Source organism: Labrus bergylta, chromosome 1 (genome assembly GCF_963930695.1).
Source record: "Labrus bergylta chromosome 1, fLabBer1.1, whole genome shotgun sequence".
Classification (NCBI taxonomy): Eukaryota; Metazoa; Chordata; class Actinopteri; order Labriformes; family Labridae; genus Labrus; species Labrus bergylta.
Window position 1 is genome coordinate 33895201 of NC_089195.1, and position 70750 is coordinate 33965950.

At 40.5% G+C, this 70750-nt stretch overlaps 6 protein-coding genes and 1 long non-coding RNA gene across 8 annotated transcripts; 3 read left to right on the forward strand and 4 right to left on the reverse strand.

Moving 5' to 3' along the window:
* Window positions 1–5029: 5029 nt before the first annotated feature.
* Window positions 5030–6590, reverse strand: LOC136180382 (lysozyme g-like). The gene is made up of 5 exons (XM_065959703.1): window positions 6451–6590; window positions 6095–6166; window positions 5589–5791; window positions 5359–5509; window positions 5030–5273 (listed from the first exon to the last, which is right to left on the reverse strand). Exons 1-5 carry the CDS (start codon window positions 6452–6454, stop codon window positions 5137–5139), a joined length of 567 nt encoding a protein of 188 aa, XP_065815775.1. The 5' UTR covers window positions 6455–6590; the 3' UTR covers window positions 5030–5136.
* A 7875-nt stretch (window positions 6591–14465) lies between these two features.
* On the forward strand, window positions 14466–18635 carry LOC110005979 (lysozyme g-like). The gene is made up of 5 exons (XM_065959692.1): window positions 14466–14646; window positions 15988–16083; window positions 16169–16371; window positions 17834–17984; window positions 18074–18635. Exons 1-5 carry the CDS (start codon window positions 14637–14639, stop codon window positions 18244–18246), a joined length of 633 nt encoding a protein of 210 aa, XP_065815764.1. The 5' UTR covers window positions 14466–14636; the 3' UTR covers window positions 18247–18635.
* A 2324-nt stretch (window positions 18636–20959) lies between these two features.
* LOC110005981 (lysozyme g) lies at window positions 20960–23661 on the forward strand. Its single transcript, XM_020661238.3, has 5 exons — window positions 20960–21097; window positions 21403–21480; window positions 22888–23090; window positions 23182–23332; window positions 23418–23661. The coding sequence occupies exons 1-5, from the start codon at window positions 21094–21096 to the stop codon at window positions 23552–23554; spliced, it is 573 nt and encodes a 190-aa protein (XP_020516894.2). The 5' UTR covers window positions 20960–21093; the 3' UTR covers window positions 23555–23661.
* LOC110005980 (lysozyme g-like) lies at window positions 23389–29083 on the reverse strand. Of its 2 annotated transcripts, XM_065959684.1 has the most exons (7): window positions 28959–29083; window positions 28555–28622; window positions 27411–27521; window positions 27094–27314; window positions 26847–26997; window positions 26023–26134; window positions 23389–24011 (listed from the first exon to the last, which is right to left on the reverse strand). In XM_065959684.1, the coding sequence occupies exons 2-7, from the start codon at window positions 28565–28567 to the stop codon at window positions 23954–23956; spliced, it is 666 nt and encodes a 221-aa protein (XP_065815756.1). In that variant the 5' UTR covers window positions 28568–28622; window positions 28959–29083; the 3' UTR covers window positions 23389–23953. The 2 variants fall into 2 exon arrangements, with proteins under 2 accessions (XP_065815756.1, XP_065815759.1); XM_065959687.1 differs by lacking the exon at window positions 23389–24011 and having other exon boundaries at window positions 25886–26134.
* A 5027-nt stretch (window positions 29084–34110) lies between these two features.
* LOC136180383 (uncharacterized) lies at window positions 34111–36401 on the reverse strand. Its single transcript, XR_010667064.1, has 2 exons — window positions 34759–36401; window positions 34111–34154 (listed from the first exon to the last, which is right to left on the reverse strand). It is a non-coding gene; the product is annotated as an uncharacterized lncRNA (long non-coding RNA).
* Window positions 36402–48195: 11794 nt separating this feature from the next.
* LOC136180380 (lysozyme g-like) lies at window positions 48196–49677 on the reverse strand. The gene is made up of 5 exons (XM_065959697.1): window positions 49524–49677; window positions 49128–49220; window positions 48745–48965; window positions 48518–48668; window positions 48196–48432 (listed from the first exon to the last, which is right to left on the reverse strand). The coding sequence occupies exons 1-5, from the start codon at window positions 49525–49527 to the stop codon at window positions 48296–48298; spliced, it is 606 nt and encodes a 201-aa protein (XP_065815769.1). The 5' UTR covers window positions 49528–49677; the 3' UTR covers window positions 48196–48295.
* A 2865-nt stretch (window positions 49678–52542) lies between these two features.
* Window positions 52543–63246, forward strand: LOC114918259 (B-cell receptor CD22-like). The gene is made up of 10 exons (XM_065954386.1): window positions 52543–52552; window positions 55905–55961; window positions 58775–59128; window positions 59234–59443; window positions 59564–59827; window positions 60973–61230; window positions 62317–62577; window positions 62801–62888; window positions 63009–63066; window positions 63166–63246. The coding sequence occupies exons 1-10, from the start codon at window positions 52543–52545 to the stop codon at window positions 63244–63246; spliced, it is 1641 nt and encodes a 546-aa protein (XP_065810458.1).
* The last annotated feature ends 7504 nt before the right edge of the window (window positions 63247–70750 follow it).

The following is a 70750-nucleotide window of genomic DNA, read 5'->3' on the forward strand; positions in this document are numbered from 1 at the left end:
TAAATTTCCCCTCTGTTGATCAATAAAGTATTATTCCTTTAACTGAGGCAGAGAGAGCTTTCATCCTGTCGTTGAATCCTGAGCACATCCTGGCCTTTACAGCAGGAAGCTCTAGAGTACCTGCTATTGGATTTTCTCCCAGCCCAAAACTTACTTTCATCCATGATGAAAAAATTAACTTCCCTGTTGCACACACATGCTCTAATGAGCTTGAAATATTTGTCAATGCAAAGAATCTGGCAGATAATGATGATTTTCTCGTGGCTCTGATGAATGGAGCCATTTTTAGTGCATGCTAGTAGCTAGGCAAAGACAGACAAAAGTAAACAGTTCTGATTGTATTTGTTTGTTGTCTGTTACGACTTTTGATGTTGTGAATACTGTCTTTCAAAAAGTCAGTTTGTAGAAGTTGTCTCTGCAAAAAATGTTCGTTGACAAATCTGTCAGTTTTTTTAAGCTGAATGCCCATAAAATGGCAAGATGTTTTCAGAGTATAAATGATCTCATACATACTGTTATATGACAAACAGTGGCATTAAAGAAGGTGAAAACCCCCATTTGGCAATTGTCAATTTTATTTCATCATTATTTGTAGCCATGTTCATGATTATGGTAACGAGTTAGTTACACAATCTTGTTGAATACAAATTCCTGCACTCTGTTATATAATGTTTTTCCTTTGTTACCATCATGTTCAAGTGGGTTTACTGTACCAACAAGTTCCTGCATATCCTGCTGGTTAAGTGGGCAAAATAAGTGGTCTGTATGAGCTATTGTTGAGTCGACTGTTCTTTCCTCATTTTCAGCTTCTGGGTGGTTCAGTAACATAAGATGTCGGTCTAGTGTGAAAAGCTGAACGGGGGTCCGGTTTCGTTCAGAGGAAATTGAATGATTGTTAAATGCAGCTTTGAACTCATTCAATGTTTGGTTATCCTGGGGATGTACACATAATGAAGACAAGATAAATCTGATTCATTTTCTACATCCAAGGCCTTCAATGATTCTAACTCATAGAAAATAGGTGCAAACACATCACGGCAGTTTCTGTTCAAGTCCCGATTGAAGCGTTCAATTCGCTGGTTATGGACAGAGCTTCCAGTTAACACAGAGTTTTCACCTTTATGCTCTCTCATGTGTTCCCAAATCATGACATTCTCCCCACCTTTATCCGTCCGGATGTGATAAGGCCGGTCGTTTTCGCTGATAGCTGTACTGAAGAGGTCCATTGCAGTGTCAGCTCGATTGTTGCTAGAGCACTGCAGAAACATTAACTTTCTACTATAACCATCCATTGCACCATGTATGACTAATTTCCATCTTATGAGTTTGTGATTGCCATCTATGTGCCAAATATAGTTTGGAAAAGGCACAGTATATGCTCGTCTTTGTATTGTAGTCGTTCTCCTGGATTCAACACCAGCTCTATCAACACGTTTTATAGAGTCTCTGAGACGACGTCTCTGCACTGTAATGTTTCTTGCATGCAAATGTCCATTGAGCATAACTTCTCCAACATGAGGATGTTCTGCCTTGACCTCACTTATGGTTGCATCCAATTCCTCATCAGAAATGTTTGAAAAAAAATTTGCCTTATGTTGTATTCTCGCATTAGCTTGTACAATGTTGGTCTGGAGATCCGCAGGACTGAAGCAACTTCAGAAAGTGATGTTCCTAGCAGCAACAAACTCACTATGTCCTCTTTGGAAATGATGGTACTCCCCTCCTAAGAAAGAGAAGGAAAAGGCAGAGAGGTCTTCACTAATATAATGAATTCTCAGTTTGTCATGCACATAATGGAATTATATGGAAGACAATTGAAAAAAATACATTGTTATCACATACAGACCCCTATTTTGTGTGTGTGTGGCGGGAAGAGTATTGGGCTGTGCAATTGTTGAACAATATGAGACTAAAAGTTTAAAATATAAAACATGATATAAGCAGATGACCTCTACATCTAATTCAGTGACATTTTAGCACTTGCATTTTCATGTGCCCCTTGCTACTGGAAAATCTGCAGTGTCCCCAAAGTATAATGTCAACAAGAGATTTGACTGCAACCAAAACGGGTGAAGCTGGGAATGACAATGTATTTGACTGATTCGCAGAAATGATTTAATAACATAGTTAAACCTGTTGTGTATATGATGAAAGGAAATGTACAGAGACAAGCAACTGCCCAACAATAACATACTCTGAAACAGAAATGTTGACATTAACTAAGGAAGCTCAATGTATTGTATATGGTGCATTTTTTAAGTCACATTGTAAGAATAATTTAGGATGACAAAAAATCTTTTCTAGCTAATGTTTAATATCACTTACTGATCTCAGTGATGTGACGGTGGTGTTGATGTTTGACGTGCCAGTGGCTGCTGCTGGAGGAGCCTGTGGCCGTGGGTTACCCAGGGGTGCAGAGACCTGAAACAAGAGCCCAGACTTTAAATGTCAGCTAGGGTGGCAGCAGGGTTTGTTTGGCAAAATGAAACGTTAAACATCGCTTAATTTCTCACAACAGCGAAACAGACTGTTTAATGGATTTGCGCTTACAAAAATACAGAGGATAAAAATGAAACAGACTCTTAGAGAGTGTAAGCCTCCACAGTAATGAAGCACAGGCTATCTAACCATTGTGAAACATTACAAAAATATATTCCATTTTTGTTTCTGGCATTCAAACCCTCCAACAGCGCGGTTTCTCTGTCGCTAGCACACCGGCTTAAAGTTTGCTCCCGCCTCCCGAAATGTACACACAAAATCTACGACTGGCTACTACTACTAAAAAACTACGGGTATCTTGGGCTTGACAGATGTTAATTTTGGACACTGGTGAACAAACGAACAGCGCTAGAGGGTAAAGTAACTCCAAAGTTCAACCACAAGGTCTAACACCGAAACCATAACGATCACTAGCTCAAATGCAACAAGGTGAAATTTTAACCACCTGACTCTCAAAAGTGAGCTGACTGTTAGCTAGGTAACAGTCAGCTAGCCAAGTAACGTTAGTTTAACTATAAAGATGAATGAAGTACTATATTAAAAACACTTAACCTACCGTTGACGATGTGGATGGCAATGGTCGAGCTCCTTGGAGAGCAGCCCGCACACCGGCCAAAACCGCTCGCTGCTGCTGTGAGGGAAGCGGCCATGCTTGGGTCTTCCCTGGTTTCACCTACTGATCCGAGGTCAGGGGTGTGGGCGTGGCCGTGCGCTGGTCTGAGGTTAATTCAAGGGGTGTGAAATTACATGATTTGCATATTTTCTAAATATTTAGCTTTACACTTGGCGACACATTTAGATTTAGATTTATATTTAACATTTATATTTAACATTTATATTTAACATTTACCATTTAGATTTAGATTTAACATTTAACACACCTGAGGGATTTTTATGTTACTCAGTACGTTAAATGTGTGTTTTCATTAGAGGAAGTAACGTGACTTCAATACCGTGGCTCTTCCCGTGGATCCCTACTACGCAGACTCTGGTTGCAAATATGCAATATGTAAGCGCCCATCATTTAACAGTTAACATTTAACATTTAGATTTAACATTTAACATTTAGATTTAACATTTAGATTTAGATTTAACATTTAGATTTAGATATAACATTTAGATATAACATTTAGATTTAACATTTAGATTTAGATTTAACATTTAGATTTAGATATAACATTTAGATTTAACATTTAGATTTAACATTTAGATTTAGATTTAACATTTAGATTTAGATATAACATTTAGATATAACATTTAGATTTAACATTTAGATTTAACATTTAGATTTAACATTTAGATTTAGATATAACATTTAGATATAACATTTAGATTTAACATTTAGATTTAACATTTAGATTTAGATATAACATTTAGATTTAACATTTAGATTTAACATTTAACATTTAGATTTAACATTTAGATTTAGATTTAACATTTAGATTTAACATTTAGATTTAGATATAACATTTAGATTTAACATTTAGATTTAACATTTAGATTTAGATTTAACATTTAGATTTAGATATAACACTTAGATATAATATTTAGATTTAACATTTAGATTTAGATATAACATTTAGATTCAACATTTAACATTTAGATTTAACATTTAGATTTAGATTTAGATTTAACATTTAGATTTAACATTTAGATTTAGATTTAACATTTAGATTTAGATATAACATTTAAATATAACATTTAGATTTAACATTTAGATTTAGATATAACATTTAGATTCAACATTTAACATTTAGATATAATATTTACATTTATATTTTACATTTAGATATATTATTAAATATTTCTTCAACACTTAAACTTTGCAATCAAGCTAAATGTGAAGAATATTAACTAAATATTGAAAATATATATATCACAATGTTTTAACAATCGGCACCCCATAGTAACGCACTGAGCTGTGTCACACTGTTTGTTCTTGTTGCAGGATGGGTTCAGTGACAGTTTTTTAGAGGTCCACTATCTCGGCTTCATCTTGCCAAAAGAATTCTGTTTTTCCCTCCCCTCCCTTCTTCTGCTCTTGATAGCTGGCCTGCACAGAAAGGATTAGATAATGACACCCTGATTCACAGGAAATAGCCCGGAGGTTAGTGTTTCCATCATGTTGCAGTTTTAGAAATACCAGACGCGCACCGTATATGGCTCATCAGCAGCAGCCGCCATCTTGGAAATCCTGTGTCAGGCTAACTTTAATGAAAGGTTGAGAGCTGGAGCTGAGGCGGGTTTTAAACCTCCTGACAAACCGTTACATCACGCCCAGCTGTCAATCATGTCAGCAAGGCGCCTAACTATAGATTACACATATTGTTCATCAAATCAAAAAAGAGCCTTTAAAAAAAAATTCAGCCAGCGATGACAATAACTAATGACTTCCTGTGTTCCTGCAGCCAGCCTCTAGAGGACACTCGACGAACTGCAGGATTTTACACTTCAGCATTGGCTTCATTTTTCAACACCGAAAGTTGCCACTTGGTCAAAAGTCAAGCACAAAAAACAGAGATATTTGTGGTTTTGTTTTTTGTATCATGTTTATTTACCTCAGGATTTCATACAAACAACTTTTTAGACTTTTACTTAATGACTTGCAGGAAATGTTGTCAGAGTGGGCTTCAACAGTTAAAAGCCACCATGGTTCCTGTACCACTGGGCTCTGGCAACAACATCATTGGAGTAGTCTCTACCGGTTGTGTGGTCATCGACGTTTTCATAAGAATGGACGTTTCCATCGCCCATGTTGTAGGCTGCAATCCCACCTGGAGAATTAAACACACATAAGATCAAACCATTTGTGTGAAGGGGGTTGTGTTTGTGTCAACTTAGTGGGTGAGTGAAACAAACCTTTCAGCTTCTGCTCCGGGCTCCAATTAGGAAATTTGGTACTGATCCGTCCGATGAAATGAACCAAGATGCCCGTGGCTTGTCTGAGGTGTTCCTCGCTGTCCCAAGCGCCCTGTGCAGTGTGCCCACCTCCGTTTGGATTCACATCCACCTACATATGTTTGAAGGAAAGCTGGTTAATCACTGTAAGCTAAAATCATGCGAGTAAAAAAAGTAGCATTTATGAGCACCTGCATCAGTCCCCACCCGTTGCCATGGTCCCCCCAGCCTCCAGTGTTCTTTATTGCGTTTCCAGCCCGAGACTCTCTGGAGATGATGGCAGCAATCAGAGCTGGAGGAATTCCCTTCTGAGCCCCCACTCTGTTGATTTTAGACCTGAACTCTTCCATTCTGCCTGCATCAGTCTGGGCCATGGTGTGTGATGCTCTCACACCTTTAGAGAAAAAAAAAATCACAGAAAAAAAACGCTAGTAGCCTCAGAGCGACCAAATCTGATATTGACCGTTTTCACAAACTGGATTTCTTTTGATTTCAGGCTCATGGTGGGAAGCTCAGTGGTCCAGGTTTGTTTAAAGTCTGACAAATGTCCCATCACTTGTTTTTGACCAGCACATGAAAAAAACATACTTAGAGTAAGTCTAGAGGATTTGTCCCCTGCCTTGCCTGTTGAGAAGCAGCACCTCTGTATTGAACTACTTCATATAAAATGAGCTCCTGTGTTTCGCAGCTTACTTACCTGAGTATCGCAGATTGTCCTGATTAGCCGTTTGCTGTGATGCACCGCTAGTTTGAACTCTCATGATGTCTCCTGCAAATGATATGTTTATTATAAGATCAGTTTTGAACAGAATCAGAATCAGAATCACTTAATTTAATCCCTGGGGGAAGAAGATGGGATGTTTCAGTCGCTCGAGTATATACAGGGAAAATAAATATAATTATGAATAAAATGAGAACAAGAAATAAAGACATTGGTTAAACAAAGCACAGAGAAATGAGGAAATTAAGTTCAACTAAAAGAAAAACAGACTGTTGAGGAAATTCGTAAAACTTGACTTCCCTCAAGAAAAATTCCATCAGACGAGCACTCACCCATCTTTGATGCTTCCTCTTCTGGTGGTCTCCTCACAGCTGAGATGTCAAACAACACAATGTCCCTCTGTGCACTCTCCGGTTGTATTTATAACTCAGTGCTGTCACTTTCACTTTCCTCATGACGTTACTCCCTTCCTCGTGCTGTCTGGTGTTTCTCTCTCTCGCCTGCAGGAGGTGCTGTGAGCTGATGTGTCAGAAGAGAAAGAGGAGAGAATCAGGTGAAGGCAGCTGGTTTACAAGAATCAGACTGAGCTACACACACAAAGGTTTAATTACAGTCTGAGTTAGATAAATCTGGTTGTATCCAGTTTTTTACTCACCTTTACCCATACATGGTGAGTGTTTGTTGTTGAGGTCATTCATCAGTCAACCCCCCCCTCCCGTACACACAGTAGCCTGTAAACTGAACTTTAACATGTTTGTGGGGCACTGGTGCTCGATGGTTAGTGTGTGCGCCCCATGTGTCGAGGCTGTGGTCCTTCGGGGCGGGTGGCCCGGGTTCAGGTCCAACCTGTGGCTCCTTTCTTGCGTCTCATTCCTCACTCTTTCTCACCCTGTTTTCCAACTATATCCACTGAACTCTCTGTCTGATAAAGGCAGAAAATTCAAAAAAAATAAATCTTTAGAAAAATAAAAATATACATATATTTATGTACCGTGTAATATAATTCTGGAAAAAAATCTTGTACAACTTAACGGATGTCTTGTTTCTATTTTTTATTTTTTATTTTTAGATTATGTGAAATGCTCAATAAAAAGAAATGTAAAAAAAAAAAAAAAAAAAAAGAGGTAGTCTTGACAACCGGAATGGGAGGAATATTACGAATTATCCAAGCGGCTACCTCCGGTCTTGAAAAATTAAAGCCAATGCAGAAGAGCAAAATCCTGCAGTTCATCGAGTGTCCACTAGAGGCTGGCTGCAGGAACCACGGAAGTCGCAAACTGGTTAAAAAAAAACAGTTTTTACAGCATAAATAAACATGTTTACAGCCTGGTACAAAAAAAATCAAATAGGTCTGATAGTTATTGTCATCACTGGTAAACACTGTACAGGGGGTGAATTTAAAAGAAATGTCTCTGTTTTGATTCGATGAATGATATGTGTTATCCGTAGTTAGATTTCCAGCATGGTGGCTGCTGCTGATGATCCTCCAGCGCCCCCTGCAGGAACAGTTGGGTGACGTCACTCAGGCTTCAAATATTCATATTTACAGTCTATATTATCCCAATCTCCCCCATCCCATTTTTCTTTTGTAACATAACAATGAGTAAGGTCTTTTACCCGTTCTTTTGTAAATCCTCTTGAGATAACACTTGTTAAGGATTGGCTCTATACAAATAAAGATTGACTGATAATGTGGAAAAAAAATCCTTTAAATCCATCAATGTAGGTGTCTGCTGCTCTTTCCAAATAAAAACACACACTTACATCATCTGTGTGTCTGTTCACCACAGTTTGTATGTTTGTTCTGCTTCTAGCCTTTCTTACACTGTACTGTTCTTTATATGTGTTGTACTTCACAAGTGTTAACATAAATGAACAGCCAGCCAAACTCCTTTTCAAGAGCCTGGAAGTGAGCGTGCTTGCTCCTTTAATTACTTCTTCAAAGTAGAAAGCAGCCTTTCTTACACAATAAATAAGTTAAATCATAATTTGTTTTTCGGACTGCTGTGCTCTTTTGTGTTGTTCTAATGTCAGTGTTTGGATAGGCTTATTAGTGCATGTGCCCGCTATAAGCTTCCAGGGACAGTGGGGGTCCCCAGTGTCTACTGCTTTACTTTGGTGGTCTCCAGCTGAAACATTTAGGAACCCCTGGTATAGCTGATATGTCAGTAGAAGGCAGCTGATTTACAAGAAACACACCTCAGTTGATCTGCCTTGTACATTTTTTTTCTGCAGAGTTTCCATCTTCCTGTAGCAGGAAGTAAACACAAGTCCCCGCCTTTATAGGGCATGTATACTGGTTGCTGTTGGTTTCTTTATTATTCCATACGTATATGAACTCCTTATCTTATCCCACCTTTATCTGCAACTGTAGATCATTATAGAGCCCTACCGGGTGCTAGTATCAGGTCGGGTGGTGCTGAAAGATATCTCAGGTAATAACTGACTAAACATGAGGAAGTCATAGTGAAACTGAAGGTGGAAAAGTCACCCATATGCTCATCACATCATATGATCTCTGTGAAAAACAATCAAAAAACATGTTAAAGTTCAGTTTACATGCTTTGTTAAATAATCTGTGATCAATGATAATACTTATACTGTGTGTGTGTTCAAGATTCTTAGTTAAGCTTTAAAGTAATTTAAACTTCAGCTGCAGTAAATCTCAAAAAAGTGAAACTTAGAAGACCTCATCGGGTTCCAGGCCAGCACGTGGCAAATCCTCTAGATACAGATAGAAGTATGATTTCTTCATGTGCTGGTCAAAAACAAGTGATGGGACATTTGTCAGACTTTAAACAAACCTGGACCACTGAGCTTCCCACCATGAGCCTGAAATCAAAAGAAATCCAGTTTGTGAAAACGGTCAATATCAGATTTGGTCGCTCCGAGTCTACTAGCACTTTTTTCTGTGATTTATTTTCTTTAAAGGTGAGAGAGCCTCACACACCATGGCCCAGACTGATGCAGGCAGAATTAAACACTACAAGTCTATAATCAACAGTGTGGGGGAAAAATATGATTGCTGCCATCATCTCCAGAGAGTCTCGGGCTGGAAATGCAATAAAGAAATCTGGAGGCTGGGGAGACTATGGCAACGGCTGGGGACTGATGCAGGTGCTCATAAATGTTATTTTACTCACATGATTTTAGCTTAGCGTGATTTTCTGATGATATAACCAGCTTTCCTTCAAACATATGTAGGTGGATGTGAATCCAAACGGAGGTGGGCACACTGCACAGGGCGCTTGGGACAGCGAGGAACACCTCAGACAAGCCACGGGCATCTAGGTTCATTTCATCGGATGGATCAGTACAAAAAATTCGTAATTGGAGCCCAAAGCAGAAGCTGAAAGGTTTGTTTCACTCACCCATTAAGTTGACACAAGCACAACCCCCTCCAGCAACCCCCCAGCATCTTGTTACATTATCGACCAGTTATTACATTTCAGGTTTTATTTCATTTTTTTATAACGTTTTGGGTCGTTGTTACATTTCGGGCTCTTAAAAGGCCTCATCCTCAGCTTTAAGTGGACCACCTGACCACAAAAAGAGAAGCGGTAAGAGCTTGTGCTGTTCCTGCTGGGTTTTATAAAGCTTCTTATACAATGGAAACACTGGTATGTACAGTCAGAGCTGTGCAAGCCAGCTATCAGGAGCAGAGGAAGGGAGGGGGAAAACAGAAGTCTTTTGGCAAGATGAAGCTGAGATAGACCGGAGACCACCAAAGTAAAGCGGTAGACACTGAGGACCCCCACTGTCCCTGGAAGCTTATAGCGGGCACATGCACTAATAAGCCTATCCAAACACTGACGTTAGAACAACACCAAAGAGCACAGCAGCCCGAAAAACAAATTATAATTTAACTTATTTATTGTGCAAGAAAGGCTCGAAGCAGAACAAACGTAATCTACTTAAATGAAAAATGGGATGGGGGAGATTGGGATAATATCATAGACTTTAAATATTAATGTTTGAAGCCTGAGTGATGTCACCTGTCTGTTCCTGCAGGGGGCGCTGGAGGATCATCTGCAGCAGCCGCCATGTTGGAAATCCTGTCTCAGCCTAACTTTCATTCAATCTAACGACAGCCTGAGAGCTGGAGCTGAGGCAGGTTTTAAGCCTCTTGACAAACCGTTACATGGCGCCCACCTGTCAATCATGTCAGCTACACGCCTAACAATGGATAACACATATTCATAGAATCAAAACAGAGACATGGTTTTTTTAATTCACCCCCCGTACAGTGTGTGCCAGTGATGACAATAACTAATCAGACCTATTGAACATGTTAATTTATGCCAGCCTCAAATGGAAACTTGGCACTTATGGTGTGCCAGGCCCTCTCCTTCTTATTCCTGTCTTCATAAAAAGACAAAGTTTTGTCGTATAGCTGCGGGTGTTCTAAGACCTCGACTATAAGTTTCTCCTCCTTTGCGCCCGGCATCCCTTCAGCGAATTTGTCACTGAAATTTAATATTTTGAACTCGTGCAAAGCCGCGACAGACGTCCATTTCATCCGCAACGCGACATGATTTCGCTTCATTCCATTAACTTTCTATGTACTTTTGTAGTGCGACAAATTAAATTTGTGTTTGGTGTGTACACAGCTTTAGACTCCTTTCGTCTTGTTCCCTCCAAAATAACTATTTGTCAGGCTTCTCCAAAGGTACACAGACCTGAGCTCTTTTGTCCAGCACACATGGCTGGGTCCCAACACCGCCTCAGCTCCAGCTCTCAGCCTGTCGTTAGGTTGACTGAAAGTTAGGCTGAGACAGGATTTCCAACATGTGTCACGGGTGTGGGAAAAAAAGGAGGTGGACCCAAGTGCAGAATAAACTAGTAAAACTATTTATTTAAACAAAAAGGCAAAAATGTTCTATCAAAATGCCCAAACTGAGAAAATCCAAAAACTGATAAGCACTGACACTCCAACACACAACAAACAACACTGGCAACTTACAACAATGATCTGACAACACGAGGGTGGGAACACAAAGACTAAATAGACACAGAGGTAATCAAACACAGGTACGACTTATAACACAGGTGAAGATAATGAGGGTAATCAACACGGAGGGAAACACACAGAGGCAGGAATACAATACAAGAAACACTGAGGACATCTACAAACTAAATCATGAAACACTAATGACACACAGAACTCAAGAATGTAACATTACCACTAGAACTTGCCCAGGGAATTCACGTACGCCATTGTTATAGCTGTTTACATCCCACCGTCAGCTGATCCCGAGTCTGCGAGTGATGCACTTCACTCTACTGTTTCACAGCTTCAAACTAAGCATCCAAATGCTTTTGTAGCCATTACTGGGGACTTTAATCATGTGAAAATGGACAAAACACTACCCACTTTTCATCAATATGTTAACTGTCCAACTAGAGAAACTAAAACACTGGACCTTCTGTATGCTAACGTTAAGGAAGCAGCGTGCTCACTCACATCTGGAGGGAAACGGCTGCACTGTGAGAATCACCTTTTTTGATTTCTCCAGTGCATTCAACACCATCCAGCCACAACTGCTGGAAGAGAAGCTGCAGTTGATGGGTGTGGACTCGTCCATCATCTCCTGGATTACTGACTACCTGACAGACAGACCACAGTTTGTCCGACTTGGCAGTGTTCAGTCTGGAATGGTGGAGAGTAGTACAGGAGCTCCACAGGGTACTGTGCTGTCTCCTTTTCTTTTCACCTTGTACACCTCTGACTTTCACTACAACTCAAGGTCATGCCACTTGCAGAAGTTTTCTGATGACTCTGCGGTGGTGGGGTGTATAAGTGATGGGCAAGAGGGGGAGTACAGAGAGCTGGTGGATAACTTTGTGGAGTGGACAGGAAGAAATCACCTGATTCTGAACGTGGATAAGACCAGGGAGATGGTGATCGACTTCAGAAGGAAGAGGACAGAGCCACCACCGCTGTGCATCCTGGGAGAGGATGTGTCTGTGGTGGAGGAGTACAAGTACCTGGGTGTCAACATAGACAACAAACTGAACTGGAAGGCCAACACTCAGGCTGTGTACAAGAAGGGGATGAGCCGACTCCACTTTCTGAGGAAGCTGAGATCCTTCAATGTGTGCAGCAAGATGTTGGAGATCTTCTATCAGTCTGTCGTGGCCAGTGCGCTGTTCTCTGCTGTGGTCTGCTGGGGGAGCAGCATTGGAGCTGGTGACACTAAGAGGCTGGACAAACTCATTAAGAAGGCCTGCTCTGTGATAGGCTGCAAGCTGCACTCTTTTGTAGTGGTGACAGAGAGGAGGACTCTTAACAAACTGTTATCCATTATGGATAATCCTGATCACCCTCTGTACACCCTACTGGACAAACAGCGGAGCAGCTTCTCCAACAGACTGATACAACTCCACTGTCACAAGGACAGACACAAGAAATCTTTCCTACCGAAGTACTCTGTACAACAGCTCATCTCATGCGAGCAGAGAACTGTCATCATGATAATATCTGTCTCTCCATACTGTAATCTGTTCTGCACATGTTCAATTTATAAATAATCCCTGCACTCATGTTCAATTTATTTGTCTGTCTCCTCGCCGTTATATAGTATAGTTTCTGCTTATTATATGTCTACACTCATGCACTTTAACTTATGTCAATACTGTCCATTTACAACTCTGTTTTTGCACATTTACATTTAATCTTCCATATTTAATCTTCCTAATCAGGACTAGTAATGCTAAATTAAATCCTGGTTGTATATATTCCCATTCTTAGTTTTGATATTTTTAGTGCTTATTTACTTTGTATTTAATATTATATTGTGTTTAGATTTGCTAATATTGTGTGTTGGATAACCTGCTGCTGTAACACCACAATTTCCCAGTTTGAGATCAATAAAGTAATTCTATTCTATTCTGACAAAGAAACACAAGGATAAGAAACTACAAAATAAAACAGGAAACACTAAAGACTAAGCTATGAAACATTAACACAAAAACACACAAAGGGAAACAAGCAACACTAGGATGGACAGGAGAAATTAAAACATGGAAAGCTAAACGCTGAAATACAAAACTAAATGAGACCAAATCATGACAACATGGCAGATGCTGCTGATGATCCTCCAGCGCCCCCTGCAGGAACAGTTGGGTGACGTCACTCAGGCTTCAAATATTCATATTTACAGTCTATATTATCCCAATCTCCCCCATCCCATTTTTCTTTTGTAACATAACAATGAGTAAGGTCTTTTACCCGTTCTTTTGTAAATCCTCTTGAGATAACACTTGTTAAGGATTGGCTCTATACAAATAAAGATTGACTGATAATGTGGAAAAAAAATCCTTTAAATCCATCAATGTAGGTGTCTGCTGCTCTTTCCAAATAAAAACACACACTTACATCATCTGTGTGTCTGTTCACCACAGTTTGTATGTTTGTTCTGCTTCTAGCCTTTCTTACACTGTACTGTTCTTTATATGTGTTGTACTTCACAAGTGTTAACATAAATGAACAGCCAGCCAAACTCCTTTTCAAGAGCCTGGAAGTGAGCATGCTTGCTCCTTTTATTTCTTCTTCAAAGTAGAAAGCAGCCTTTCTTACACAATAAATAAGTTAAATCATAATTTGTTTTTCTGGCTGCTGTGCTCTTTGGTGTTGTTCTAACGTCAGTGTTTGGATAGGCTTATTAGTGCATGTGCCCGCTATAAGCTTCCAGGGACAGTGGGGGTCCCCAGTGTCTACCGCTTTACTTTGGTGGTCTCCAGCTGAAACATTTAGGAACCCCTGGTATAGCTGATATGTCAGTAGAAGGCAGCTGATTTACAAGAAACACACCTCAGTTGATCTGCCTTGTACATTTTTTTTCTGCAGAGTTTCCATCTTCCTGTAGCAGGAAGTAAACACAAGTCCCCGCCTTTATAGGGCATGTATACTGGTTGCTGTTGGTTTCTTTATTATTCCATACGTATATGAACTCCTTATCTTATCCCACCTTTATCTGCAACTGTAGATCATTATAGAGCCCTACCGGGTGGTAGTATCAGGTCAGGTGGTGCTGAAAGATATCTCAGGTAATAACTGACTAAACATGAGGAAGTCATAGTGAAACTGAAGGTGGAAAAGTCTCCCATATGCTCATCACATCATATGATCTCTGTGAAAAACAATCAAAAAACATGTTAAAGTTCAGTTTACATGCTTTGTTAAATAATCTGTGATCAATGATAATACTTATACTGTGTGCTTCAAGTGGACCGCCTGACCACAAAAAGAGAAGCGGTAAGAGCTTGTGCTGTTCCTGCTGGGTTTCATAAAACTTCTTATACAATGGAAACACTGGTATGTACAGTCAGAGCTGTGCAAGCCAGCTATCAAGAGCAGAGGAAGGGAGGGGGAAGTCTTTTGGCAAGATGAAGCCGAGATAGTGGACCTATAATAACCGGTCACTAAACCCATCCTGCAAAAAGAACAAACAGTGTGACACAGCTCAGTGCGTTACAGGCTTCATCCTCGGCTTCAAGTGAACCGTCTGAACACAAAATGGGGAGCGGTAAGAGCTTGTGCTGTTCCTGCTGGGTTTTTAAAAAACTTCTTATGCAGTCAGAGCTGTGCAGTAATTTCTCATCTTCTTCTTGTTGATTATTTTCACTTTTCAAATGTTCTTCATTCATAACGTTCAGCTGGGCTTACAACTTGCTTTCATCAGTTGGACAGTAAAGTCTGTTTATCAAACCTTTTTTATATCTGTGTGGGTTCTCAGTCATGCAGGTCATGGTAAATATGAAGCTTGATCCAAAGGCAACAGGACTTGGTTAAATATCCAAGTATATCGTGAAGGATTTTAACTTGCTGATGATCTGCCAAAGCAGAGAGATCGTAGAACCGGGCTAATGTGTTTATTCTCTCATGCTGCAGTTTATGGTCCGACACAGACGCGTCTCCCTCCCCTTCTGTCCCCTTCTGTCCCCTTCTGCTCCTCAGTGGTGAAAACAAAACTTAAAAGTAAAGTCCGCAAAAACCACTTCATCCCGGTTATATGCAACTGTTGTGATATTTTTCCAAACCTGAAGCGGCGTGAGCAACAGTTAACTTATCTGCATAGTTTGGAAAGTTAAGTTTAAATCTCGGATAGCGACACAAGAAAGGAGCCGGAGAGACTTTAACAGTCTGCAGAGTCAGACAGAGAGGAGCTCAGACAGACAGTGAGGGGAGATATAACCCCGGTGTTTAAAACGTTGCTGTCGGTGTTTTCTGCTCTCTCAGTTTATAAAAGTTACTAACACGCCTCTCCACTCGAAGCTCACTTGTTGTGATAACGGAACCTAAAGGGATTAGGCTAAATGACGTTATGGAACGGAGGGAGGCGATCATATCAGCGAGGTCCGGACCTCGGATGTTAATTTTTTTAACAGTAGGCCAACAATCACTTATTTCTATACTTTGATTTCTATGCATGCTGATGAAGTGATGTCATTCAGCAGCTCTTTGTCCTCTCGTTCAGTGTGCAGCAGGCAGGTGAGAGTGAGTAACCATGGTGACTGTTTGTCTGTCAATCAACGATGTCCCGCCCCCTCTATGAATAAAACTCTTCTGTCAGTAAAATTTACTTTGACCATGTGTCACAGAATTAAAACATTCTGTATTATGTTTGATTATATATAAATAAAACTAAAGTTAGTCTAATAATGTCATAAAGACAACAAAGGCTGCAGAGCCTGTATGAAGCTCCAGCTGTAGGAACTCTGCAGGGCTACAATAGAACAGAAAGACAAGAACTTGAAGTCTACATGTTTTTAAATGAATGCATCACTGCGAAAGACATTTCTGATGTAAGTGCATATGTGAAAACGCCTAATGTTGATTGAAACTAATATGATAAACTGATCATTAGGGTATTCACATGGAGACTACGGAGACATCATGAAGTTTAAGTCTTCTGGAGCTTCAGATATAACAGCCCAGCAGGACGGGCCGACGCGGACTAAAGGTAAACACTGCAGTACAACACAAGAGGACTTCAACGTTACTATGTTGTGCTGAGTAATTATTCCCGTTGTTTGATCTCTTTCAAGGTGTGGACGCATCTCATGCACTGGCAAAGAAAGATTGGGAAAGAATGAATAAGTACAAGGATGACATCTTCTCTGTAGCAGCTCAACATAAAGTCGATCCGGCTGTTATTGCTGGCATCATCTCCAGAGAGTCCCGGGCCGGAAATACAATAAAGGACGATGGAGGCTGGGGAGACCATTTCAAAGCCTGGGGACTGATGCAGGTTTTTACAAATATCTATGTATTACTCACACTGGAGCCTTACATGTAGACGGTGGTGATTCCAGAGTCTGTTGGGGCCCTAGGCAAAAAATAATTGGGCGGCCCTCCTACCGGCGTTCATCACCATTACGTCTCCCAGTGTCTCGACGCTTACTCCTCTTTTTCTCTCCTATAGACTAATAATTCCTCTTCATTTTTCTTTATTGACTGTCATTGACAAACACTGGTTTTAACAGCAATAATTCATGCAACGCTAAGCAGGGCAACGAGAGTGAGTGCTGACTGATGGGGCCCCCTTAAGGCCCTGACACACCAAGGAGACCGTCTGCCGTTGATCCGTCGCTGAGCAGGCGTCGCCCTCGTTTTTGCTTCGTGTTCAGCTCCATCGATACCCATCGGCCCTAGTTGGCCTTTTTTTGGCCGATTCCACATCGATTGAATCGACGTGAGCCGGCGCGGTTGGGGGTAGGAATCTCTCTGATTGGCTGTTCAGCTAAACGAAACAAGAGAGCCAGAGCACGGGAAGAAATACGGAAGCGCCTCTTCTATTCTTGTTCCAATAATTAAAGGCTGAATATGAGATTTTTCACACTTCAATGTAATAGAAATCAAGTATATAAAAGTTGTTTAATTGAGGGACTAGAGAAAAGAAGAATAACATACTGTACTCACTGCTTAACTGTGTTTCTAGATCACGCTCATTTCAGGTAAATTTACATGCAGTGTGAAGATACCAGCATAATAAAGATCGCTAGCATTAGCATGCAGCGCGAGTTGTTTTGGTTTCATGCTGGTGCTCAAGGGCGACATCTGCTGGATCAAAAAATCGCATATTCTGCCTTTAAGGTCCAAGGGCTGACAACACCAGCGGCATTTTTTACTTTTTATCAGACATTAATCTCCATTAGAAGTACCTATATTATTGAGTGTTGAACGACAGCGGTGAGAAAATTGTCTTCTTGTATCACGGTTTAGTTTTCTGCGTTCTTCCTCATCCACTTCCGGTTTCCCCTTTTTGGAATGACGATTACAGACTAGCGCCGCCTGCTGGCATGGAGAGTTATTTCCTTCTTACGCATGCGCAGAACGTACGTGGAGGTTGGTCGGCAGCTGTAGTCTTTGCGGTGTGTTCTAGTGCAACTTTTTGGCCAAGACAAAAGGAGTCGTGCGCTGATGTTGTGCTCGGACACGATGCTTCCTCTCTGGCAGCGTCATGAAGAATCACAGCTGAGAGCTCCCCCTTCCGGCCTCGGCAGGCATTACTAATCAATCCAAAACATTATCTTTCAATAGACTCTACAGTTAGATCACAGATTAACAACTTCTGACAGACAGATATCTGCATATTTTAACCAGAAACTATCTCTTTACAGAGATACCTATCCTTTATTCATTTCCACTTGTCAAGGCCACAACTACTGATGTGAGAATTACTAACACCTGAGTTGTTGTTGCCTCTGTAGGTTGATGTCCATCCAGACGGAGGAAACCACAAAAAAAAAGGCGCATGGGACAGTAGGGCGCACCTGAGCCAAGCTACAGGGATCTTGGTTGATTTCATCAAAAAGATCCGTAAAAAATATCCAGACTGGAGCAAAGAGTATCAGCTGGAAGGTTTGTTTTACTGAACCATGCAGTGGACTTTCAAAAGCTCAACCCTCTTCACACAATCAATCTGATCTTACTTTTATTTGATTCCACAGGAGGGATTGCAGCCTACAACTGCGGGGATGGAAAAGTCGACCCTAAAGACGCGGATAAAAACACGACAGGTGGAGACTACGCCAATGATGTTTTGGCCAGAGCTCAGTGGTACCGAGAGAAATACAATCCTAAGACTTTTTGGGGGTCCGTTTGGGGGTTCTTTTCTGAATAGCAAACTACAAAACAGAAAAAAACACAGATGATGTTTCTACTAATCTGGCCCAAAGTGAGAAGATTCTGAAAGAAATGTATAAAATAATAATCTCTGTATCCTCCCGTACTACTTACTAAAACTGCTCTGCTGGTGAAGATTAGATACCGCCCACTTAGGCGCGTAGCTGACATGATTGACAGGTGGGCGTGATGTAACGGTTTGTTAGGAGGTTTAAAACCCACCTCAGCTCCAGCTCTCAGCCTGTCGTTAGGCTGACTGAAAGTTAGGCTGTGACAGGATTTCCAGCATGGCGGCTGCTGCCGATGATCCTTCGGAGCCCTCTGCAGGAACAGATGGGCGACGTCTGTTGTGGATTTTTCTGTTGGTAATAAAAGATCTCAAGTCAACGTCTTTTGTCTTTGAGTATTTTATTGCATAAAATAAGAGTTCTTTTGCAAAAGGGGTAATCAGATACAAAAGTAACGTCAGTCACAAGTGCATCAAAGATTCCTGGGGCAGTCCCGGTTGCAGAGCATATTTATACATTCACATGGTGTAGGTATATTGCATACCTGCCCAGTCTGCCCGGTGATTAATATCCTACACTTGGGCCAACTGAGCTTTGTTTCTTGACAACACTTTACCAGTTTCTGTTTCAAAGTATGGTTCTGTCACTGGACAGCGCCACTTGACTATGGATGGTAAGAACAGTGAGTTTTCAGTTCAAAACGCAACTGTGTGGAAAGCTGTTGTATGGCTTCGTTGACAAAATGTGAGCCATTGTCTGAGGACAGTTTTTCAGTGTGTAGATAAGAAGTGTGAGAAGTGGAGGCAGCTGCGGCTTTGGCAGCTGGATCTGCTCGAGCATTACCTAGAGACACCAGATCTCGGGCAGAAGTGTGTGCAGCACATTTGCAAACAGCAACACTAGCTGGTAGGAGGATGGCTTCTAACAAAACCGCAACTTTGTGATGGTGTAAAATGGGTTTACCGTCTGATTTGAGAGATTTGCAATGTTTCCAAAGGGCTCCAAAATCATGTACAACACCAAAGGCGTAGCGAGAGTCTGTGTAGATGGTAACAGTTTTGCCTTTTGCCCTTTTGCAGGCTTCAGTCAGGGCCGCCAGTTCTGCCGCTTGTGCTGAGTAATGAGAAGGCAGAGGAGAGGAAGAAACAACAGAAAATCCTGCATGGGCAGTTCCCCCATGCAGGATCTCTGAAAGCAGAACCATCAAAATAGAAAATGAGATCAGGGTTAGTGAGAGGTACATCTTTCAGGTCCGGTCTCGGAGTGCAGGTGTGTTGGAGCTGTTAGGTCTCTTTTGTGCGCGATGTCTCTCAGCGCTCTCTCCATCTCGGAGAAATTGGGAATAAAATGTTGACAGTAAGAACACATGCCCAGGAAAGAAGGAACTCGTTTTTTAGTCATGGGTTTAGGTGTCTCTGCCACGGCTTTAACCCGAGAGGGAGAGAGAGATTGTGGTGTGAGGATGTGGCCTAAAAAGGTCACCTCCTGTTTTACAAACTGTAGTTTAGACAGGGATGCTTTATGGTCATCAACGTACTGCAGCAAGACTGAACCTGGAGAGAGTGTGAGAGGGGAGAGACTGCGAGACAAAGCCTGACAAAAAAGGGTCGAGCTGCAGGTCAGTCCTTGGCACAGGCGTGTCCATGTGTAACGCTTTCCTCCGAACTGGAAAGCAAACCAAAACTGGGAGTGTTTCTGAACGGGGATAGAGAAGAAAGCATTAGACAGGTCCACAACGGAAAACCATTTCACAGAAGAGGGAATCTGGCTGAGAATGGTGTATGGATTGGGAACATTAGGAGTGGAGGGCGATGATGGCAGCGTTTACAGCTTGTAGGTCCTTCACAAAACGCCACTCCGTGGGCTGCCCGGCCGGGCGATTCTTTTTTACTGGGAAGATTAGAGTCTGTACTGGTGAATCTCCACATGGAACGATAATGCCAGCCTCGAGGAGAGAGTTAAAAAACTGGTGTTATGCTCTCTATAGCTTCTTTTCTGAGTGGGTATTGGTGTTGTTGGGGTCTGTAAATTGACTTTGGGATTATCTGAACCGGTTCACAGTTTTTAATCGGGCCTACATCGTATTTGTTGGCTGCCCAGGTACGCGTGTAGCTGACATGATGGATGGACAGCAGGATGGGCCCTACACCGCTCTGTACAGTTACAGATAATATAAGGAGTTCATTTACGTATGGAATAATAAAGAAACCAACAGCTACCAGTATACATGCCCTATAAAGGCGGGGACTTCCTTTTACTTCCTGCTACAGGAAGATGGAAACTCTGCAGAAAAATAAAATGTACAAGGCAGATCAACTGAGGTGTGTTTCTTGTAAATCAGCTGCCTGAAACTGAAGGTGTAAAAGTAAAAGTAAAAGTATCATCAAATCACATGATTTCTGTGAAAAACAATCACAAAACATGTTAAAGTTCAGTTTACAGGCTACTGTGTGTACGGGAGGGGGGGGTTGACTGATGAATGACCTCAACAACAAACACTCACCATGTATGGGTAAAGGTGAGTAAAAAACTGGATACAACCAGATTTATCTAACTCAGACTGTAATTAAACCTTTGTGTGTGTAGCTCAGTCTGATTCTTGTAAACCAGCTGCCTTCACCTGATTCTCTCCTCTTTCTCTTCTGACACATCAGCTCACAGCACCTCCTGCAGGCGAGAGAGAGAAACACCAGACAGCACGAGGAAGGGAGTAACGTCATGAGGAAAGTGAAAGTGAAAGCACTGAGTTATAAATACAACCAGAGAGTGCACAGAGGGACATTGTGTTGTTTGACATCTCAGCTGTGAGGAGACCACCAGAAGAGGAAACATCAAAGATGGGTGAGTGCTCGTCTGATGGAATTTGTCTTGAGGGAAGTCAAGTTTTACGAATTTCCTCAACAGTCTGTTTTTCGCTGTTTTTTCTTTTAGTTGAACTTCATTTCCTCATTTCTCTGTGCTTTGTTTAACCAATGTCTTTATTTCTTGTTCTCATTTTATTACTGTATACTACTATATACTCTCCAGATGTATTGTTTTTTTAGAGCGACTGAAACATCCCATCTTCTTCCCCCAGGGATTAAATGAAGTGATTCTGATTCTGTTTCTGTTAAAAACTGATCTTATAATAAACATATCATTTGCAGGTTACGGAGACATCATGAGAGTTCAAACTAGCGGTGCATCACAGCAAACGGCTAATCAGGACAATCTGCGATACTCAGGTAAGTAAGCTGCGAAACACAGGAGCTCATTTTATATGAAGTAGTTCAATACAGAGGTGCTGCTTCTCAACAGGCAAGGCAGGGGACAAATCCTCTAGATCAGTGCTTCTCAAACCTTTTAGACTGCGTACCACCTCTGAAAATATTCGGCTCTCCAAGTACCACCATTATGGTAGACGTTAAAATACACTGTAGGCCTATTTTTTTACACATATTTCACACAAGAGGCAAATTAATTCATTAAAAGAATATTATTTATTATTGACTGTTGGCAGCCACACTGTAGGACTTCTAAGGGCTAGCGCTAGAACTTCCCCTTAAACTAACACAACTTTTTGATTTGCCCAAATCAAAAAAAAGTGCAGCACAATAAAAATGACAACTTTATACCAACAACCTGTTTGAGAATATTTAATCTACAGGGTTTCCCACTAATAGACGATAAGTGGGCCCAAGAGAGGGAGAGAGAAAGAGAGAGAGAGAGAGAGGGAGCGAGAGAGAGGGAGAGAGAGAGGGAGAGAGAGAGAGAGGTAGAGGGAGAGAGAGAGGGAGAGAGAGAGAGAGGGAGAGAGAGGGAGAGAGCGCGTGAGAGTGCAAGCGCGCGCTCCACAGGCTCGGTGCAACCAGAGCCGCTTTATTATAAGTCTCTGCATTCAACAACAGCAAAACTGCCTTTTTTAAAAAATCCCTCTCGACTCCTGCAGAGTGTTAAGACAGCAAAAGAGAAACGAATCACATCAGCTTCAGAGCTACAGAGAGAGAGAGATAGAGGGTGAGCGACTGTTCGTACATGCATCAAAACTGAAGCTTCTCCTGGCTCCGTTTTAAAAATGTACAGCTGCTTGCTGCCGATTGTGCTGAACTCCAATAAATAACAGAATATCTGTTAATGTAGGTCTACAGCTGCTTGCTGTTGTTTCAGGACTGAACTATAAACAGAATATCGAGTGGAACTTTTCAAAATGTGAGGCGTACTCCTGTTGTTCTTTATGTCTGTGCGCGCGAGCATAAATTGAGCAGATTAAAGTTGTTTGTTGCAAAAACTAAATTAATTTAGAGGAGAAAACACATTTGATATAAATACAAATCAAAGATACAAGACAGATAAGATAAGAGTATGACAAAAAAAAGAATTGTCGTTTTATGCTTTTTTTTTATGTGGAGATTTCTTTGCATACCACTACAGGGAGCCCGTGTACCACCATACTTTAAGTATGTTTTTTTCATGTGCTGGTAAAAAAAAAAAAAAGGTGATGGGACATTTGACTTAAAACAAACCTGGACCACTGAGCTTCCCACCATGAGCCTGAAATCAAAAGAAATCCAGTTTGTGAAAACGGTCAATATCAGATTTGGTCACTCCGAGTCTACTAGCACTTTTTTTCTGTGTTTTTTTTTTCTCTAAAGGTGTGAGAGCATCACACACCATGGCCCAGACTGATGCAGGCAGAATGGAAGAGTTCAGGTCTAAAATCAACAGAGTGGGGGCTCAGAAGGGAATTCCTCCAGCTCTGATTGCTGCCATCATCTCCAGAGAGTCTCGGGCTGGAAACGCAATAAAGAACACTGGAGGCTGGGGGGACCATGGCAACGGCTGGGGACTGATGCAGGTGCTCATAAATGCTACTTTTTTTACTCAAATGATTTTAGCTTAGCTTGATTTTCTGATGATATAACCAGATTTCCTTCAAACATATGTAGGTGGATGTGAATCCAAACGGAGGTGGGCACACTCCAGAGGGCGCTTGGGACAGCGAGGAACACCTCAGACAAGCCACGGGCATCTTGGTTCATTTCATCGGACGGATCAGTACCAAATTTCCTAATTGGAGCTCGGAGCAGAAGCTGAAAGGTTTGTTTCACTCACCCACTAAGTTGACACAAACACAACCCCCTTCACACAAATGGTTTGATCTTATGTGTGTTTAATTCTCCAGGTGGGATTGCAGCCTACAACATGGGCGATGGAAACGTCCATTCTTATGAAAACGTTGATGACCACACAACCGGTAGAGACTACTCCAATGATGTTGCTGCCAGAGCCCAGTGGTACAGGAACCATGGTGGCTTTTAACTGTTGAAGCCCACTCTGACAACATTTCCTGCAAGTCATTAAGTAAAAGTCTAAAAAGTTGTTTGTATGAAATCCTGAGGTAAATAAACATGATACAAAAAACAAAACCACAAATATCTCTGTTTTTTGTGCTTGATGGGTTTTGACCAAGTGGCAACTTTCGGTGTTGAAAAATGAAGCCAATACTGAAGTGTAAAATCCTGCAGTTCGTCGAGTGTCCACTAGAGGCTGGCTGCAGGAACATACACATACACAGGCAAAAAAGCTGTTTTTACAGAATAAATGAACATGTTTACAGCCTGGTACAAAAAACAAATAGGTCTGATTAGTTGTTGTCCTCATGTGCACACACTGAACGGGGGATGACTTTTTAAAAAATGTCTTGAGGTTGACTGAAAGTTAGGCTGAGACAGGATTTCCAACATGGCAGCTGCTGCTGATGATCCTCCAGCGCCACCTGCAGGAACAGATGGGTGACATCACTCAAGCTTCAATTCATATTTACAGTCTATGGTTTTAGCAGGGATTTTTTTTTCAAATGTTTATAAGACAAGTACAGAGATGGGCACAAGTCTCTCATTGCAAGTCCAAGTCTCAAGTCTTTGTAATTATGATAATAGTTAATAAAGTTGAGATATATACAGTATATACCTCTCATCTCATGACCTCTCGTCTCATGACCTCTCGTCTCATGCCTTCTCGTCTCATGACCTCTCATCTCATGCCCTCTCGTCTCATGACCTCTCGTCTCATGACCTCTCGTCTCATGCCTTCTCGTCTCATGCCCTCTCGTCTCATGACCTCTCGTCTCATGCCATCTCGTCTCATGCCCTCTCGTCTCATGCCCTCTCGTCTCATGACCTCTCGTCTCATGACCTCTTGTCTCATGCCTCTCGTCTCATGCCGTCTTTAATTAATCTCAGAAACCATTGGGAGTCTAATGTTATCAATGTTTTTAAGCTGTTTACAGTTTTAGTTAAATTGCCCACGGTATCTATTTTTATTCCTGCACAGGTTATGTAAAATGTCTTTGTATATGTCTAGCTTTTGATACAGTTAGTCATCATGTGTAACTGGGACAAAAATAAATACATATGGTTTTCATGATGTTACACACAAATGGGTAAAACATCTTTTCAACAGAAGCCAGTTTGTTTCTGTCAAGGATCGCTATTCCAAAAAAGCCAGGATTGCATTGCGGGGTTCCACAGGGGTCCATTTTGGGACTGTTATTATTCCTTATCTATATCAATGATTTGCATAATGTTTCACACGTTCTGTCTCCAATAATGTTTGCAGATGGCACAACCTTTGTTCTCTCTCATTCAAATGTTGATGAGGGATGCTAATATTGGTTTAACTGATTATCTGAAATTGTTTAAATTGAATAAATTACCTTTGAATTAAAAAAAAAATCAAACTGTCATTTTCAGTGGCAAAAAAAATGATATTCTAAGGATTTGTCCAAAATTACAATAGAGACCATTTCAACATAGATTCCTTTGAGATGTCCCAGGTATCATCTACGAGATTTCTGGGAGTTTCTGTTGATGAGAATTTGAGTTGGGTTAGCAAAAAAAATAAACAAATCTCTTGGTATCGTTCGAAGGGTCAATCATCTCGTCACCTCCAGTTGTCTCCTTACTCGTTATTACAGTCTACTTTATTCATATCATGCATATTGTGATGTAGTTTGGGCTAGTACTTTTCCTTCGAATCTCCATACATTTCTGCTCCTCCAGAGACGCTTTGTCAGGATGGCGAACAGAGTCCCGTGCTTCTTCTGCTCCTTTGTTTCAGAAGCTCCAGATTCTCAACATTTATAACGTCAATATTTCTCAAATATGTGTTTCTATTTTTAAAACATCGAGTGAAGGGAATATCCCTGAGCACTTCAAGAGTGACTTTATTTTTAATTCCCAGGTCCAGTCATGCTCAACATGTGAAGCTTTAGTTCTTCATCCTCCGAAATGTTTGACTTTCAGAAGTCAGTTTTCGATTTGATTTAGAGGCAGCAAATTATGGAATAATTCCCATCTGTCAAAAACCTGCTGCTAGTAAAATGCCTGAAACAATATTTAACTGCTATTACTCATTATCCATTTATTCATGGTTTTATCAGAAGTTTTTATACACAGTATTTTTTGTACTGGCTTCAAATAAGCTCTTTGAGTTTTCTGCCTCTTCCTGCACTGAATATTGTCGCGGCTTGAAACGGCAATCTGAACAGCGCTTTTGTCAGACGATTGCCAATGGGTTCTGAGATTTCTATTGTCCCTTCTTTTCTTTTAAATGTCCCAATCAGAGTTCAAACAAGGTGAGAAACTCATGTTCGTTGCATCGTGTTTATTAAGTGCGAGTATTGCAAGGGAAAGGAAAACATTACAGAGTATTTCCTTCAGAGTTTGCAGGACATTTTTTGGATCGGAAAAGCTGCGAACCATCAAAAGTCTGCATTTCTTTTGTACCATTTTGCTCTTTCCACAACGTCATTGGAGTAGTCTTTGCCTGTTGTGTTTTTATCCACTTCCCGGTAGCTATCGACTTTCCGATCCCCACAATTGTAGGCTGCAATTGCTCCTGCAGAATGGAATACAAACAGGAAACAAAGATACCGTATTTTCCGCACTATAAGGCACACTTAAAAGCCTTTAATTTTCTCAAAAAACGACAGTGCGCCTTATAATCCGGAGCGCCTTATATATGGATCAATTGGTTAATTGGTTGATCCATACTGGTCGTACATGGCGCTCAGCGACACTGACTCAGATAATGACGAGAGGGAGCCGGGCATGTTGGATGCCGTACTCGCCCAACTGTTCAATTCGGACACTGAAGAAGAAGAATTCGAGGGATTCGTGGACGGGGAATGAACTGAAAAAGTGAGCTTTACATGTTATACGTAACTGAACAATGTTGAGTTATGCACTAACGTTTGAATTAGCGGTATCAGACTATGTTTCTTTTACGTGTTTACAACTGAACAAGGCTGGGAGATATTGTGAATATGCACATTAACGTTTGAACAACGTTGAGTTATTGTGAATGCACTACGTATAAAACGTAGTTTTATATATTCACAATATCTCCCAGCCTTGTTCAGTTGTAAACACGTTCTATTCTATGCGCCTTATAATCCGGTGCGCCCTATATATGAAAACAGTTCTAAAATAGGCCATTCATTGAAGGTGCGCCTTATAATCCGATGCGCCTTATAGTGCGGAAAATACGGTAAGTAACGTGTGAAGACATGTTCAGGTGTGTGCAAGACTCCCGGTTCAGTACAACAAACCTTTGAGCTGCCTCTCCTTGCTCCAGTCGGGAAATTTGTCCCGGATCTTTTCAATAAAATCAACCAAGATCCCCGTGGCTTGGCAGAGGTGTTCCTTGCTGTCCCATGCACCCCTTGGCTTGTGCCCACCTCCCTTTGGATTGACATCAACCTACAACATATGGACGAGCACTGCTGTAAATGTCTCTCCATCTGAGGATGTAGATGATGATGATGATGTGAGATAAACAGAAGCATTAATTACAACCTGCATCAGTCCGAAGGCGTTGTACGCTCTTCGGCTCTGGTCATAGTCCCCCCAGCCTCCAGTACTCTTGATTGTATTTCCAGCCCGAGACTCTCTGGAGATGATGGCAGCAATAAGAGCTGGATCGATGTCATATTTATCTGCCGCACTCTTGATTTTAGACTTGTATTGTTTCATTCTGTCCAAATCATACTCTGCCATTTTGTGTGACGCTTCCTCACCTTTTAGACAGAAGAGACACAGAAAACAGGAAACACAGCGTTAGTGCTACAACCCTTAGTCAAAGTCAGCTCGTGTTTCTTTATTGCCGCGCTTACCAGAGTATAGCAACCTGTCCTGCCGAGCTGTTTCCTTTGAAGCTCCAGTAGCTCTAACGTCCATAATGTTTCCATATCCGTCATCATCTTCCTCTTCACTGCTTGAGGACGCTAATGTTCAGAGTGTTTCATCAACAAACAAGAAGGCAAGAGTGATGACTCACAGGAAACATATTTCATCTTACATTCAGCTGACATATTAACAACTTCTTAAATACGGGCATGTGATAACACACATTAAGGCCACGTTTACACATAAAAAAGAATAATTTTACATTTAAACTTTCAAAAATGTTCTGCCTCCAGAGGATGACGTTTGGATGAAAACTGCTGTGCACACAAATCCCATAAAAGGACTGAGAAACACTGTAGTGTAGATGCCAGGCCAGTAGTTGGCGGTGTGACTTTGTTCAAATATCATAATCTGTAAATATTAATGTTTGAAGCTTGAGTGACATCACCCTTCTGTTCCTGCAGGGGGCTCTGGAGTCTCATCAGCAGCAGCAGCCACCATGCTGGAAATGCTGTCACAGTCTAACTTTCAGTCAACCTAACGACAGGCTGAGAGCTGGAGCTGAGGCGGGTTTTAAACCTCCTGACAAGCCGTTACATCACGCCCACCTGTCAATCAGGTCAGCTACACGCCTAACTATGAATAACACATATCATTCATAAAATCAAAACGGAGCCGTTTAAAACATTCACCCCCCATACAGTGTGTGCCACGATGACAGTAACTAATCAGACATATTTATTTTTTGAACCAGGCTGTAAACATGTTAATTTCTGCTGTAAAAACAGGCTTTTTCGAATGGGTGTGTATGTGACTTCCTGTGTTCCTGCAGCCAGCCTTTAGTGGACACTCCAGGAACTGCAGGATTTTGCAGTTCCACATTGGCTTCATTTTTCAAGACCGGAGGTTGCCACTTGGATAATACGCTGTATTCCCCACATTCCAGTTGTCAACACTTCCATTTCTGCACTGGCTTCATTTTAACACTGGAGGATCGTGATTGGCACACTTGTGATAACGAGTTCATTTATCAAGACTTTGAGAAGACGTCAGAGTTGATATCCCGAGGTGACAAGACAAATAAGTCAAGATCTCAAACATTCTCGTTATTACAGGCAAACAGACACTTACAGTTTCCTCCCATGGTATCCACTGCAGTTCACGTGAAGCTGAGATCCAACTGAGCCTGGTCCTGCACACTGTCAATAAAAGAATAAAAAAGTCGTTGGAGTCCTTTAGAGAGTATGAGAAGTAAGTCTCAGTCTGGATGTGGCAGATAATATTCATGTAATCAATATCTCATTATTGCCATGCAAGTACGTCTTCCTTTTGCACTTGTTTTTTTGTTTTTGAGTGAGCAAAACCATTGTGACATGTTTTAAAGGCCACACCATCGATGTGTTCAAATTGAAGCTGCTGTGATGCTAAAGACACAACTTAAAGACGTCTCAGCTTGTGTTAAGATTCTTATGAGTGGTCTCATAAATATGAAACTGTGAGTAAAATAATCAGTAAGTAAATAACAAAGCACCAACCTTTTTCCTCCTGTTCTCTTCTCTGGTGATCTCTCTGCAGCCACAGCACAGCGTCTCTGTCTTATCTTTGGTTCATTTGTTTAAACGTTAGGCTCACTTTCACTTTCACTGTGAGTTTCTGAACCAAGCACCCCAAGCCTGTCTGATGCACTATTTCCTGCCTCCTGTTTTCTTCTACTTGAGCTGAAATACTTGTATCACCAGAGCATTCAGGAGCAGAATCTAAAATTAGAAGGAGGACATACTGGCTGCTGCATTGTTGTCAGAGAAGCCAGCACTTCAACATAGCATGTTTCATTAATGTCTGATCATATAGTAAGGTCACTTTATCATTTCAGTCAGTAGATATGTTACTGATTGGTCCTTTAAGTGTAGTGGAGAAAAAGTGTAAGGTTGCATGAGGAGGAAATGGGTTGGTTTCCTGGTCTCTGCAGCTGCAGTGTGCGGTTGATGGTGTGTGTCACTAATCACCCTGGACCTGCAGATGGTGCTCATGTCCATGAAATGAACAACTCACTGAATTTGCTTCTTATGCACAACCTGAATGTGTTAAAAAATCATATAAAAGCTATAAAAGCATTCTGCAGTATTGAGTATTTATCAACCTAATGAAAAACATTCATTGCAAAAACTGTAGACATGTTGGGCTGTGTAAACAATTGTTTAAGAAGTCAAATGTGTGTATTAAACTAGTGTTGTGTAACTCTTCAGACCTGCAGCTTCCCTGGTTCAGCGTCACTCTGAACGTTTGGCTGCCTGACTGTTTGTGTAAGGAGGTTTGTTTTCTGGGTTTTCCCATGGTACAATGAACTCCACAAAGCAAACAGTCTGTTGAGTAAAGCAGCACCGATCAGGTCATCTTCAGTGCCAGCGTGGGAGGTAACATTTAGGGTCATGTTAGAGCAAAGATTTATGTGAAAATATTGTGGCTGAGTAGGTGGTCTGGTGGGTTCCTCTTTCAGAGTCCTATTTGGGTTTTTCTCAAACCTTGGACTCATGCATTAGGGCTCAAACTATCGCCCTAGTCTGAAGCAAATTTGGTCGACTAAGCAGCGGGAGCAACTTGGGGTTAAGTGTCTTGCACACATCGGACATGTAGCTGCAGGAGCTGGGGATCGAACCCCCGACCTTCTTGTTAGAAGACGACCGACTCTAAAACAAAACATTAGAAATGCAGAAATGGATCTCTCTGTGTTAATTTTACTACATGTAACTCCTGTAAGTGTAAAACACAATAAAGAGACAGGTATAAGAAACAATCATATTTAATAAGGTTGGTGAGTTCTGTGTCTTGTCCTGTTCTTTTCTCCAAATCCTGTAAAATATAAAGAGGAGGAATGAGATGGTTGTGACATAGAGAAGGACCGAGATAATCGTTCTAGATCAACATCTCACAAAACAGTTATCATGATTACATAAAAATGCACTGAAAACTAAAAATAGCAAAAAAAAAAATTACAAGACAGTATGCTTAACCAGAAAAAGATTTTGTTATAGAAAAGTTAAAGGAGCAGTTTGTAAGATATCTATTGACTGATATGATAACGTGAGCTTACTATATGATCAGACATTAAGGAAACATGCTATGTTGAAGTGCTGGCTTCTCTGACAACAATTCAGCAGCCAGTATGTCCTCCTTCTAACTTTAGATTCTGCTCCTGAATGCTCTGGATTTGTTTGGACCAGAGAAGGTAGGTGGTTTTAAGGACCCGCCCCCACACGGCCGTTTTGGACGCCCCTCGGTTTGCCAGATATGAGAGCAGTTATCAGGTCAACAGGTGTTGCAGTGATGGAAGCGGGCAAGAGAAGTGGTTCAGATAGAAGTGATTGTACCCGACCTAAAAAGCCTCTGCATGTTTCTAATAAGCTCCACGAGCAGAAACGTGCTCAAACTAGGATCAATATTGGAGATGCTTTTGAAAAATGGAGAGAGGTTAGAACACAGAAAGGTTTACAGACCCATGCAGAGCTGGATAAACACTGAAGCTTCAGAGTCCACCACATGGTGACCTGCGTGAGCATTGACTCTAGAGAGGAGGGGGGGGGGGGGGGAGACAGCTCTCTACAATGTTTAGAATTTGACAGCTCTCTACAATGTTTAGAATTTGACAGCTCTCTACAATGTTTAGAATTTGGACTGCAGTACCCGTTTTAAACACTAGGTGTCAGAGTTACATACTGCTCCTTTAAGAAAAACAAACAGCCGGCAGTAATACCTTGAAGAAACATAAATGTTTAAGGATGCTGAGCTTATCATGGTTGTCTTGTCATTCTCTGAAGTGTTCCCAGCTTCTGATTTCTGAGAAGAATGCGTCTCCGGGGCAGGTGGTGTAGTTTACCTCCTGTCTGTGGCCATGGATGGTGAAGTTGGCTTCAAGTTTCCCTCCGTCTACTGCGCATCGGACAAGACGATGACGCAAAAGGTCCATGGCGTGACGAGAGGGCAGGCTTGAGGTGTAGTCTCTGATGACTGACACGCCGTACCCTTTGGAGTTGCGCCCCCTGGTGTGTGTGCCGAGGTGATTCCAACCTCTGCCTTCATAGACGTAGCCGTCTGAGCCAACCACAAAGCTGAGAGAGCAAATAGAATACAGCACATGGTTAGTGAATTCACAATGTAGCCCATGCACAAATTGAAGGGTGATTCACAACCCCAGACATCTTTTCAGAACAATAGATTCTCTGTTACACCCAAGGGGCAACCTCCGGTCTCGAAAAATGAAGCCTATGCGGAAGTACAAAAAACTGCAGTTCCTCGAGGTTCCTCTTGAGGCTGGCTGCAGAAGCGCCGGAAGTGCCATAAGCCCACAGCCAAAAAAGCCCGTTTTTACCACAGGAATCAACATGTTTACAGCCTGGTTCAAAAAACGAGATGTATCTGAGAAGTTGACGGCCCCTTCTCCTCACACTGTGGGGGGGGGTGAATTTTTTTATAACTCATCGGATTTTATTCTATTAAGGAAAACGACTATGCCCATATTTGGTTGTGTCAGATTTGATTGACAGCTGTGCGCGCTGCATCTGTCTGTCAGGTCAGCAGGTCAGGAGGTCAGGAGGCTAACAGCTTGATCCGTCTGATTTCTCCTCTTTCTTACTTCGTTTGGAGAGTTTTTTAACACATATCTGACAACATACATGGCTTGCTGTGTGGTTAACAGACCATGCTTCAGTTTTCTTCGGTAAGTGATATAGTAGTGTTATATTTACTGCTTACTCATGTGTTTATATTTACGGACCTAGCTTGTTTAGCGTTAGCTTGTAAACCAGTCGGCTAACTGTGTAGCTCATTATTTACATTATTTACGGTCAATGGTTTAGAAATGTTTGTTGTTAAGATGTTGTTGTTGAAAATAATGAGTTTGTGTGATGTTAGAAGCTAAAGGTTCATCTCGGTGGTTAACCACAGACTGTAAATATGGTTATCTGATGTTATGATGAATGTTATACTCCACCTAAATGTGGACATTAAAAAACAAACTTTGTGTCGTAATTATCCGTCAGTAACAAACTGAACTGAACCTAATGTGCTGTCTTAAGATTTGAGCAAACTGTTAACAACTTTAAAAAACTTCACTTTGTAAGAGCATCTGTAACCATTAAGAACTATATTAATAACCATATTAATTTTCACTGAACTCATACACAGAATATAGCTGTAGAAATATAAAATATAAATAACATGGAATGAAAATAAGATTTAAAGCACATAGATATAAAGTATAAGAAATAGTTTGAAGAATACAGCCATGTACTGAGCTCATGTTAATAATAAATGAGTTACTGTATGTTCTGTACTAAAGCACAGAGAGTTGGGACCTGTTAATGATTTAAATAATTCAGATTATATTTGTTTCATGTTAAGATGAAGTACTATCCACAATAAATTGCTTCATTTTTCCTCACACAAAATCTGAGACCATTTAATGTGGAATATCATTGTGTGAGTGAGAGATGATGATTACAATAATGTTTATCTTCTTAACTTTGAATAGATGTTGATTACCTGAATACTGTACCTTTGTTGTCTGGGTAGTACACTGTTGAATTTATAAATGTGTTCTTACACACAGATGAATACAGAAAAATAGATGAGAACAAACAAAATGATTTAATGAATAACTGATATTTTCTCTCTTTCTTTGCCATCCTGAAGACCCCTCACTAAAAGTCCATGTTCTCCTGGATCCATGTCACATGCTCGAGCTTCTTCAGAATGACTTTTCAACAGTCAAAGTTTTGCTGAGAGAAGATGGCCAGCAGATAAGACAGCAGTACATTAAGGAGCTCCACAGGCTTCAGGAGGAAGAGGAGGGTTTGCACCTTGGAAGACTGTATTCATGCTGTTCAAATAAAAATAGATCTCCTCCAAACAACTTGCAATCAAACTATTTTCTTCCCATTTTAAACCCTTTGTCCAGTTTAGATGGGAGAAGTTGATATTATGTGATATTGATCTGGGAAGACTACATTTCTAAATCATTTTTAACTGTGTTTTTATTCACAAGTTATTGATCTTATTTACTCTCCATGTATCTTGATTTAAGAATGGGGCTGTGTTTAAGGGCAAATTTTTGCAATGACTCTGTTCCATCCCATTTTCAGAAATGAACTACATTAGTATTTATCAAAAGAATAAGAAGTTGTGTAAAAGTAGACTTCCTTCCCTAAGCTATTGAGTTGAGCATTAATCTGAAATGTATACTCATAAGTAGACATAAAAGAGTGCATTTATATAGAAATATTTATTTAATCTGAAAAACAACATTAAAAAAAGTCTGTTTTTACAGCAGAGATGAACATGTTTACAGCTTGGTACAAAACAAACAAATAGGTGTGATTAGCTCATGTCTCGATGGACACACACTGTACGGGGGGGTGATGTTTTGATCAGTTTTGATTTGATGAAGGATAAGAGTTATTCACAATAAGGCGTGTAGCTGACCAGCTTGACAGGTGGGCGCGGTGTAATGGTTTGTCAGGAGGTTTAAAACCCGTCTCAGCTCTCAGCCTGTGGGTGACATCACTCAGGCCATCCGGGGGAGACCTCCCTCACAGCGAGCTGTTGAAGAGAAGCAACCGAAGTCCACCCCAGAAGAACCAACAAATACAGATGTTGTTGAGGCTCAGGTTTCTTCCTCTGTCTCTGCAGCTCTCTGGGCACCTCGACGGACCAGTCACCAATAATCCACACTGTGTCTATAGGAGAAATACAAAGGTGTTCAATTAATGCCTCAGACAACACAAAATGTACAGTTAACTATATGTGACAGCTCAGGGTGTTTTTTTGTTATGAGCCACATCTGCAGGAATAATATTGAACAAGGTAGCTGCAACTCATCATAATAGATGCCAGTCTTAAATACTATTTTTTCTAATACTTAGTTTTTGGTGTGAAGCTGACACTATCCACAGACTCCATGACTTCACAGGGTTCAATAGAAAACAAATGTCTTATAATAAATACTAAATAATTATTTTTCAGTTGTCATGTTCACCTCATCGCTGTTGACATCAGTAAATATAAAACACAGACATTCCTCTTTTTGTCACAACAGTAACATGAACTGTATGCTTTGTAATATTGATTTCTTCTGGATGTCTCATATTTATTTACAGTTTATGGATAAAACTTTGTTAATGTATTTCTCTGCTAACACTGACAAAGTCTAACTGCTCTGACAAATAAATAATAACCATGATTGTATATTTAAAAAAGTGTAGTTTTAAGACTTTAATTAAATATTTGGGTTGAATATAATTAGTTTTAACTGTGTTGTATAAAAGTTAAATGTTAACTTACTGTTTATAGAGTTTTCTCAGGACGAGCAGGAATAGTTGATGATAGCAGCCTAGCTGTTAGCTATGCTGTGAAGTGGACTGCTAACGTCGAGCTGAATGGGTTAAGTCCCGCCGGTCCCGCCTTACTGCTGTCGTTAGGTTGATCCGAAGTTAGGTTGAGACTGCAAATCCAATATGGATGCGGCCGTCGGTTGGACTCATTTTCTGCCTATGTCACAGACGGGTCAGGGTTCGTCCAGTAATATTTACAGTCTATGATCCAAACCATACTGCACCAAACCTGGAAGTTAGCATCCATGCTGAAATGTTCAGTCTACTGAGGTGGACCCAAAAAATGCCCTCTTAATGATCACGAGGGTTCAGTCTACTGAAAAGTCCGCGCTCCATCCTGAACTGTGGCTTTTCGAAAAGGGCCAATGAGTTTGGAGAATATAAAACCGATAGAGGATGACTGTGTAGATTCAGAATTTGTTAAAGTAGACAAACAAGTTGTTTTTAATCAAACAAACTCACTTGACAATCAACACAGGAAACTGAATCAAAGAAAATAGCTTGTTAGCTAGTTAGCAGCCTGTTAGCTAAGCTAGCACCAGAAATCCTTTCACTTGATACTTGTCTGTCTTTTAATAATGTTACATGCTTCATGCATCCATAACAACTGAAAAATGTACGGTAATGACATCACAGCATATGTTGTTAAATTTGAAACTTTTCAGTAGTTAAGGACGATAATGAAATGGGTTGTTTATCAATTTATCATTAACTGATATTTAAAAACAACGCACTGTAAATCAGTCTATCTTTTCTGCCTCTTTAAAGAGCAATATGTAACTCTGACTCCAAATTCAAAACATTGTAGAGAGCTGTCTCCCCCCCCCCCCCAATATTGATCCTAGTTTGAGCACGTTTCTGCTCGTGGAGCTTATTAGAAACATGCAGAGGCTTTTTTGGTCGGGTACAATCACTTCTATCTGAACCACTTCTCTTGACCGCTTCCATCGCTGCAACACCTGTTGACCTGATAACTGCTCTCATATCTGACAAACCGAGGGGCGTCCAAAACGGCTGTGTGGGGGGTGTCTTAAAAGCGCCTACCTTCTCTGGTCCAAACAAATCCAGAGCATTCAGGAGCAGAATCTAAAGTTAGAAGGAGGACATACTGGCTGCTGCATTGTTGTCAGAGAAGCCAGCACTTCAACATAGCATGTTTCCTTAATGTCTGATCAGATAGTAAGGTCACTACACATCTCACTGATTGGATCTTTGGATTTATTTTGTACAAACCTGATCTGTCAATTTTTCCCTTTCTTAGTTTACAAATCTTCCAAAGTGTCAAACAGGGTGTTTCATTTATATTATTAATCAGTATTGATAATGAAAGATTGTAACAGTTATGCTCGTAATGAGGAAACGTTTGCATGCCACATGCGGGGGCTGTACAACCTGAAATTAAAATGAACATCATGGATAAAAACAGACATGCATTCAGGGGGTTACAAGGCGAGGCTGTGGACAGAACAGATATCAAACAATATTCTGTCATGCACGTCTGGCTGGTTATTGTTAAGATGAAGGAGAGCAGCAGAGCAGGAGGAGGAGGAGGGAGGAGGAGGAGGAGGAGGAGGAGGAGGAGGGAGGTCAGTACTCTACCTGTATCAGTCTGTCTGCCAGAGCTGCACTCTCCTACAGCGCAGCGACGCAGAGGAACGAGAAAGAGAGAGATGAAAGGAAGAGAGAGACAGATAAAAACACAAATACACCAGAGAAGAGAGTCAGAAGAAGAAGAGAAAAAGCAGGATTACAGGTTCTGAAGTCGATTATTTTCTTTTGTAAATATGTAGAAAAGTGAAGAGAAAACTCAGACAAAAAAGAAAAAGGTACTCCAGAGAGGACGAGAAAAATGGCTGTGGTTGAAAAAGCAGAGAGCGTACAGTAAGAGGGAAAATCCCGCTTGAAAAAAGAGTCATGAAGACAAGTAGAGAACACACACACAAATGCTACGAGAGCTCCAGGAGACGCAATCCACCGACAGGAAGTGAGCTCACAGTATCTCTACAGCGTCTGGTTTCAGTGTTTACGTGCTGTAGAAGAGATCACATGATCCTGATTTCAGTTTAACATTTAATGTAACCTCTGAGAGAGAGAGAGAGAGAGAGAGAGAGAGAGAGGAGAGAGAGAGAGAGAGGTTTGGTTTTCAAAATACCTTTTATTTTACCACTACCAGGAGAAAATTATAACACTGTCACATCATCACTCAGATCAAGAGAAGGAAATAAATAAATAAATAAAAAATAAAACAAAACAAGTGCAACAAAAATCACAACATCAACAAAAACAACATTTACTGCATCAAAAATGAATAATCAGCTCTCCATCCCCACCCACAGAGCACAAAGCTTCTTCCACAGCCCATACACTATTAAAGTCTTGCACATTGTCCATCATTTGATAATAGGCAAATTCTACCTTTAGTCTGGCCTTCAAAAGTCCCTCCAGAACCAGCACCGGTTCCACACAGCCAGTACCCTGAGCTCGGTTCTTGCGTGTAAGCCAAATGGCCAACTTAGCCGAGCCAGATAAAAAGTTCATCAGTGTATGTACAGTCTTTTTCTTTGCAGAATACTTTGGCCCAAAAACAAACACTGCATAAGAGAAATCCTCCCCGAGAGCTTCAAACAAGCTTTTCATAAGGACAAACAAGAGTGAGAGCCTGGGACACTCAACAAACAGATGAGACAAAGTTTCAGTTAGTGAACAAAACAAACACTCCTCTCCCACCCCTGGATCAATGTGCGCTCTGTATCTGTTCGTGGCTATAACCCCATGCACAACTCTCCACTGGAGATCTGCTGTTCTCTTCTCAACAGGCAGCTTGTACAGGGACCGCCAGCTGCCTTTCGGGGAAACCTCCGGGCCAAAAAACTCGATCCACCTCGACTCTTTCACTCCCGACAGACCACGAAGATGTAGGACCTTAACACAGGACTGATAGAGTGCCTTTTTCCCTGCATCCTGGAACTTTCCCAGAACAGGAGTACTAAAGGACAGCAGTCCACCTCCTCTTTCCTGCCACTCCCCGACATCTGGGGTAACAGACAAAGATGGGAAGCTGTATTCGCCCTCTTCACTCCACTGCTCACACAGATTCTCAATGTTTAGAAATGTCACAGGTTTTACTGGAAGTGCAGCAAAGACTTCCTCCACCACTCTTTCAACCACCCGGCTGGAGGTGATATTGGTCCTTTCTTTGAGGGCGTCCAGGGTCAGTCTTACCAGGTGACCCAGTTTTGTGCAGCCTGCCTCTCTGAAACTGGCCCGGAGACTGGCTGACTGCAAAGTTGGAGTCCTTATGAAATCATTAAAAAATAACGGTTCCTCAAAGATCCACATTCCCGGACTCTCAGTTTTTTCCCTTTTGAATGTGTACATTTTCCATGCCTGCATTACAGACATATAAAAGGATGTTAATCCAGTGAGATCCACCTCCTCAAGCTTTAACAGAAAGAGCTGCTTAGTGTACCCCAGCCGTCCAGCTCTCCTCAGCAGCAGTCGAGCGATGTCCATCCAGCTGGGACCACAAGTGAAAAGGAGTCTCTGTGCAGTCTGGAGTCTGAATGAGGCAATTTTTGACTGAATGTCTATAAGTCCATGTCCCCCTTCAGCCACCGGCAGGTAGAGGACTGCCGCCTGGACCCAGTGTTTGCCTGACCAGAAGAAGTCCAGGATGGCCCTTTGAATGTCCTCCACCAGCCCTCTTGGAGGTGTCAAAGCCACAAGTCTGTGCCAGAGAGTCGAGGCAACCAAGTTATTGACCACCAGAACTCTTCCCCTATACGACAACTGGGGTAGCAACCATTTCCATTTAGACAACCGAGCGCACACTTTCTCCCTAACTCCCTCCCAGTTTTTACTTTTAAAGCCCTCGGTACCCAAATAAACCCCCAACACCTTCAACCCCTCCCTCCCCCACTCAAGTCCACCAGGCAGACTGGGCACTGCCTGGTCCCTCCACTCTCCCACCAATAAGGCACCACTTTTTTCCCAGTTCACCCGTGCAGCTGTTGCCCTTTCATACAGGGACAGGGTGTCCCGCAGACACCGAACGTCCCCCTGATTGGAGATGAAGATGTTTACATCATCAGCATAGGCAGAAATTGTAGGGGGACATTCAATGCTACAGGCCGCGGGCAAAGAAAGCCCGCTGAGCCGGCCCCTCAACCTGCACAGCAAGGGCTCAATAGCCAAGCTGTACAGCTGGCCGGAGATGGGACAACCTTGTCTGATCCCTCGCCGTACAGGGATTGGCCGACTCAACCCCGCCCCCATCTTCACCAAACACTGTGCATCCTGATACAACAACCCAACTAATGACACAAAACCATCCCCAAAACCAAAAGACCTCAGTGCAGAAAACAAATACGAGTGATCCACCCTGTCAAACGCCTTCTCTTGATCCAGAGACACAATGCCAACATTTAGATTATAGATTTTACACAAATCAATGACATCTCTGATAAGAAAAACATTATCCATGATTGTCCGGTCTGGAACACAGTAACTCTGGTCTTTATGGACCACACTTCCCAGAACGTCCTTTAGTCTGTTCGATAAAGCTCTGGAGAAGATCTTGTAGTCCGCACAAAGCAAAGCAACCGGCCTCCAGTTTTTTAACAATGCCAGGTCACCTTTCTTGGGGAGCAAGGAAAGAACTGCTCTCTTACAAGAACCAGGAAGAGACCCGGTCCTGCAACACTCCATTAAAACACTATGCAGGTCAGACCCAAGGATAATTCCAGAACCTCTTAAAAAAGTCTGTGGACAACCCATCTATTCCAGGTGCTCTTCCTGTTGCCATCTGAGTGACAGCAGCAGTGAGCTCCTCCAGAGACAGCTCCCCTTCCAGAAGAGACCTCTCCTCCACACTGAGCTGAGGGAGACCCTCCAGGAGCTCCCTGCGACACTCCTGGCTGCAACTCTCTGCTCCAAACAGATCCTCATAGAACTGCATGGCATGACTGCTCATTTCCTTTGGATCAGCTGTTATTCGACCTCCTGGCAGTTTCAGACAAGTCAGCAGCTTTTTTTGAGCCACAGATCTCTCAAGATTGAAAAAGAAAGACGTTGGGGCATCCATGTCTTTGAGTTGAAGGAAACGACTCCGCACAAGAGCTCCCTTCACCCTCTCCTGCAGGAAAGAGCTCAACTCCATACGTTTCTCCTTCAGCAGAGTACCAGCGGTGGGATCCACACTCCCATTTAACCCCTCCTCAAGGTTCTTAATGTTGTCCTCAAGATTTTTAATGACTGTTTTTAATCTAGCAGAAGAGTGTGACGTGTACTGCTGACAAAAAACATGAATCTGAGCTTTACCAACCTCCCACCAAAGCTTCAAAGAATCAAACTCAACTTTTCTTAATTGCCACTGATCCCAAAAACACCCAAAGTTTTTACAGAAAACATTGTCCAGTAGAAGCTTGTTATTAAAATGTCAGAAGGACTTAGCCCTTTCACCTGGTGAAATAATCAGCTCCACACTAACAAAATGGTGATCAGTGAAGCCGACAGGCAGAATATTACAATGAATTAATCTGGGGTTGAGAGTTCTGGAGATGTAAACTTATTTTTACTGATTTGTTGTACGTTTCATCCATAAATTGATTGTTTGACTCTAAAGAATAAAGACCAGAGCCACTATTTGGCAAATCAGCAATGGATGCATTGTCTGACTCATAATCTTCATCCATGTCCTCTCCTTCACATGATGCCTGGCTACAACACACTGTCTTACCTTCCTTCAATGAAACATCTACAACTGCAGAACTTGTGGAATCTTCAGTTTTATCATTATCTACAGTCTGTGATAATGATAATAACACCGGATACGGTGATCCGCGTAGAGGGAACCGACAACGGGGAAACCTGCACAAACAAATCCCTAATGAACACACCACTCTCAATCAGCTGATACACAAGAGGCTGACTCTTCAGAAAAACAACCACAGCCTTGTTCATTCGGGATGCATACAAAAGTTTATCATGGCCTACCTGTTCACCTGCAGCTAACAGAACCTCCTCCACGGTGACAGTACCGTTCGGAGGGACTATCCGAACTCCCTGTCGGAGAGTCGGAGGTGGCGTCTCAGCAGACGCCATTCCTCCCTCCAACCCCTCCAACGATCTGTCTTACACAGCCAACAACACTCAATACAAATATGAAAACAATCTGACCTGATCATGCACTTTGAAAACAGTAGAAAGGATAGCAAACAATTCAATCTCCGCGCCACTCGCAACACCACCACCGTCACTCACACTCACACTCACACTCACCGGAAACCGGAAACGGAAACGGAGAGGAGAGGAGAGGAGAGGAGAGAAGGAGAGAGGAGGTTTGGTTTTCAAAATACCTTTTATTTTACCACTACCAGGAGAAAATTATAACACTGTCACATCATCACTCAGATCAAGAGAAGGAAATAAATAAATAAATAAAAAAATAAAACATAAAACAAAACAAGTGCAACAAAAATCACAACATCAACAAAAACAACATTTACTGCATCAAAAATGAATAATCAGCTCTCCATCCCCACCCACAGAGCACAAAGCTTCTTCCACAGCCCATACACTATTAAAGTCTTGCACATTGTCCATCATTTGATAATAGGCAAATTCTACCTTTAGTCTGGCCTTCAAAAGTCCCTCCAGAACCAGCACCGGTTCCACACAGCCAGTACCCTGAGCTCGGTTCTTGCGTGTAAGCCAAATGGCCAACTTAGCCGAGCCAGATAAAAAGTTCATCAGTGTATGTACAGTCTTTTTCTTTGCAGAATACTTTGGCCCAAAAACAAACACTGCATAAGAGAAATCCTCCCCGAGAGCTTCAAACAAGCTTTTCATAAGGACAAACAAGAGTGACAGCCTGGGACACTCAACAAACAGATGAGACAAAGTTTCAGTTAGTGAACAAAACAAACACTCCTCTCCCACCCCTGGATCAATGTGCGCTCTGTATCTGTTCGTGGCTATAACCCCATGCACAACTCTCCACTGGAGATCTGCTGTTCTCTTCTCAACAGGCAGCTTGTACAGGGACCGCCAGCTGCCTTTCGGGGAAACCTCCGGGCCAAAAAACTCGATCCACCTCGACTCTTTCACTCCCGACAGACCACGAAGATGTAGGACCTTAACACAGGACTGATAGAGTGCCTTTTTCCCTGCATCCTGGAACTTTCCCAGAACAGGAGTACTAAAGGACAGCAGTCCACCTCCTCTTTCCTGCCACTCCCCGACATCTGGGGTAACAGACAAAGATGGGAAGCTGTATTCGCCCTCTTCACTCCACTGCTCACACAGATTCTCAATGTTTAGAAATGTCACAGGTTTTACTGGAAGTGCAGCAAAGACTTCCTCCACCACTCTTTCAACCACCCGGCTGGAGGTGATATTGGTCCTTTCTTTGAGGGCGTCCAGGGTCAGTCTTACCAGGTGACCCAGTTTTGTGCAGCCTGCCTCTCTGAAACTGGCCCGGAGACTGGCTGACTGCAAAGTTGGAGTCCTTATGAAATCATTAAAAAATAACGGTTCCTCAAAGATCCACATTCCCGGACTCTCAGTTTTTTTCCTTTTGAATGTGTACATTTTCCATGCCTGCATTACAGACATATAAAAGGATGTTAATCCAGTGAGATCCACCTCCTCAAGCTTTAACAGAAAGAGCTGCTTAGTGTACCCCAGCCGTCCAGCTCTCCTCAGCAGCAGTCGAGCGATGTCCATCCAGCTGGGACCACAAGTGAAAAGGAGTCTCTGTGCAGTCTGGAGTCTGAATGAGGCAATTTTTGACTGAATGTCTATAAGTCCATGTCCCCCTTCAGCCACCGGCAGGTAGAGGACTGCCGCCTGGACCCAGTGTTTGCCTGACCAGAAGAAGTCCAGGATGGCCCTTTGAATGTCCTCCACCAGCCCTCTTGGAGGTGTCAAAGCCACAAGTCTGTGCCAGAGAGTCGAGGCAACCAAGTTATTGACCACCAGAACTCTTCCCCTATACGACAACTGGGGTAGCAACCATTTCCATTTAGACAACCGAGCGCACACTTTCTCCCTAACTCCCTCCCAGTTTTTACTTTTAAAGCCCTCGGTACCCAAATAAACCCCCAACACCTTCAACCCCTCCCTCCCCCACTCAAGTCCACCAGGCAGACTGGGCACTGCCTGGTCCCTCCACTCTCCCACCAATAAGGCACCACTTTTTTCCCAGTTCACCCGTGCAGCTGTTGCCCTTTCATACAGGGACAGGGTGTCCCGCAGACACCGAACGTCCCCCTGATTGGAGATGAAGATGTTTACATCATCAGCATAGGCAGAAATTGTAGGGGGACATTCAATGCTACAGGCCGCGGGCAAAGAAAGCCCGCTGAGCCGGCCCCTCAACCTGCACAGCAAGGGCTCAATAGCCAAGCTGTACAGCTGGCCGGAGATGGGACAACCTTGTCTGATCCCTCGCCGTACAGGGATTGGCCGACTCAACCCCGCCCCCATCTTCACCAAACACTGTGCATCCTGATACAACAACCCAACTAATGACACAAAACCATCCCCAAAACCAAAAGACCTCAGTGCAGAAAACAAATACGAGTGATCCACCCTGTCAAACGCCTTCTCTTGATCCAGAGACACAATGCCAACATTTAGATTATAGATTTTACACACATCAATGACATCTCTGATAAGAAAAACATTATCCATGATTGTCCGGTCTGGAACACAGTAACTCTGGTCTTTATGGACCACACTTCCCAGAACGTCCTTTAGTCTGTTCGATAAAGCTCTGGAGAAGATCTTGTAGTCCGCACAAAGCAAAGCAACCGGCCTCCAGTTTTTTAACAATGCCAGGTCACCTTTCTTGGGGAGCAAGGAAAGAACTGCTCACTCACCGGAAACCGGAAACCGGAAACGGAAACGGAAACGGAGAGGAGAGGAGAGGGGAAAGGAAAGGAGAGGAGAGAGAGAGGAGAGAGAGAGAGAGGAGAGAGAGAGGAGAGAGAGAGGAGAGAGAGAGAGAGGAGAGAGAGGAGAGAGAGAGGAGCGTGAGAGAGAGGAGAGAGAGGAGAGAGAAGGAGAGAGAGAGAGAGGAGAGAGAGAGGAGAGAGAGAGGAGAGAGAGAGAGAGGAGAGAGAGGAGAGAGAGAGGAGCGTGAGAGAGAGGAGAGAGAGGAGAGAGAAGGAGAGAGAGAGAGAGAGGAGAGAGAGGAGAGAGAGAGGAGAGAGAGGAGAGAGAGAGAGAGAGAGAGAGAGGAGAGAGAGAGAGAGGAGAGAGAGGAGAAAAACAAAAACACAACATTACACTGTGATACAGACAAGTCAAGCACAAAATACACACATAAACGTAATGGCTCTCAAACACGCATCCGCCCACGTATCCCTCCCACAAAGCCACAGCACCCACACAAAGTCATCAGAGGTAGATGCACATAGTGACATATGCAATCAAGATATTGGAAAATAAGTTTCTCAAAGATTTTAGCTAGAGAATTAATAATTGATATTGGGTGGTAATTGTTAGTGTCGCGAGGGTTGCCTCCCTTATGAAGTGGAGTGACTATGGCACATTTCCAAGTGGAAGGGAGAGTACAAGTTGCTGTAGAAAGGTTAAATAGATCGCAAAGTAGGTACATCAAGATATGAGCAGCTAACTTAATAAATTTAGTCTCAATGCCATCTGGTCCAGTTCCACAGTCATCCTTTAGTTCATTAATTGCATGTTGTACTTCGACAGGTAATATTTTTTGTAAAGAGAAACTGCTTCTACAAGTAGAACTATTGAGGGAGTCATATGCCACAGGTGAGTCAAATACAGGAGAGTTGCCTATGGAGGCAAAGTGCTGATTAAAAATATTTGCAGCAACGGATGGTTCTTGAATAATATTGTTATTGTATTGAATCTGGGTAGTGGTGTTTTTGTTTGACTTATTGAGAATTTTATTCATGCTTTTCCAGAACTGTTTCAGATTGTGCATATTTTCTGAGAGATTTTTTTTGTAGAAGTCTGATTTAGCATTACGTGTTTTTGTCTTGCATAAGTTTCTTAAGGATCTGAAGTCTGGTAGGCTCGTTGATCAGCTGGGTTAAATTTATACTGTTCAGCAAGTTTTTATCGTGTGATGAAGAACGGTCTAGCCAGTTGCTGTTGAAGTCGCCTAGGATAATCATTTCACACGGATGTTCAAATGAAGTAAGAGTAGATACTATGCATTTGGTTGATTCGGTTTATTTTCATGAAATTTTAACTTAACAAAAAGACATTCAAAGAATGAACGGGGTACTTTAGGAGTGGCAGGTTCAGACACAAAATGAGAAGAAACATATATAGCCACACCTCCTCCTCTTGTGCCCCTGTCAGCTCTATATAACATATAATTATCAAGTTCAACTTCATTGTCACAAATTTTGCTGTGCAGCCATGTTTCTGAAAAGGTAAGAACATCAGGTTTGTGCTGGGCGAACCAGACTCTAATTAAGTCAATTTTTGGAAGAAGGCTCCTGATATTCAAGTGTATAATTTTTATGCCTTTAGCTTTATCAATTATATATCAGATTGAAAGTGATAATGGGGTGGAGTGGGTTTAGGAAGGGGCTGGGAGAGAGGGCAGGAGAGACACACGGACACACACAGGACACATACACAAGACGAGAAACAGTACGAAATAAAGCAAATAAAATAAAACAAAAACAAAAACAAAAAAGCTGCATTTTGGAACAAAACTAGCAGCTCAGTCTGCATAGCTCTTAGAGACAGGATACAGAAACAAACAAGAGGTCCGAAAATGAGAGAGTGATAAATTAGGGGGGCCTAAACTAAGGCATCAAGAAAACAAAGAGACTGCATCCGGCTACAAAACGTTCCAGAAATAACTTTGGATGCATTCATTATTTTATGTTATGTTCATTTTACTTATAAGTCTTCGTAACTATGGTGGTTTGACAGTTGCACATACATTTTCTTTAACTCATCGTTTATCTTCTCTGAGCCCGGCTACGTTACGTTTTGCGACAGCTGCAACTCAGTTGAGTTTGCGACACTGTTTACGGCAAACAAACTAGTCATGCTTTTGACAGCAAGACTTGGTAAGCAAGTATCAACTTGTTGACAACTTTAAAAGTTGTTTCACAAACAGAACACAAATACAGGCATTAAAGTAATAGGAAACCGAATCAGTCAGCATATCGTTCAGGCCAGATGAATAATGTACTGAGAGTATAGAAGATCAGGAGAGAGCAAAAGGCGTCTGTCAGAGAGAAGTGTTCAGGTTAGCATTCATGCTATGGGGAGTTAGCCTCGCCGAAGAAAGCCTCAGCCTCTTCGGGGGAGCGGAAAAGTTTTGTCTTACCATCATGGAACACTTTCAGCGAGCAGGGGAAAATCATGGAGTATTTGAAGTCCAGGTCCCACAGCCTTTTCTTAATCGTATCAAACTGTCTACGTTTCTGGACAAGTGCAGCACTGAAGTCCGGGTAGATGTGCACTCGAGTTCCATTGTACACAAGCTCTCTCTTTTCCCTGGAGAGCTTCATGATCTTCAGCTTGTCCTGGAAATGGAAAAGTTTGACCAGGATCGGCCTTGGCCCGGCTCTGGAGTTTTGTTGTTGGATGAAGGACGAGGAGCGATGACAGCGCTCGATGACAGGAGGAGTGGGGAAATTAGCTTCTAGAGAAGCTGCGGTATCAGGCGATTCATGAAGCCGAGGATATCCCAACCCTCTGACTTTTCAAGGGTAGAGATGAAACGTAGGTTGGAAGCACGACTTCGGTTCTCAGCATCTTCATACCGTTCTTTCAGGTAACAGTTTTCCTTTTCAAGTATTTTGACACGTTGGATCAAGTCCTGGACATCATCCTCGTTAGAGCCAACTCTGTGCTCAGGTTCCGTGACTTGCTCTCCGAGTGTGGATACAGAGCTTTCTATTTTGTTAAGGCTGACTTTAATAGTTTCACGTTTTAAATCCATGTGTGATATCATTTTGAGCTTAATTTGCTGCATCCCTTCCCAGATAGTTTGAGAGGAGACAGGTTCTTGAGCCATTGTGAGGCCTGCCTCCATTACCTCTCACAGTGAGTAGATTGTTTGTCTTGTGAGTTTGGTGAAAAAAGTTGCTCCTGATCAGGTTTCAGAGATATCACAAGTTGCTGTGATTGTTGTCAAGACATTTAAGTTGCAAATATGTCTCAGAAGGACCTCAGTAGAGAAATGTTTGAGCCAGCAGACTGCAGCTTGTTAGAGACACTCACACCACGACAGCCATCTTTATTTCAGCCTCCTGTTCTCTCATTACATTTTGTGTATGACCTCTTAAAGCCTCTACCGTTATACTTTGGTGATCTCAGGCTGAAACATTTAAGAACCCCTGGTATAGCTGATATGTCTGTAGAAGGCAGCTGATTTACAAGAAACACACCTCAGTGGATCTGCCTTGTACATTTTTTTTCTGCAGAGTTTCCATCTTCCTGTAGCAGGCTGTAAACACAAGTCCCCGCCTTTATAGGGCATGTATACTGGTAGCTGTTGGTTTCTTTATTATTCCATATGTAAATGAACTCCTTATCTTATCTGTAACTGTACAGAGCGGTGTAGGGCCCATCCTGCTGTCCATCCATCATGTCAGCTACACGCATACACATGTTGACATGTTGGAGTTTTAGAAACACCAGACGCACCCCATATATGATGTTCAAAACAGCATAAGCTACTTCCCCACTCTCCCTCTCTCCTGCATCTCATCTAGGTCTATATTCATAGGGATGTATACGTTTCTATTTTGAATATATCTCAACTTTATTAACTATTATTATTATTACAAAGACTTGAGACTTGACTTGGAATGAGAGACTTGTGCCCATCTCTGTACTTGTCTTATTAACACTTGAAAAAAATATCCCTGCTAAAACCATAGACTGTAAATATGAATGTTTGAGTGATGTCACCTATCTGTTCCTGCAGGGGGCTCATCAGCAGCAGCCGCCATGTTGGAAATCCTGTCTCAACCTAACTTTCAGTCAACCTAACGACAGGCTGAGAGCTGGAGCTGAAGCGGGTTTTAAGCTTCTTGACAAACCGTTACACCGTGCCCACCTGTCAATCATGTCAGCTACACGCCTAACTATAGATAACACATATTCATAGAATCAAAACAGAGACATTTTTGAAAAGTCATCCCCTGTTCAGTGTGTGCACGAGGAAGATAACTAATCAGACCTATTTGTTTTTTGTACCAGGCTGTAAATGTTGTATGTGACTTCCTGTGTTCCTGCAGCCAGCCTCTAGTGGACACTCGAGGAACTGCAGGATTTTACACTTCAGTATTGGCTTCATTTTTCAACACCGAAAGTTGCCACTTGGCTAAAACCCATCAAGCACAAAAAACAGAGATATTTATGGTTTTGTTTTTTGTATCGTGTTTATTTACCTCAGGATTTCATAAAACAACTTTTTAGACTTTTACTTAATGACTTGCAGGAAATGTTGTCAGAGTGGGCTTCAACAGTTAAAAGCCACCATGGTTCCTGTACCACTGGGCTCTGGCAACAACATCATTGGAGTAGTCTCTACCGGTTGTGTGGTCATCGACGTTTTCATAAGAATGGACGTTTCCATCGCCCATGTTGTAGGCTGCAATCCCACCTGGAGAATTAAACACACATAAGATCAAACCATTTGTGTGAAGGGGGTTGTGTTTGTGTCAACTTAGTGGGTGAGTGAAACAAACCTTTCAGCTTCTGCTCCGGGCTCCAATCAGGAAATTTTGTACTGATCCGTCCGATGAAATGAACCAAGATGCCCGTGGCTTGTCTGAGGTGTTCCTCGCTGTCCCAAGCGCCCTCTGGAGTGTGGTTACCTCCGTTTGGATTCACATCCACCTACATATGTTTGAAGGAAAGCTGGTTAATCACGCTAAGCTAAAATCATGTGAGTAAAAAAAGTATTTACAAGCACCTGCATCAGTCCCCAGCCGTTGTACGCTTGTCGGCTCTCGTCATAGTCCCCCCAGCCTCCAGTGTTCTTTATTGCGTTTCCAGCCCGAGACTCTCTGGAGATGATGGCAGCAATCAGAGCTGGAGGAATTCCCTTCTGAGCCCCCACTCTGTTGATTTTAGACTTGAACTCTTCCATTCTGCCTGCATCAGTCTGGGCCATGGTGTGTGATGCTGCCACACCTTTAGAGAAAAAAAAAATCACAGAAAAAAAACGCTAGTAGACTCGGAGTGACCAAATCTGATATTGACCGTTTTCACAAACTGGATTTCTTTTGATTTCAGGCTCATGGTGAGAAGCTCAGTGGTCCAGGTTTGTTTAAAGTCTGACAAATGTCCCATCACCTTTTTTTGTTGTCCAGCACATGGAAAAACCAGAATGATTAGCCGTTTTCTGTGATGCACCGGTAGTTTGAACGCTCATGATGTCTCCGTAACCTGCAAATGATATGTTTATTATAAGATCAGTTTTGAACAGAATCAGAAACAGAATCACTTAATTTAATCCCTGGGGGAAGAAGATGGGATGTTTCAGTCGCTCTGATAAACAATACAGCTAGAGAGTATATACAGGGAAAATAATATAATTATGAATAAAATGAGAACAAGAAATAAAGACATTGGTTAAACAAAGCACAGAGAAATTAGGAAATTAAGTTCAACTAAAAGAAAAACAGACTGTTGAGGAAATTCTTAAAACTTGACTTCCCTCAAGAAAAATTCCATCAGATGAGCACTCACCCATCTTTGATGTTTCCTCTTCTGGTGGTCTCCTCACAGCTGAGATGTCAAACAACACAATGTCCCTCTGTGCACTCTCCGGTTGTATTTATAACTCAGTGCTTTCACTTTCCTCATGACCTTACTCCCTTCCTCGTGCTGTCTGGTGTTTCTCTCTCTCGCCTGCAGGAGGTGCTGTGAGCTGATGTGTCAGAAGAGAAAGAGGAGAGAATCAGGTGAAGGCAGCTGGTTTACAAGAATCAGACTGAGCTACACACACAAAGGTTTAATTACAGTCTGAGTTAGATAAATCTGGTTGTATCCAGTTTTTTACTCACCTTTACCCATACATGGTGAGTGTTTGTTGTTGAGGTCATTCATCAGTCAACCCCCCCCTCCCGTACACACAGTAGCCTGTAAACTGAACTTTAACATGTTCGTGGGGCACTGGTGCTCGATGGTTAGTGTGTGCGCCCCATGTGTCGAGGCTGTGGTCCTTCGGGGCAGGTGGCCCGGGTTCAGGTCCAACCTGTGGCTCCTTTCTTGCGTCTCATTCCTCACTCTTTCTCACCCTGTTTTCCAACTATATCCACTGAACTCTCTGTCTGATAAAGGCAGAAAATTCAAAAAAAATAAATCTTTAGAAAAATAAAAATATACATATATTTATGTACCATGTAATATAATTCTGGAAAACAATCTTGTACAACTTAACGGATGTCTTGTTTCTATTTTTTATTTTTTATTTTTAGATTATGTGAAATGCTCGATAAAAAGAAATGTAAAAAAAAAAAAAAAAAAAAAAGAGGAAGTTTTGACAACCGGAATGCGAGGAACATTGCGAATTATCCAAGCGGCTACCTCCGGTCTTGAAAAATTAAAGCCAATGCAGAAGAGCAAAATCCTGCAGTTCATCGAGTGTCCACTAGAGGCTGGCTGCAGGAACACAGGAAGTCGCAAACTGGTTAAAAAAACAGTTTTTACAGCATAAATAAACATGTTTACAGCCTGGTACAAAAAAAATCAAATAGGTCTGATAGTTATTGTCATCACTGGTAAACACTGTGCAGGGGGTGAATTTAAAAACCCCTGGTATAGCTGATATGTCAGTAGAAGGCAGCTGATTTACAAGAAACACACCTCAGTTGATCTGCCTAGTACATTTTTTTTCTGCAGAGTTTCCATCTTCCTGTAGCAGGAAGTAAACACAAGTCCCCGCCTTTATAGGGCATGTATACTGGTTGCTGTTGGTTTCTTTATTATTCCATACGTAAATGAACTCCTTATCTTATCCCACCTTTATCTGCAACTGTAGATCATTATAGAGCCCTACCGGGTGGTAGTATCAGGTCGGGTGGTGCTGAAAGATATCTCAGGTAATAACTGACTAAACATGAGGAGGTCATAGTGAAACTGAAGGTGGAAAAGTCACCCATATGCTCATCACATCATATGATCTCTGTGAAAAACAATCAAAAACATGTTAAAGTTCAGTTTACATGCTTTGTTAAATAATCTGTGATCAATGATAATACTTATACTGTGTGTGTGTGTGTTCAAGATTCTTAGTTAAGCTTTAAAGTAATTTAAACTTCAGCTGCAGTAAATCTCAAAAAAGTGAAACTTAGAAGGCCTCATCGGGTTCCAGGCCAGCACGTGGCAAATCCTCTAGATACAGATAGAAGTATGATTTCTTCATGTGCTGGTCAAAAACAAGTGATGGGACATTTGTCAGACTTTAAACAAACCTGGACCACTGAGCTTCCCACCATGAGCCTGAAATCAAAAGAAATCCTGTTTGTGAAAACGGTCAATATCAGATTTGGTCGCTCCGAGTCTACTAGCGCTTTTTTTCCGTGATTTTTTTTTTCTCTAAAGGTGTGGCAGCATCACACACCATGGCCCAGACTGATGCAGGCAGAATGGAAGAGTTCAGGTCTAAAATCAACAGAGTGGGGGCTCAGAAGGGAATTCCTCCAGCTCTGATTGCTGCCATCATCTCCAGAGAGTCTCGGGCTGGAAATACAATAAAGAACACACAACCACACAACCGGTAGAGACTACTCCAATGATGTTGCTGCCAGAGCCCAGTGGTACAGGAACCATGGTGGCTTTTAACGGTTGAAGCCCACTCTGACAACATTTCCTGCAAGTCATTAAGTAAAAGTCTTAAAAGTTGTTTTATGAAATCCTGAGGTAAATAAACATGATACAAAAAACAAAACCACAAATATCTCTGTTTTTTGTGCTTGATGGGTTTTGACCAAGTGGCAACTTTCGGTGTTGAAAAATGAAGCCAATGCTGAAGTGTAAAATCCTGCAGTTCCTCGAGTGTCCACTAGAGGCTGGCTGCAGGAACACAGGAAGTCACATACAACATGTTTACAGCCTGGTACAAGAAAAACAAATAGGTTTGATTAGTTATTGTCATCACGCTGCTGATGAGCCTCCAGCGCCCCCTGCAGGAACAGATGGCTGATGTCACTCAGGCTTCTTTATGAATATAGGCCTAGAGGAAAAGAGTAAAGTATGTGTCAGCGAGTGGCCGAGCAAGAGAGAGGGAGAGGAGTGAAGTTGCTTATTCTGTTTTGAACACCATATATGGTGAAATACAAATAATGATGAAATAAAATTAACAATTGCCAAATGGGGGTTTTCACCTTCTTTAATGCCACTGTTTGTCATATAACAGTATGTATGAGATCATGTATACTCTGAAAACATCTTGCCATTTTATTGACATTCAGCTTAAAAAAACTGACAGATGTGTCAACGAACATTTTTTGCAGAGACAACTTCTACAAACTGACTTTTTGAAAGACAGTATTCACAACATCAAAAGTCGTAACAGAAAACAAACAAATACAATCAGAACTGTTTACTTTTGTCTGTCTTTGCCTAGCTACTAGCATGCACTAAAAACGGCTCCATTCATCAGAGCCACGAGAAAATCATCATTATCTGCCAGATTCTTTGCATTGACAAATATTTCAAGATCATTAGAGCATGTGTGTGCAACAGGGAAGTTAATTTTTTCATCATGGATGAAAGTAAGTTTTGGGCTGGGAGAAAATCCAATAGCAGGTACTCTAGAGCTTCCTGTTGTAAAGGCCAGGATGTGCTCAGGATTCAACGACAGGATGAAAGCTCTCTCTGCCTCAGTTAAGTTCCTGTTATTTAGACGCTCCTCAAGTTCCTTCTCTAAAAGGATGAAAAAGGTACAAAACCGCCCGCTCGATTTCTGCTGCTGTGAGGGAAGCGGCCATGCTTGGGTCTTTCCTGGTTTCACCTACTGATCCGAGGTCAGGGGTGTGGGCGTGGCCGTGTGCTGGTCTGAGGTTAATTCAAGGGGTGTGAAATTACATGATTTGCATATTTTCTAAATATTTAGCTTTACACTTGGCGACACATTTAGATTTAGATTTAGATTTAACATTTAGATTTAGATTTAACATTTAGAGTTACCATTTAGATTTACCATTTAACATTTAGATTTAGATTTAACATTTAGATTTAACATTTAGATTTAACATTTAGATTTACCATTTAGCATTTAGATTTAGATTTAACATTTAAATTTAGATTTAACATTTAGATTTACCATTTAACATTTAGATTTAGATTTAACATTTAAATTTAGATTTAACATTTAGATTTAGATTTAACATTTAAATTTAGATTTAACATTTAGATTTAGATTTAGATTTAACATTTAGATTTAACATTTAAATTTAGATTTAACATTTAGATTTACCATTTAACATTTAGATTTAGATATAACATTTAGATTTAGATTTAACATTTAGATATAGATATAACATTTAGATTTAGATTTAACATTTAGATATAGATATAACATTTAGATTTAGATTTAGATTTAGATTTAGATTTAGATTTAACATTTAGATTTAGATTTAACATTTAACATTCATATTTAACATTTAGATTTAGATTTAACATTTAGATTTACCATTTAACATTTAGATTTAGATTTAACATTTAAATTTAGATTTAACATTTAGATTTAGATTTAACATTTAACATTTAGATTTAACATTTAACATTTAACATTTTGATTTAGATTTAGATTTAGATTTAACATTTAGATATAGATATAACATTTAGATTTAGATTTAGATTTAGATTTAACCTTTAGATTTAGATTTAACATTTAACATTTAGATTTAGATTTAACATTTAGATATAGATATAACATTTAGATTTAGATTTAACATTTAACATTTAGATTTAGATTTAACATTTAGATTTAGATTTAGATTTAGATGTAACATTTAGATTTAGATTTAACATTTAGATTTAACATTTAGATTTAGATTTAACATTTAACATTTTGATTTAGATTTTGATTTAGATTTAGATTTAACATTTAACATTTAGATTTAGATTTAGATTTAACATTTAGATTTAGATTTAGATTTAGATGTAACATTTAGATTTAGATTTAACATTTAGATTTAACATGTAACATTTAAATTTAGATTTAACATTTAGATTTAGAATTAACATTTAACATTTAGATTTAGATTTAACATTTAGATATAGATATAACATTTAGATTTAGATTTAACATTTAACATTTAGATTTAGATTTAACATTTAGATATAGATATAACATTTAGATTTAGATTTAGATTTAGATTTAACATTTAGATATAGATATAACATTTAGATTTAGATTTAGATTTAGATTTAACCTTTAGATTTAGATTTAACATTTAACATTTAGATTTAGATTTAACATTTAGATATAGATATAACATTTAGATTTAGATTTAACATTTAACATTTAGATTTAGATTTAACATTTAGATTTAGATTTAGATTTAGATGTAACATTTAGATTTAGATTTAACATTTAGATTTAACATTTAGATTTAGATTTAACATTTAACATTTTGATTTAGATTTTGATTTAGATTTAGATTTAACATTTAACATTTAGATTTAGATTTAGATTTAACATTTAGATTTAGATTTAGATTTAGATGTAACATTTAGATTTAGATTTAACATTTAGATTTAACATGTAACATTTAAATTTAGATTTAACATTTAGATTTAGAATTAACATTTAACATTTAGATTTAGATTTAACATTTAGATATAGATATAACATTTAGATTTAGATTTAACATTTAACATTTAGATTTAGATTTAACATTTAGATATAGATATAACATTTAGATTTAGATTTAGATTTAGATTTAACCTTTAGATTTAGATTTAACATTTAACATTTAGATTTAGATTTAGATTTAACATTTAGATATAGATATAACATTTAGATTTAGATTTAACATTTTGATTTAGATTTAGATTTAGATTTAACATTTAGATATAGATATAAAATTTAGATTTAGATTTAACATTTAGATTTAGATTTAACATTTAACATTTAGATTTAGATTTAGATTTAACATTTAGATTTAGATTTAACATTTAGATTTAGATTTAACATTTAGATTTAGATTTAACATTTAACATTTAGATTTAGATTTAGATTTAGATGTAACATTTAGATTTAGATTTAGATTTAACATTTAGATTTAACATGTAACATTTAGATATAGATATAAAATTTAGATATAATATTTACATTTATATTTTACATTTACATATATTATTAAATATTTCTTCAACACTTAAACTTTGCAATTATTTATGTGTAAAACGAGCTAAATGTGAAGAATATTAACTAAATATTGAAAATATATATATCACAACGTTTTTACAATCGGCACCCCATAGTAACGCACTGAGCTGTGTCACACTGTTTGTTCTTGTTGCAGGATGGGTTCAGTGACAGTTTTTTAGGTCCACTATATATCCACTCTATGTCCACTATATTTCCTCGAGGTCTATATTCTTAAAGAAGCCTGAGTGACGTCAGCTGTCTGTTCCTGCAGGGGGCGCTGGAGGCTCATCATCAGCAGCCGCCATCTTGGAAATGCTGTCTCAGTCTAACTTTCAGTCAACCTAACGAGAGGCTGAGAGCTGAGGCGGGTTTTAAACCTACTGACAAACAGTTAAATCGCGCCCACCTGTCAATCATGTCAGCTACTATGGATAACACGTATTGTTCATCAAATCAAAAAATAGACTTTTAGAAAAAATTCAGCCCCCGTACAGTTTGTGCCCATGATGACAATAACTAATCAGACCTATTTGTTTTTCTTCTACCAGGCTGTAAACATGTTGTATGTGACTTCCTGTGTTCCTGCAGCCAGCCTCTAGTGGACAATGGAGGAACTGCAGGATTTTACACTTTGCACTTACATTGGCTTCTTTTTTCAACACCGAAAGTTGTCACTTGGCTAAAACCCATCAAGCACAAAAAAACAGAGATATTTGTGGTTTTGTTTTTTGTATCATGTCTCACAGGCTCTTCTGTCCAGGAGACTGACATTGAAGGAGAGGCAGGAGACGTCATGTTTGAGGGTGAGAGCGGGACTCATTGTGTGGATAGTGAAAACCTTGAGGAAGAGAGTGGCATAAACTCACCTGTGACTGTGACCAGACGGGGTCCCATGACTGATCCTGAGCCTGTGGATTCTGAGAGGAGAACAATCGAGTGGATAACCTAACTTTCTGAGCCAAGTTTATCATAGGTGGACTTTACTGACTTGACGTGTGTGACCTCTGACCCTCAGAGTACTTCAGTCTCTCTTGTGTGTCATCAGACAAATCAGCCTGCGACTTGTGGTTCTAGCTTTACAGCTGCTGTGGACACTTCAAAACATGCGAGTCAGCCTGACAATGCTGTTACTATGACGCAGACTGACAAGACTAACACTTTGTACGCTGTTGACCAGATTTCAAAAGCACATAGTAATCGTTCCATTGCACAGACACAGGTCAGGTCACGATTTGGTCGACTAATTAAACCTGTAAACAGACTGATACAAACCATGTCCAGACAAGATGTTGTTGTTCGATGTTAAAGATGTTTGTGAATCTATGTTTCAGGCATTTGCTGACTAGGCCTATGTCTTGCTCTCGGTGTCTTTAAGACCTTCCTTGTTATTAGCGTTGTTGTGAGCCTGCACTGCACTGTTTTTGGGGTCTTGCGGGGTGTAGAAGGCACCCTGTTTCCAGTTGTTGGGTTGAGAGATAAGCGCTGCTCTCATACCCCTTCATTCTTATGGGATACATTTGACGTTGGTTTTCTTGGTAATGAGTCTGACCCTATTTGTCATATGTCTAGTTCGATTGTATTTTCGGTGCATACTGTGCGGTTGGTGCCTCATTTCGCTAAAATTCAGTGGGGGTGGGTGTAACGGAGTTAAAATGCACTTTATTTTTGAGTACAGTTTACAATTTATATTTGAGATTTCATTTATAATTTATTTCTGTTAAGTATTTGTGAATTTTATCTTAACGAGTTATGTATATTTACTTTTATTTTAACAAATTTATGTTTCCTTTGAGAATGACCTTTTTGGCACTTTGTGGCTTCTGTTCCTCCTGGGTTACCGTAGCTCCTTCCATCTCTCCCTCACAGTACCGTTTTGCATTGCTGAAGGTAAGTTGTATGTAAAAACGTTGCTGCATCATTACCTTATTTACTGTGGAAAATAAGTGATTTAAGTTGTAATGTGAAGTAATATAATATTTAATAAATAATATTTATTTTGCATGTGTAGGAGCAGAGGTGCAGAAAACAAATGTCCAGAAGGCAAATTGAATGTTCTTTTGTCTTCTGCTGGAATGTTTTTCTTTGTATTTTCATACTTTCTGTTTTGTTTTACAGCCGCATGTTGTCGCTTATTTTGTCCACTAGGTGTCACTGTTTCTCATGGTTTTTACTAAGATTTATTTTTAATATACACTGAAAACCAAAGTTTTTGGTTATAAATATGTACATGTAGTTAAAATATTTAAATGATGATTGTAATGTATTTCTATGTAATATAAATGTGTTTTGAGCTCACACAGTGCTGTTTTGCATTGCTGAGGGAGCAGCGGTGCAGAAAACAAATGTCCAGAAGGCAAATTGAATGTTCTTTTGTCTTCTGCAGGAGAAAATAAAAACTGGAAAACAGTCAAAGTCTGGTTTTCTTTACTCCCCTGACCACATCCATTACAAAAACATGTACAGACCTTCTGTTAATGTGTTTTATTTACTCTGAAGTCACACAGGGATGAGAGGAGCAGCTATGAGTTTGAAAGCAGCAGTGAGTGGATTGGTTATCTTCCTTCTCTCTGTGTCAGGTACTGTATATCCTCACTAAAACTTTCATCACTGAACGTATTTGGATAAGGCTTAAATTGTTTTTAAAATGATAAAAGAGTAGACTCTTTAATGTTCAGGTTTTTTAGATTGAGTGTTAGATATGATGCAAACTGTTAAAGACATGTTTGCTTCTGTTTCTTTCTATAATTAGATTGTTTTGTCTCACTAAGTTTCTAAGTCTTATGATGTGTTTTTAACATTTTCATACATTCAACATCCGTCTGCATCATTTTTCACAAACAGTGAAGATTTTTGAAGTATTTTACAGTAAGAGAAGTTCTGAATAACTAAAGCTGCAGAATTCAGTAACTTCCAGCTGTAAGAGTCTTTATTTCCTTCATGAGAGAACAAGATAACATCTCCAGAAAAGGGGAACCAGAGTTTGCAGATGCATTAAGTTTTGTATGACGTATGTGTGATGTTTCCATTCTCTTTCTGCTTAACAGTTAAGTGTCCTGATAAAACAGACTCACACGTGATCTTCAGTTTTCTTCTTTTCACACTAACCTGACCACAGATTGAACAGAGAGGAAACAAAGACAAGAACACTTCAGACACACCCACTAAACTGCATTTACTTTCAAGTGCAATTATTTCAGAATCTGAAAGCAAACACTTTGTCTTTTTTCAAAGACACGTTTAGATTTTTAGATCAATGTCCATTTTAAAAGCTTAGAGAGAGAAGTTTGTGGAAATGTATTAAAGTAGATAGATACGCAGTGGAGTCACTAAAATTGTTTCAATATAGCAGATAACACATTATTATGCCTGTTAACAGAGACTACAGCCTTTAGTGTTGTTCACACATTTCACTGATAAACTTAGTTACATTAGAAAAAAAGTATCAAATGAAGTTCTTGGTTTCTGGAGTAAATTAAATGAAAATTTCCCTTACTCTTGCTCATCTGTTTGAACTCTCTCTCTTTCTCTCTCTCTCTCAGTAGTTGTTTGTAAAAACGATCAGTTCTGTGGTCCATATTTGACCAGATTGTGTTTCCTGATGTGCTCTGTGTTTCAGTGGTGAAGGGAGAGGATACCTGGAGAGTGACTCACTCTTCTGCTCAGATCTGTGCCGTCAAAGGATCAACAGTGGAGATACCCTGCACCTACACATACCCATCAACATTAAGACAACAAACTACTGTAGTTCAGAGCAGATTCTGGTTTACTAAAGACAGGTATGAACCTGTAGATGTGAGAACAGACCCAGACTACTCAGGTCGTGTTGAGTATCTTTTTCATGAGAACGTCTGCACTCTGAGAATCAAAAACCTGACAGAGAGAGACTCAGCTGTTTACAAGTTCATGTTCACAACAAACCAACCAGGAGGAAGTTTAACTGGTGATGAAGGAGTCACTTTGTCCATCACAGGTAACATTCTCATTTTAAGTATTTTCTTCATTTTCAGAGTTAATACTACTGTGAATCTTTTTGTGTTTGTTTATTTTAATGTTCTAACTTTCTTCACATGTTCAGACCTTCAGGTGCAGGTGGAAACAAAAGGGAATCAGGCAGAGCTGAAGTGTTACAGCAGCTGTAATGTGGCTGATAATCCTTCATATGTCTGGTACAGAAATGGAAAAAAAATGACTGCAGAGACGTCTTCTATTAGAGTCTCTGTTCATGAGAATAACAAGTATTCCTGCTCTGTTAAAGGACGAGAGGATTACCGCTCTCCTGAAGTCTGTAAGTTTACTCCACAGTGTTTGACTTTTTATAACCTGTTAACTCTTCCTCATTTTAACATTCAAAAAGTTTGACCTGACATTGATTTTCAAACTAAATGAAAAGTGTTTTCTCCTCCAGATGCTCCAAAGCTTCCCTCTGTGTCAGTGAGTCCCTCTGCTGAGATAGTGGAGGGCAGTTCAGTGACTCTGACCTGTAGCAGTGATGCTAACCCAGCAGCTACTTTTAAATGGTACAAGAGAAATCAGACCCCTCAATACCTTCATGAAGGAGCACAGCTGGTCTTCAACTACATTCAACCCTCGGCCTCTGGAGAGTATTACTGTAAATCTGAGAACAAGCTGGGGAGGAAGAGGTCTGGATACGTCTCTATCAATGTGAAATGTGAGTGAAACAGCAGAAATGTTCTTGAAGATATTATGTGTAAAGAAGAAACTCTCACCTACAAATAAACACACTACTATAGTCTCTTTGACAGATTCAAGTTAAAGGACCAGTGTGTGAGATTTAATCAGGACTTTAATGTGATGATTTAAAATATTTTTACTTGAGTTTAATTACTTTAAAAGTTTGTAATGTTAATGATTGTTTATGTCTGCACTTCACAAAGTTCACAATGCTTCACATGTTTCTATAATAAACCAGAAGACTCAGAACAAACGGCTGCTTTAGAGCGGGCCTTCAGTCTACTGAAGCCGGGCGACTCTGAGCCATTTCAGGATGATTTCATTAAAACCTTTGAGTCGACTGATTTTTCATTCTGCCTGATCTCCCGTTGTTAGTTGTGCAGTGTACACTGAGGCTCGACAGCCTATCATTGTCTGATCAGCTGCTTCAGACTGGTCGGATGATTTCTGGCACGTTTGATATTTTGGTTGTACGACTGCCCACACTCACATCGCAGAGCCATGCGCAGATCCCACGACTTCAGGACTTTTCCCCCCTGATTGTGTCTGCACAAACTGACAGAAAACATCCTAAATCACCATGGCAACAGAGGACACGCCTGTTTAATCCAAAAGAAACGATGGCAGGAAATATCTGCAGACCTCCAGCTGAGAGGGAATACTTCTTATTATTTAGCTGCTAGTTAGCTTGTGTGTGTGTGTGTGTGTGTGTGAGTGAGTGAGTGAGTGAGTGAGTGTGTGTGTGTGTGTGTGTGGTTGTGTGTGTGTGTGTGTGTTTGTGTGTGTGTGTGTGTTTGTGTGTGATTGTGTGGTTGTGTGTGTGTGTGTGTGTGTGTGAGAAAGTGTTTTTTGGCCATGTGTGTATTTGAGTCGTGCATATGAGACAGATCTATTGATGATGGTGAATGCTCTGTCCTGATTTCACTCGTACAGTGTGAGTTTGAATTTCAAACAATCGTACAGAGTACGCTGAGCTTTAATGATTGTTGTAAACTCTGCAGGTGAAGAGGGGAACATCGAGGGAGGGGTTGTCAGCTGGTTTCAATCTGCACCCTCAGCACTTTATTCCACTTAATTCTTCTTTGGTCACTTCAGCTATATTTTTATTCTTCTCTCCTCAAGATGCTCCATCAGTTTGTTCAGCGTCTGTGAGTCCTGCTGGTGAAATCAGAGAGAACAGTAGAGTGACTGTGACCTGTAGCTGTGATGCTAACCCAGCACCTGAATACACCTGGTTCAACGTGAACGGTCGTGAACTCAGTAAAGAATCAGAGCTCGTCTTCAGCTCAGTTCAGTCCTCTGACTCTGGAAGGTATTACTGTAAAGCTAAGAATGATCTGGGAGAGAGGACATCTGGATACGTCAAAGTTGAAGTGAAATGTGAGTGAAAAACATTTTCTTTGAAAAGCAACATTGAGCTGATTTCTCATTTGAAGGTTTAATTTGCTGATCATATCTGCTTCCTCTAGCTCTACTTCACACTCACAGTCTGCAGCTAAAGCCCACTGAGCACTGACAACTAATGGTTAAAAGACACATCTTTAATTTGAATTTAAATGTTGAATATAGCTGGAGTAGAGCGTTAGTTATATAATACATGTTAGCAGTGTGAGATTGTCTGTACCAACGTCTCCTCACAGCACGTGACCGAGTGAGCGTCTGAAGAGTTTCTTAAATTTGTTCCAAAGAAAAACCTTCGACTGATTTGTGACGTGTTCTTAAACAACAGAACTGTTCACACCTCATCGCTCAACAGAGCTTGTTAGCTTATTTTGCAAAGTGGAGATAGTGATGCATTGATCATTTCTATGATTGACATGTTGAGCTTTGACTTTTGATAACATGGAGGCAAAACTTTATTCTGCTCTCCTCCATCAAAGGCTCGTATTAAAGCAACACTGTTCTGTTTGTTCACCTTCAAAATAAAAGCACTAGATGTCATACTGTTTACAAAAGAAAACTGAAATTCACAGAGCAGAGAAATAAACATTTAATGGATCCAGTGTGGACAAGAAGCGTTCAATGCTTCGTCATGCGACATCATATCTAACATCTGATGCTGTGAGGAGCATCGATGGGAGCTGGAAAACAACACTCCTGAATGTATTACACACCACCACCCAAAAGGGGGCAGCAGAGGGATGCGTCCCTAAAACTGAGACACAAAGAGAGAGTCATCAGTAGTTTTGTCTTAGTGAGAATAGATTGTTTGAATTGATCCACTTGTTTTAATGTGCTTCATGTTCTTATACTCAGTGTTTTTATGAGATGTCTTGACTGTGATTGTAGCTGCTGGAACAGAGTCACTTAAAGGAATCATTAATTATCTATATATTGAAACAGGCTCATTCTTATCCCCTTTTCTGTTCATGTGACATGTCTCTAATATTATTTCAGTTTTTTCATCTTGACAATTCAAACATTTTAATGTTGAGGAGAACTTAAAACAGATGTTTTCTCCTCCAGATGCTCCAAAGCTTCCCTCTGTGTCAGTGAGTCCCTCTGCTGAGATAGTGGAGGGCAGTTCAGTGACTCTGACCTGTAGCAGTGATGCTAACCCAGCAGCTAAATACACCTGGTTCAAGGAGGATGAAGACTCACCAACAGCTTCAGGACAGATCTTCACCATCTGTAACTTCAGTGCTGATCACAGTGGGAGATATTACTGTGAAGCTCAGAACACAAGAGGACGTCATAACTCCACCTTACATCTGATTGTTGTGGCAGGTAAGTTATTAACACTCACCTGCACACAAACCTGTTTACTGCACCAGACCAGATTCACCTATTAGAAAGTAGAAAGTAGTACAAAAAAGAAAATTCATAGAGGAACCTCCATCCTGTCAGAGTTTGACTGAATGATGAACAGAGGGTATCACAAAGTAGAAATGAAATGCTTCAATCTAATCCTACCAGTAAAGAGTCTCACATATCTATCTTTAATTCTCAGGGAACTCAACATTCATAATACATATCATCCAGTGGACTCTGCTGCTCTTGATGTTGATTTCTCTGCTTCTCGTGACTCTGTGGACGAGGTAAACACCATACAAATTTGTCTTTCAGCACACATCTCTTGTTTTCTTCTTGAACTTATTTTGTATATTTGATGTTCACCATGTTCATTTTTGGATTTGTTGTTTTTTGACTTAATCCAGAAAGAAGAAAACTCTGAGCTCCACCACTGAACCAAATGAACCTGCAGAGATGATCGAGGTGAGAGAGAAAGAGAGTCCTTACTTATCAATCTTTTCCTACATCACTGTAAAACCTGATGAAACATATTTCTGATCAAATCTTATCGTCTGTCATCAGGTGGATGTTGTGTATGAGAACGTGTCAGCCGTCACTACAGCACAGACAGAAGACACAAAGGAGCAGGAACACATGCTGTGAAGTCCAGTCAGGTTAGAGCCTCCTGCTCTGAATCAAACAGGCCCACTTCACATTCAGAGTCACAGTTACAACTATAACTTTAGTTTGATGTGATTTTCTCCAGATGCAGGACTCACTGTGGAGAGCGAGGCTGTGGAGGAAGTGGAAACATTGACCTTGAGCAGCAGGAAGTTAACAACAGCATGGAGCAGAGAGTTTAGGAGGTGGTTTTCTTTTGCAGCTTGAACTGAATCACTTTGAGGTGTTCTGCAAGGACCTCTCCAGTCACCTTTCAATCTGCTCTATGACTTTTCACTCAAAGTTTAGTTTTTGTAAATATTGGTTTTACTCTACTTACTGTATAATGACAATAAAGGCTTTCTATTTCTTACTGATGTAAAATATGTCCTTCTGCTGTCTCTGTTAGTGATGTGGTTTTCAATGTTATAATCACAGTAAACATCATGAAAAACATAGGATAACAATCATCAGTACTGCTGCACTCAAATGTCAGAGCATAAATTGGAGATTAATTGGATTGCAGTTCACGCTCATCGTATCTGTTTTAAATAATCCAAAAAGATATTAAAAATGTGTAAATCTTCTAGGAAAGTGTTTTTGTTCAAATCCATAACTGATCATACGTGTGAGGCTCATAATGCATAGATTTACCTCCACAAACCTTGACTTTAATTTACTGACCAAAGCTTATATACCCTAATAAAGTTCCAAACATACAGATAAATTAATAGTTGAAACCAGCTTCATTTCAGTAAGGTGATTTTAACTGTTTTCCACCCATTATACTGTGGAAACATTGTTTTCAATACGGCATTTTGCTTTAAATTCGTTCAGGCAATGTGGTTTATTTGTTTGTGATTTGTGTGTGAGCTGATGTAACCTTGTGTTTTTGTAAGCATCACCATACGCCTTTAAATCAGATGAGTTTTAATCTGCTACCACGTCATTGAGATAGTTTAAATGTGCATACTTCATGCCTAATTCTGCAGGCCTGTGACTGAACCTCCAGCTTGGCAAGATTCCAAACCCATTGGTCTGTCCAACAGTTGCACACACCTCATCTCTTCCCATTAACTTATCTACCTAGCCTGACAGAGCTGCTCATAGAAGAGAGGTATGATGTCTCACAAGGATGTGTGTCAAATTCTGGGCCAGTTCCCAACAATTTGACATATGAGTGTAGTCTAAATACTGTAGCTCCGCAGTAAAAGAGACACACCCTAAGCCATGATTGAACAAGCTAAACCTGCTAGAAGCAGATACTTGTGTATTTCCTCCTTCTGGGAGTTTCTTCTGTGTTGCTTCGAAGTTGTGGTTTGAGAGAAATCCATACTGCCCCTCTTAGCGGGTTTGAATAAACACCAATATACTCCCCTCAAATGGTTGATGTGAATAGTGTGCACAGCAGGTCCCGCTGGTGGTTGACATTAGTAATTTGTTATATTGACCCAATCCCTCTGGTGGGTGGATTTGGTTTTATTACTTTAAATTGCAACTCTGAGCATCCATCTTATTTTTGATTTAATAACGAATTAAATTAGGAATATATTCATGTTCCAATTATCTTGTTATACACAAGACATCATAGTTGAAATTAAAATTGGTAAGTAATTCATATTTGTGTGTTTGTGCAGACTACCCCTTAGTGCACCAGCCCAGTCAAAAAAGTCTGGACACGCCCCTGCACCTAAGGGTCCCACATTTTGATGATAATGTGGCAAGGGGCACTAAGGGGTTGGTGTACAATAAACAATAATCTAACTGACCCGACAAAGTCACCTGGGGAATTTCACCCTAGGAAAAATATAAACACCTTATTCAGACAAAGGCAACACAGATTCGACAACTGAAGACAGAGACGTGGTTCCAAATGACAATGTTAATTTAGTGAAAACCGAGACTGGGAGTATTTGTTAAGAGATGGGTTTTAGTTATTGCTCAATTTAGGGACAGGAATAAACAGGTTTATTACAATTTAATTTATTCTAAAATAACACTTTCATTTAAATCATCAGCAGCCTAACATCTAAGGATGTGTTCCTGGAATGCAATCTACTCAACCACTCGTGAACTCATAACAGGTGCAAACTATTGTGTACCAGTGCACTTACCACTATAAACAGTGCAGGGAACCACCTAGAGGGCCTAGCCCCCACTTCACTAAAGGGGAAATAAAGAAAGTATTAGCAAAGAAAACAGTTGGTACAATTTAAAATATAATAAGTTAACAGATATCCATAAAACATGAGTCATTAGTCATTCAAAGCTAATTCAAAAAACAGCCACACTAGGCAAAACATTAAGATATGAAAAATGTTAACAAGCAAAACAGCAGCCGATAAAAGGCCTGAAGGACAAAGAAACACATTACATATTATCAATCATTTATAACACTGTTAAAAAAAAATATCAAAAAATAAAAAAGTAATGAACACTTTACCCTACTCAACACTAAACTGGCTTCACGACTACCCTTACGCAAAAGGTGACAGGTACCAAGATTTCAGGTAAGTCAACCAACAGGAAAACAGACACTCCAGCAGGGGATTAAATTGTTCCATTAAAATATCTCCACATCTGAAGTGAATTTATACTATTTTAAGACAAACCTCAGCAAACCAGACACCAGTACACTCGAGGCAGACACGCAGACAGGGGACTGTTTTAAGACAAATTAAACTCTTTACTTTAAGTAAATTGAAATAATCATGAATGCATAACCTACCTCAGAGAAAGGAACATGTGGCAACCAACAGGCAGACAAGGCGAAAAGGCAGCCATTTTGCCACAGGTGCTTTATATATGGTTCAGCTAATTAAGGGGCTGGACCAGGTGAGGATTTGACCTACTTTCAGAGGCTGCATTCAAGGCCAACAATGAAAAACAGACTAGAACCACTGCTCCCACTACAATAACCCCTTTGTCCTGTAAAAAAATAAGTTTGCACTGAAACAAGTTTGATACCAATAGGACATATTTGTGAGGTGAGTTCTTCCTGTTTGTCTTATCAAGTATGTTAATCCTCTAAAGAGGAAGGAAATGTAGGCGTTAAAAACACCCTGATATCTGTATTCTGTTCACTCACTGCAGAGGAGGAGAATCTTCTTATAGACACTATGCTTTTTCAATGTAAGTAGAATAATTTATCAACATGTCTGATACTGTTTGAGTCCTGCCATGTTCTTATTATTCTATCTGCTAACATGTTTTATTGTCCCTTCAGTCACACAGAGAGATGAGAGGAGCAGCGATGACTTTAACTGCAGCAGTGAGTGGATTCATCGTCCTCCTCTCTGTGCCAGGTACTTCATATCAACAGTTACATTCATTTAATCTAAAGAGGGAAAATGTGGGACTGATTAATGCAGACTGAAGGTCACCTGTGTGAAAAGTGGATCACAGTTTATGTTAAAGGAAATATTCTCAGATATACGACAAACAGTTATTTATACTGTTGTGTGACTTCTCCAGACATTAGTTAGTTTTCAGATTTTTGTTTATTAATGTTTAACAGGAAGATCTTTAGTTGGATCGCCTCTTTTTCGTATTTGTTCTTAAGCAGTTTGTCTGCAGAATTTCTTTCATACAATTTCTATCTTCATATATTTTAAATCCCTTTTTAAGTTTTTTGGATGGAAACTTGTCCCTCATTGAAGTATCTTCTCTTTTTTTAATCAAACGTCTGCACCAAACCCTGCTACTTCATTTTTCAAGTGAAATGTTTCCATGATGTGTTGACAGTTTTTAAGATCGTATCTTTAAGTTTTAGTGTCTGCTCTGTTTCTCACACCTCATAGTTCTGCATTTTTGAAACAGTTTTCACAACAGCAAACTTACCACAGACCATCCAAGTATGGCAAAACCTCTCTTATAATCATGTCATAGTTTTCACATGACGTCACACGCTTATGGAACCGCCCACCTGGCGGGCGAGAAAGGCTCTAAGTTATTGGTCTCAGTGGCCACCTACGTGTTTTTTTATCAGTTTAACTTTTCCATGTTTCAAATGAGAGACAGTTGTTGTTGAATGTGATGCACTAACCGACAAGGAGACGAGCCCGGGTTGTTCTTCTACAGAATGTTTGAAAGAAAACCCAGAGAGGAGGAAATTGTGGATTAATGCTGTTAGACGCTCTGCTGTCCCTGTGAGGGAACAAAAGAACAGACTTCTCCTCATCATGACATTAAAGATTGTGTTAACTTGATCTAAATATTCCTGCCTTTAACGAACATTACTGCCCCAGAACACTGACTGACAGAGACCCTGATACTATCGTTAGCTAACCTTAACTAGCATTTGTTAGCTTATTAGCACTCACAGATGCTTGGATGATGAAGAGTTTCTTGCCCTTAACTTCCTAAACAAGCATTATTGACCCAGCCGACGACATGCAGGTTAACTGTATTAACATGTGAACATCTACTCTTCCTTTGTGCTGACCCTGTATAACTGAGCAAACAATGTGCTTAGATTTCTCTGATTGTGTTTATACCATAGACTGTGAATACAAATGGACAACATCCCTCAGCCTCCTTCTGTTGAACAAGATGAAGCCAAATGATCCCCATGATGGGCGCTTACATATTGCATATTTGCAACCAGAGTCTGCGTAGTAGGGATCCACGGGAAGAGCCACGGTATTGAAGCCAAGTGTAAAGCTAAATATTTAGAAAATATGCAAATCATGTAATTTCACGCCCCTTGAATTAACCTCAGACCAGCGCACGGCCACGCCCACACCCCTGACCTCGGATCAGTAGGTGAAACCAGGGAAGACCCAAGCATGGCCGCTTCCCTCACAGCAGCAGAAATCGAGCGGGCGGTTTTGTACCTTTTTCATCCTTTTAGAGAAGGAACTTGAGAAGCGTCTAAATTTCCCCTCTGTTGATCAATAAAGTATTATTCCTTTAACTGAGGCAGAGAGAGCTTTCATCCTGTCGTTGAATCCTGAGCACATCCTGGCCTTTACAGCAGGAAGCTCTAGAGTACCTGCTATTGGATTTTCTCCCAGCCCAAAACTTACTTTCATCCATGATGAAAAAATTAACTTCCCTGTTGCACACACATGCTCTAATGAGCTTGAAATATTTGTCAATGCAAAGAATCTGGCAGATAATGATGATTTTCTCGTGGCTCTGATGAATGGAGCCATTTTTAGTGCATGCTAGTAGCTAGGCAAAGACAGACAAAAGTAAACAGTTCTGATTGTATTTGTTTGTTGTCTGTTACGACTTTTGATGTTGTGAATACTGTCTTTCAAAAAGTCAGTTTGTAGAAGTTGTCTCTGCAAAAAATGTTCGTTGACAAATCTGTCAGTTTTTTTAAGCTGAATGCCCATAAAATGGCAAGATGTTTTCAGAGTATAAATGATCTCATACATACTGTTATATGACAAACAGTGGCATTAAAGAAGGTGAAAACCCCCATTTGGCAATTGTCAATTTTATTTCATCATTATTTGTAGCCATGTTCATGATTATGGTAACGAGTTAGTTACACAATCTTGTTGAATACAAATTCCTGCACTCTGTTATATAATGTTTTTCCTTTGTTACCATCATGTTCAAGTGGGTTTACTGTACCAACAAGTTCCTGCATATCCTGCTGGTTAAGTGGGCAAAATAAGTGGTCTGTATGAGCTATTGTTGAGTCGACTGTTCTTTCCTCATTTTCAGCTTCTGGGTGGTTCAGTAACATAAGATGTCGGTCTAGTGTGAAAAGCTGAACGGGGGTCCGGTTTCGTTCAGAGGAAATTGAATGATTGTTAAATGCAGCTTTGAACTCATTCAATGTTTGGTTATCCTGGGGATGTACACATAATGAAGACAAGATAAATCTGATTCATTTTCTACATCCAAGGCCTTCAATGATTCTAACTCATAGAAAATAGGTGCAAACACATCACGGCAGTTTCTGTTCAAGTCCCGATTGAAGCGTTCAATTCGCTGGTTATGGACAGAGCTTCCAGTTAACACAGAGTTTTCACCTTTATGCTCTCTCATGTGTTCCCAAATCATGACATTCTCCCCACCTTTATCCGTCCGGATGTGATAAGGCCGGTCGTTTTCGCTGATAGCTGTACTGAAGAGGTCCATTGCAGTGTCAGCTCGATTGTTGCTAGAGCACTGCAGAAACATTAACTTTCTACTATAACCATCCATTGCACCATGTATGACTAATTTCCATCTTATGAGTTTGTGATTGCCATCTATGTGCCAAATATAGTTTGGAAAAGGCACAGTATATGCTCGTCTTTGTATTGTAGTCGTTCTCCTGGATTCAACACCAGCTCTATCAACACGTTTTATAGAGTCTCTGAGACGACGTCTCTGCACTGTAATGTTTCTTGCATGCAAATGTCCATTGAGCATAACTTCTCCAACATGAGGATGTTCTGCCTTGACCTCACTTATGGTTGCATCCAATTCCTCATCAGAAATGTTTGAAAAAAAATTTGCCTTATGTTGTATTCTCGCATTAGCTTGTACAATGTTGGTCTGGAGATCCGCAGGACTGAAGCAACTTCAGAAAGTGATGTTCCTAGCAGCAACAAACTCACTATGTCCTCTTTGGAAATGATGGTACTCCCCTCCTAAGAAAGAGAAGGAAAAGGCAGAGAGGTCTTCACTAATATAATGAATTCTCAGTTTGTCATGCACATAATGGAATTATATGGAAGACAATTGAAAAAAATACATTGTTATCACATACAGACCCCTATTTTGTGTGTGTGTGGCGGGAAGAGTATTGGGCTGTGCAATTGTTGAACAATATGAGACTAAAAGTTTAAAATATAAAACATGATATAAGCAGATGACCTCTACATCTAATTCAGTGACATTTTAGCACTTGCATTTTCATGTGCCCCTTGCTACTGGAAAATCTGCAGTGTCCCCAAAGTATAATGTCAACAAGAGATTTGACTGCAACCAAAACGGGTGAAGCTGGGAATGACAATGTATTTGACTGATTCGCAGAAATGATTTAATAACATAGTTAAACCTGTTGTGTATATGATGAAAGGAAATGTACAGAGACAAGCAACTGCCCAACAATAACATACTCTGAAACAGAAATGTTGACATTAACTAAGGAAGCTCAATGTATTGTATATGGTGCATTTTTTAAGTCACATTGTAAGAATAATTTAGGATGACAAAAAATCTTTTCTAGCTAATGTTTAATATCACTTACTGATCTCAGTGATGTGACGGTGGTGTTGATGTTTGACGTGCCAGTGGCTGCTGCTGGAGGAGCCTGTGGCCGTGGGTTACCCAGGGGTGCAGAGACCTGAAACAAGAGCCCAGACTTTAAATGTCAGCTAGGGTGGCAGCAGGGTTTGTTTGGCAAAATGAAACGTTAAACACCGCTTAATTTCTCACAACAGCGAAACAGACTGTTTAATGGATTTGCACTTACAAAAATACAGAGGATAAAAATGAAACAGACTCTTAGAGAGTGTAAGCCTCCACAGTAATGAAGCACAGGCTATCTAACCATTGT

Bases quoted from the DNA above. Each gene is read 5' to 3' on its own strand.
- LOC110005980 (XM_065959684.1), bottom strand. The intron at 27,315-27,410 runs GTAAGCGCGGCA...TCTGTCTAAAAG, and splicing joins GGACAGGTTGCTATACTCTG to GTGAGGAAGCGTCACACAAA. The intron at 26,135-26,846 runs GTTTGTTGTACT...TCCATTCTGCAG, and splicing joins CAAGGAGAGGCAGCTCAAAG to GAGCAATTGCAGCCTACAAT.
- LOC110005981 (XM_020661238.3), top strand. The intron at 21,481-22,887 runs GTAAGTAAGCTG...TTTTCTCTAAAG, and splicing joins GGACAATCTGCGATACTCAG to GTGTGAGAGCATCACACACC. The intron at 23,333-23,417 runs GTTTGTTTCACT...TTAATTCTCCAG, and splicing joins CTCGGAGCAGAAGCTGAAAG to GTGGGATTGCAGCCTACAAC.
- LOC114918259 (XM_065954386.1), top strand. The intron at 59,444-59,563 runs GTAAGTTTACTC...TTTCTCCTCCAG, and splicing joins TTACCGCTCTCCTGAAGTCT to ATGCTCCAAAGCTTCCCTCT. The intron at 62,578-62,800 runs GTAAGTTATTAA...TTTAATTCTCAG, and splicing joins ACATCTGATTGTTGTGGCAG to GGAACTCAACATTCATAATA.
- LOC136180382 (XM_065959703.1), bottom strand. The intron at 5,510-5,588 runs GTGCTCATAAAT...AAACATATGTAG, and splicing joins ACGGGTGGGGACTGATGCAG to GTGGATGTGAATCCAAACGG. The intron at 5,274-5,358 runs GTTTGTTTCACT...TTAATTCTCCAG, and splicing joins CCCGGAGCAGAAGCTGAAAG to GTGGGATTGCAGCCTACAAC.
- LOC110005979 (XM_065959692.1), top strand. The intron at 16,084-16,168 runs GTAAACACTGCA...ATCTCTTTCAAG, and splicing joins CGGGCCGACGCGGACTAAAG to GTGTGGACGCATCTCATGCA. The intron at 17,985-18,073 runs GTTTGTTTTACT...TTGATTCCACAG, and splicing joins CAAAGAGTATCAGCTGGAAG to GAGGGATTGCAGCCTACAAC.
- LOC136180380 (XM_065959697.1), bottom strand. The intron at 48,966-49,127 runs GTGATGGGACAT...TTTTCTCTAAAG, and splicing joins GTGCTGGACAACAAAAAAAG to GTGTGGCAGCATCACACACC. The intron at 48,669-48,744 runs GTGCTTGTAAAT...AAACATATGTAG, and splicing joins ACGGCTGGGGACTGATGCAG to GTGGATGTGAATCCAAACGG.